Below are 71,365 nucleotides of genomic sequence, written 5' to 3'. Positions count from 1 at the left end.
TGGATATGCCATGCATTAATGTGCTGGTGAGAACCTTCTGACATGCTTCCTATAATTGTGCTTCCGGGACCTTTACCAAGGTGGCGGCCCCTGAACTTTTACAGCGCTCTGGGATGCATGTGTCTTGTGAAGGCAAATGCTTGTTTTTTCCTCCTCATCAATTCATCCAGCATGTGTTTCCAGTGCACTTGAGTGGCATCATATCCCTTCAATGTTCAGGTGACCAAAGTGTTGGCTTCACCTTTTCCAAGCCTACTTTATTTGGGGGTTCTTTAAATGTTTATATCTCCCTTCCAACCCATCTACCCTAGATAGGAGAGAAAGGAGGTTTATGGAAGCAGGGGAAGTAGACCTTGTTGAATTCAGTTCCTGGGAGTGATTCCCCTGGCGTAGTTGGCAGGATTTCAGCAGACCAGCAATTCCACCAGAGTTGCTGCTCAAATTTGGAACAGCGGCTGGAGCCTGGAAGTTTTCGCTGGAGCAGTCTCTCTAGGAGCATCTCAAAGTGCACTGATGAACAGCCAAACAGTATCAAGACCCAAAAAAGCTCCAGCCTCTTGGACACACACACACACACACACACACACACACACACACACACACACACACACACACACACACGACTCTGTAGTAGAAGTCAGTTTTTCAGCTGGCAAAAACTAAGCCCCCTCATGAAGTGGTTGGACTTCTAAGTGGATAAACATCACCTGTTCTCTCACAAGTCTGTTCCCCATCCCACACTTGGCATCAAAACAAAAACATGTTTACATCCAGTACACTAAAGTCTTCCAGTTCCACCAAGAAAGAAAGGTGGTGATCTGGCATTGGTCTTGTACTGCTTTCTTACCAGGTGAAAGCAAATTTGAGGTCCTTTTCAATTGATGTGGGAAAAACAAAAACAAAACAAAAAACAAGAGCTAGATCAATAGGTGCACACTAAAAACCAGGGATTTGCAAGTGGTTGTGTGTGACATCTAAAATAGCAATTAAATAAGCAACACTGTCTAATTAAATTTATTATAATCCACATTCACTCTTCAAGATCCAGCAATTTCCTGGACAGAGTCCTGTAGTAACGTGCCACGAATCTCCATCCCTACCTCTTTCATGTCTTTGAATCTGTGGCGCAATGATTCTGACTTATCTTTTTGAGGATGATTGAGGCTTCTGGGTTCCTGAGCCAAGTTAGTTATTTCTTTGACTTCTATTTCTTATTTGCTTCTATCACCAATGAAGCTGGAATATCTTAATTAATATTGTCTTCAGATTACGCTAATGAAGAATGAATCTGTAAGTCTGAAAATATCCACATACCTTTGATATTATGGCTGAAACAAGATCTTAGGTATCAAAACATATTTCCACAAGACCTACTCAGGCTTGATCATTTCATAATCTTCTACCTTCCTGCTTTGCTACTGAGAAAGAACAATGGTTGACCACCTTTCCCATTTTCCTTTTGTAGGCAATATTCCCTCCCCCACCCACCATCCCTTTGTGGAGCATCTTAGACTCTTGTCTTTATCCTTGGTGTTTGCACTTCTCCAATGTCTGGCCTAGTTGTGGGGTGGTACCCAGGCTATTAGTTACTTTATCATCACTCTGACCTACTACCCAACAAGAAGCAACTTAAGGAGGAAGGGTCATTTTGGTTCATGATTTAAGAATGGCCTATGGTGGAGGGGACGGCATGGGTGTGGAAGCAGTGCTGAGCTGCTGCTCACATCTGGATGGATTAGGAAGCAGAGAAGCTGGTGCTTGTGCTCAGCTGGCTTTCTCCCTTTATTCCCTTTTTACCCCTAGACCATGAGGGCGGGGCTGATAGTTCTAAGTAGGTCTTCTCCATCAATCGACCAACCCTCTCTGGAAATCCCCTTACAGACATACCCTCACTAATGGTGAGGGGTACTTCACTAATGTCCTATGTGATTCTTTTTTTAAAAACCCTTTTTATTGATTCTTTGTGAATTTCACATCACGCACCCCAACCCCACTCATCGCCCATCCCTCCATATCTGCCCTCCATCCTTGCAACTTCTCCCTTAAAAAGAAAATCTTCCTGTGGAAGCCGCCCCAAACTGGTCTGAGGCCTCTGGCTTCTGCTACACTATCAATACTGCATTCTCATTGGGACTCCTCTCAGATGTCCTGTTGTTGTCCTGTCATAGAGATCTTGCAGCTTTGGATCTTCAGGATTGTCCCCTTCCCTTGCTCTAGTAGTTCATAGATGGGATAGGTGTTGGTGTGGGCCAACTTAAAGCCTTGGATCTGGGCCTGGCTGTTAGCTGAGATGGTCAGTCTGCCAGCTCTCCAGCACCATCTTGGAGAAGGGCGGGGCCAGCTCTCCCACAGTGCCCAGGTGAGGGGTGGGGCAAACTCTGTTGAGTGCCACAGCTGGTATAGAGTGGGGCCAGCTCTGCACAGTCCTTAGACATCAACATAGGCCCAGGCAGCAGCCCAGGGATGTCCACATGACCTTTGGTGGTTAACATGGGCCCTAGACATTGACTCAGACCCCTGCTGCTGCCTGACCACAGACATTATTCTAAAAATTTCTACAATTGTGTTACCTTTTCACAATCCTCTCTTGCTCTTTTAGTTTCTTTTGCTTTGTGCCAGTCTGCTTCTGTTGTGTGGATGCAACCATGTCTGTAATTAAAAAACTAAAGGAAAGCTTTGGATCTCTTGATGTGCTCTTTTTTTGTGTGTGTGTGAAACTAATTATTTTGTTTATTCATTTTGATACATCCTTTCTGTGCTGTTAATTTTCTAAGCATACAGGCAACGGTTTATAGGAGTGAGCAAACATGATTTCCCTTGGGTGGCTAATGAAGCATTGCTCCATCTTCCAGGGAAAATTAGGGTAACTGCTTTACCCATGGGGGCTTTGTGCTCTTGGGCCATGCTTGGATGGCTTGCTTAGAATGAGCAGATGCGTGTGTGTGCACACGTGTGTGTGTGTGTGTGTGTGTGTGTGTGTGTGTGAATTCGAGTGCACTCATGCATTGATATGTGCATATGCACAGGAGGGGGAGAGTAAAGGCACATTTCACAGAGGCCTGGGTCTCCAAGAATAATGGCAAATTTTCTCTGTGGAAAATAGGCTTATTGAGCATTATCTACAAACTAACTCAATGGTGTCACTAAACACAGAGTGCTAAATGGAGAATAAACATAAGGGAGGCAACACTAAAGGGCTTGAAATTTGCTCAGGAAATCTGCTCACCTGGGCTTTCCACGTGGGCTCTTTATATGCTCCACTTGTGTTAGTGCACTGGTTCTCCAGCTTCTGATGCTATGACCCTTTAATACAGTCCCTCATGTTGTGCTGAACCCCAAACCATAAAATTGTTTCATAACTACTTCATAACTGTAATTCACTACTCTTATGAACTGTAATATAAATATTTGATAGGCAGGATATCTGATATGCAAACCCCAAAGGGTCTCAACCCACTGTTGGAGAACCACCATGCTAGGGCCTGGCCCTGAGGCCACTAGAGGGTGCTGTTCCTTTCCTCAGCAGAGACAAAATGTCTAATAGCCTGTCTGAAACATGCTGGTCATGTTAGGGAGAGAACTGATAAGAAGCTACCCACCTTCTACTGGGTCATATGGTCCTAGAAACGTAACCTTTAACCCTGGCCTCAAATCCCAGTCCTCCAAGGAACAAGTTTAATTGCCTGGAGAGTACCCCATTTTTCCTCTGTCTTTGTCCCTCCCTCCCTCCCTCCAGTTCTCTCTCTCTCTCTCTCCTCCCTCTCTCTTTTTTGAGACAGGATTTCTCAGTGCAACAGCCTCAGCTGTCCCAGAACTCACTCTGTAGAGCAGGCTGTCCTGGAACTCACAGAGATTCACCTGCCTTTGCCTCCCAAGCGCTGGGATTAAAGGTGTGAGCCACCATGCTCGGCTTGGCACTCCATTTTTCAAAGTTCATTTTTCTAACCAGTGAAATGGGATGGTCATACCTAATTAGAATGAGGGTGAGTCCTCCAGCCCAGGACCAGCATGGGAGCAGTGCTAGTTTCCCTGCCCACTGAGCTCCTTTGCTACTCTCTAACTGAGACAGGGAGCTCTCAGATGTGTCCACGTGGAAGCCAGCCCCCAAAGGCTTCACAGGCAGCCCAGGCCCTATTGTAACTCGGGTCAAGTGACAGCCCTTGAGTTGCTGCATATGCACAGATGTTTACGGATCTCTCTGCTGAAGGTGAGTGTTTTCTATACAGGCAATAATTTCAGATGCTATACTCCCAGAAGCCACCATCAGAATCAGGTCCTTACTTCCTTCCTCTGTCCAAGTTGTCTTCCTGTGTGCACCTATGCTAGGCCTGGATGAGGACAGAGACAAGAAGATAGAGACCGAGGGGACAAGGATAGCAGCTAGCCATTCTGCCTGCTTCTGCAGCAGGGCTGGGGGCCTTGTGGGAGTCAGTGCATTATGCAGCAGGGACATGGACGACAGCCTGAAGGAGAAGCAGCAGGTCGCAGCAGCCTGTCCACCTGAGAGGAGAGTGGTCCCCAGGGAAGGGACAATAGGCACAAATCCACAGCCAGTGAGCAGAAGCCTGACGGTGTGGCAAGATTTGGGTCCTAAACCTGGTGGCTTCTTGCCAGAGTGACTTCTTGAGGCCAGGTTGCTCAGTTGTGGTCCCATTGCTTCACCAGGGAGGTGGGGTGGGGTGAGGATGTCTATCTCTCAGAGCAGCTGTGATGATGAAGCAAGGTCATTTCTGCACAGTTTTTGGAGCTGTAAGGTGACAGCTGAAGGGCCATTGGGCACAGACAGCTAGCTCCAGGAACCATTTCCACTGGAAGCCATAGAAGAGTTTGCAGGGGTCAGGGAGATTATCCTGTCACCCCAGGAGGTTCCCTCTCTGCCCAGATGAGCTTACCTTGTGGCCTCTTTGGGGGAGGAGCTGCCTTCGTGTATTTAGAAGCAGTTACCTGGCTCCTCATCTAACTCTCTGCTACACCCTTGGAGGTCCCTCCTGGACCGTCCCGATTGCTTTTCTGTAAGCTCACCTCTTTCCGTCTGGCCACACTGCCCTAAATGCCCCTAGCTCTTCCGTAGTCAGTCCTTGCTGTGCCCTCTGTTTGCACCACCCATCTAAAGAGGACACAGGTCAAGCAGCTCTCTGGGATAACTCATTTCTGTGCGTAGTCTTATTCCTTTTCTGCCTCTCCAGGCCTCAGAGCTCTGGAATGATGGGAGAACACCAGGACCAGATCGTGTTTCACTCACCTCTGTGTGTCCAGCCGGAAAAAAAGGCTCACAGCATAGGCTACCGTTAATGTTGGGCTGAACAGGTGGAATGAGTTTTTGAAACCCCGCCTCTTTCCCTCCCTCCCCGCCCCACCATGGGATCTCACTTGGAGCTGTCTTGGAATTTCTGCCTCCCAGGTTCTGGGATTAAAGCACCACCCCACCCCATCCCACCCCACCCCACTGTAGGAAGGCGCATCGCACATTTTCTCAAGCCCGGTCCATAGTTGAGGAAACAGAAGTTGAGAGAAAAAGGGAGGGAGGAAGAGCAGAAGTGCGGTGCGCAAGCAGTGTAGTTTGTCCGCGGCGCGCTGCAAGTTGACGTTTAGTCTGTATCTAGCCTCCATGAGGGGTTGGTCATGGGTGTGGCTCCCGAAGTGGGCGGTGCTAGAGTTTTGTGAGCCCTATGGGATTCCGGCTCAGACGAGAACCAGCGGGTGGCCCGAAGCTTAAGGAACACCGCTCAGCCGCGGGTGGAGCAGGTGAGGCCAGTGCTGAACCGCTATTCTCCTATTCTCCGGTCTGATTTGGGAAGAACTCAAGGTACCCATCCTCCAGGAAGCTGAGGGCGCTGCTTGACTTGGGCGCCTGCAGCAGGGCACCTGATGGGCTTTCCCAGCCTAGACTTGGGGCCACATCTACTGGCTGCCTGTGCACCTGGACCTCCTCACCTGGGACGCGGTGGCCTGATACCTGACAGGTGAGTGGATCTGAGGAAGGGAGCTGCACATCCGAAGTGTGAGTGTGTGCAGGCAGGCACTCAACGCTGGTGGTTGATTTTAGGAGAGGATCGTCTGCCAGCAATACTCCTTCCTAGGGTGATGTGTCCATTGATTTTCCTTAGATTGATTTGGGCGGGAGGCGGTAGGGGTGGGGGGTGGGGCGGAATAGGGAGCAGGGGATGGGGTTGACGCAGCACACTTGTTTCAAAATAAAGTCAGGATAGGGTTTTACAGACCTTGCATAATACCTTCCCCTTCCACACAACACAGGCTTATCACTCACTGCCAGTTCCTAGGGGACTAGACTACATACAGCAGGCCTGGAAAGCGAATGTGGACACCAGGAGGAGAGTCAAGCCAACACCTGTTTGGAAAAGACCTAGGGCTGAAGAGGCAGGCCATTCATTGGCCGCGAGTGGGCTCTTTGAGCTGTTTTGTGGGATTACAGGCTAGTGAACTGTCCAACAGAGGACTGAGGGCTTCAGGGCACCTCTTATGTGTCTGAACCACATCCCAGCATCCCTAGAGGCTCCCCTGTGTAGGATCCTGACGCGACACTCTGCTCACTTCTTACAGACGTGATGATTCCCTTTGTGTGGCAGAGGATCCTGTCATTGACCCCGGAAGTTCTCAGGTGACCTGGAGACTAGGCATAGGCTCTTGAATGGAAAGTCTCCTCCACCACTGGTGACCTGTTGCCTTCAAACTCATTCTGGTCTCCTTCTGGCCCTTCTTGATCTCAGTGTCTTTCATCTTAATTGCTGACACCTAGGCTGAGCCATGAGACCTTCTCCTCAGGCCTTGGTGGCACCTTTCCTCTCCTTCCTCACCCGGCTCTATTACAGATGCACCTGTCAAAGATACTCCACCTTCAGCAAGGAATCAGCTCTCCCGATGACCTGGGGCTCAGGGCTGAAGTGACTGGTCAGCAGTGCTGGTCTGTGGTGTCCTGGCCCACAGCTATCCTGAGAGTTAGCTTTCCCCTGGCTTCTGTGAGAAAAAGCAAAGCAAACTCCTTCATGCTGCTTCTTAAAAGGTCCCTTTCCTTCTGTCTTGGCTTTTCCAGAGCCTCAACCCACCCTCTACATCTAAGTGATCTTTCTGGAACACACATGGCTTGCTGGTAGCCTTTCAGGGGCTCACCCATCACCCCTTTTCTGGCTTACCTCTCCAGCCTCATTATTTCTCCTTCCTTCTCCGAGCCTGCTTGGCCCCAGCTGTTCTGAAGTGCTTGCTGTCTCAGGAGGCTCCTGCCCTGCCTGCCCCTGTGTCTCCATACTTTGAAGTCTCCCCTTCTCCTTGGTCCGTTTGTTTCCTTTTCTGTCTGTGAGCTCTAGGTTCTGCTGCGTCTCGTCTTTCCCCCGCTCTTAGCTCCATCCCTGATCTCCCAGGTCACAGGTACCCACAGTTCTGACTATGGCAATAGCATTGTGGCCTTGAGGTTCATCTGCATTCCCAGTGGTCAGTTCCCTTGTCTTGGAGGGCCATGGCTGTACATGGCACTTTGGTGGCTCTGGGGCTTACCCTAGGATTTGGCCCATGTTGGTTAAGCAGATGAACAAAGTAGTGATCATTGCCTGGAGCCCTCCATGTCTGCTAACTCCCCTTGGCTCATCCCCATGCCTGATGGTTAGACAGGGTCTGGGCTTCTTTTCCCTTGGCTGCCTCTGGGCCAGTGCGTCTGCCATAGATTCATATGACTGTGGCTTCCTTTTCCTCTCAAATCCTACCACTTGTGTTTGGCTGGGTATATTTCGTCTTGTTATATTTGGCCAAATTCTTTTTTTTTTTTTTCTTGTCCAGAAGACTGTGGTGCCAACCAACCACTTTTCCCTGGAAAGCTGGAAGCCCAAAGAACTAGGCTGTAAACTGCCAGTCAGATTCATTGATTTTTTTTTTTTTTTCTAAATGGCCAGGTGAGACTCACTTCCAGAGGTCAGGTCAAATAAATAGTGAATGACATTTGTGACACTTGGAAAGCCAGTTTTACAGATCTCTGGCTAATTTGACCTTTCTGTCAAAACTGCACTTGATCTTGAAGAGAAGTGTATATTGAGAGTGGATGTATGCCCGAAACCAGGCACGGCTAATATAGGACATCAAAGAATTATCTCAAACGGACTGTTCTGCTATGAAAACCATTTCTCAAAATTGGGTCTCTAAACCATGTGCAGCAAAAATCCTACAGCCTGCTTGCTAAAAATCCAGATTCTTTGGCTCCATCCCAGACTCGATGAGCTGTTTCTCCTGGTGAGGGGCCCTGGAATGTTCGCTTTTACCATGCCCCCTGCAATGACCCTGCTGTTTAGTGAAGGCGGAGAATGGCAGACCTGTGGGATTGATGATGCCTGGAAAGCCGGTGTGATAGTTTCTAAGGCGATGTGCAACAACAGGGCGGATGGTCCTCCGTGTCAGGCTGCCTGGCATTGGCATTACTGCTTGAAGGATTTAGAACCCAGGTTTTGAAGAGTCAGTGCTGTTAGAGGATGCATTTGTTCAGGAGGGCCAAGTGGAAGGGTGGCTAGTGCCCGGAGATGGAAGTATGCCAGGTGGCCTGAGCATAGGTATAGGGGGAAAGTGATGAGCACCATATGTTGGTGGCCAGGTGTGTGCATTAATATTGTAGGCAGCATGGAGAAGGCAGTGTGCCAATGAACCAGTCTTCATTCATTCTCATCATGTACAAACTTAGAAACAAGGCTGACTGGGTGCTAGGGTCTGAAACCAGGAGGGTACACAGTGTGGCAAGTCCCAAAGTTCAGGTTCCATGGATGTCATGAAAGACTAGGAGGTCAATATATAGGATGTATTGCTGTCTTTGTTGGGATAAAGGGTTTTCTAGGCTCCAAGTTTTTTTTTGTTTTTTTGTTTTTGTTTTTGTTTTTTTTTTTTTTTAATCATCAGAACAGCCTCAAATCCTGAGGCTAGAGGGAGTTTGTTGGGCAAGCTATGGCACCAGACAGTCAGCTATCTTATTATCTGCAGAAGTATGGGCAAATGGCTTCTTGTGTGGATTTTAGGTTCTTCATCAATAGACTGGGTTGATAATGCTTGTCAAAATAAAGTAGCTAATATGCAAAGCATTGAGCACAGCTCTGACTTGCAATGGTTACTGGATGCCCATCTCTTACCTTAAGCCTCATATGATAGCCCCCAAAGCCATGGGATAGAAGCAGCTAAGAACCTTCTCCCTTATTCTTACCTGGGTTCCACCCTAGAAGCACGCCCCCCTGAGTTCTATTTGTTTGCTTTGCAGGCTGCCCCTTTGAAGTGGGCCCTTTCGTCTTGGAGTTCCTGGATCTTCTCACTCCCATCATGAATACCTCTCATTTCCTGGCCTCCCTCTTCCCAGGATCCCTACAGGATAAGAATGGGACCAATCCATTGTATTTCCTCTACAACTTCTCTGATGGCTGCCAGGATTCTGTAGACCTGTTGGCCTTCATCATCACCACCTACAGCATCGAGACCATCTTGGGGGTCCTGGGAAACCTCTGCTTGATATATGTGACCACAAGGCAAAAGGAAAAGTCCAATGTGACCAACCTACTCATTGCCAACCTGGCCTTCTCTGACTTCCTCATGTGCCTCATCTGCCAGCCACTCACAGTCACCTACACCATCATGGACTACTGGATCTTTGGCGAAGCCCTTTGCAAGATGTTAACCTTCATCCAGTGTATGTCGGTGACCGTCTCCATCCTCTCACTGGTCCTCGTGGCTCTGGAGAGGCACCAGCTCATCATCAACCCAACAGGCTGGAAGCCCAGTATTTTCCAGGCCTACCTGGGGATTGTGGTCATCTGGTTCATTTCTTGCTTCCTCTCCTTACCCTTCCTGGTCAACAGCATCCTGAATGACCTCTTCCACCACAACCACTCTAAGGCTGTGGAGTTTCTGGAGGACAAGGTAGTCTGCTTTGTATCCTGGTCCTCAGACCACCACCGTCTCATCTATTCCACCTTTCTGCTGCTCTCTCAGTACTGTATCCCTCTGCTCTTCATCCTGGTCTGCTATGTACGCATCTACCAGCGCCTGCGGAGGCAACGACTTGCGTTCCACAAGGATGCTTGCAGATCACGAATAGGGCAGATGAAGAGGATAAATGGCATGCTCATGGCAATGGTGGCAGCCTTCGCAGTTCTCTGGCTGCCTCTGCATGTGTTCAACACGCTGGAGGACTGGTACCAGGAGGCCATCCCTGCTTGCTACGGCAACCTCATCTTCTTGCTATGTCACCTGTTCGCCATGGCTTCCACCTGTGTCAACCCTTTCATCTATGGCTTTCTCAACACCAACTTCAAGAAGGATGTCAAGGGTCTGGTGCTGACATGCCGTTGCAGGTCACCCCAAGGGGAGTCTGAGCATCTTCCCCTGTCCACTGTGCATACGGACCTCTCCAAAGGATCTCTGAGGCTGGGTAGCAAATCTAACTTTATATAGTCATGTCTAGGCTTTCCCCTATTATTTTCTTGTGGCAGACCCTTTCCCTTGGCTAAGTAGACACATTATAAGCTGGAGGTAGCATCCTGTTGTTTCTGGCTTTTGAGGCCCAGATAGGCCGGCAAGAGGCTTGAATCTTGGCATTCGGGTGGTTTAACCATTTGCTTCTGGGAGAATTCAGAGTGCAGATTCTGCAGATCAACCACACAGTGAACTTTGCAGCTTGAGCTGCAGGGTATTAGAGCCAGAGATGGCGGACTCTTAACTTAATTCCCTCAGCACAAATCCTGGCCTAAAAGCCTTCACCCATGTCCTGACCATTCAGCTAACTTGCCTTGGGTGATGTGCTACTCTCTCCTAAGGGATGCTGGGTGTTCTGGTAGCCCTTGGCTGAAGTGGGTTCACATGAACAGGTCCAGGGTATCCCTGGAAGGAACAGGGACAATAAGGGATGGGCAAAGATGAATGTGGCTGTGTCATCTATGGAGGTCAAAGTTCATTGCCCCTTCTGGCTGCTGAACTGGGTCCAAGGCATCCTCAGTGTGTGGACTAGACAGCCTGTCCTTAGAAAGAAAGAAATGCCAAGTTGCTCTTGGCCCACATAACTGCAGCCTGGTTCTGTGTGTGTAGAGCAATCTTCCAATACAATGAAAACACAGTCCCATGGGAGACTTATCCCCACACTGAGCAGGTCTGATGGACATTCTGGTCCTGGTCCCTCACCAAGCATGTGTGCAATTGATGTCCAGGACAGGTGCTTTTGGAGCTGCCACTTCTTTCTGTCTTGTCACAGCTTTGGCCACATCTCCAGTTTAGCTCCTTTGTTGCTGGACTTTGAGATGATTTCTTTTCTTTTTTAAATGGGTTTTACTGCATAACCAGGCTTGTCTAGAGCTCCCGCCAAGCCTCCTTTCTCAGCCCTCATTAAGGCATAAGCCATCACACATGAGGATAGGTGAGCGATCGAAGCACTCTTGTTATCTGGTTTAATCTGTTGCTCACTACTTCAAGTGACCAACTTTGAGCAAAGCTCAGACTCTCAGGCCCACGCTGGCAAGATGCCATTGTCCAAACTGCACAACAACCCTGGGGATTTCAGACTCTTCCAGATACCGTCCTGGTTCCAGGAATGTATGCTTTTCATGAATCAGGCTCGATGAGGTCAAGATGCCAGTGGTCCAGATTAGATATTTAGCTAAGTCGTTAGGACTCAGGGCGCGATGCAGAAGCTCCACTGAACATCTTCTGTTTTCCTTCCCCTTAGGATGACATTAGCCTACCCGGATGGCTGTCTCCTGATCCTGGTGTTCTGGTGTCCTGGTGTCTAATGGCCCTTGAGATTTCTTGGTTGCCAGCTTCCTTGATGTTTGCTATTCTCAGTATGGTCTGAAGACCAGCAGCCCTTGAGCCTGGAGGCTGTTAGCTGTGCAGAATCTTTGTTACCCCTGCAGGTGTGCTGAGTTTGAAGCTGCATTTGGTCCAAATACGTAGGTTAATTGGAGGTACACTGAAGTCAGGAAGCTCAGCTCTGGGAAACAGATCACTCTGGGATCGGAGCTATTGGGTGAGAACTTGCAGATGTCCACTCTGGGGACTGCTGTGGAGCCATGTTCTGAACATATCCTTATTCTCTGATTGCTGAGGAGGAAGGCTTTCTTTTGGCTGCCTTTTCTCTGGCTGCATGTTTCTTGGGCAACCTCTTCATTATTACTCGCCAAATCCGTAGCTTACAAAGTTCTGTTCATGGGGAGCCTGCTTTTTTTTTTTTTTTTTTTTTTTTGTCTTCCTCTCTATTTCACTTAAGTCTGTACCATTAACAGTTTCCCATCATTTTTGATAGCTGCTTTACCAGAAACTGCTCCAGTAAAACCTGGACCCTCTCGGTATTTCTATGTAATCCCTCACAGGGTTGGTGGGGAGGGCTCCTGATGGAGTGCTAGCATTTGAGCTGGAGACATATCCCTGCAAAAGGAAGGCCTGGAATTTCTGAGACCTTGAAAAGCCTTGTCAAACCGTGGCATTTTCCATTGTAAAATTAATCATATTCAAAGGTAAACATATTCAAAAATAAAACAAGAAAAAAGATCCTCATTTTTGAGACTCATTTTTCATTAGTATGTGTATATGTCTGTTTGAAAACATGATTGAAATAAAAATGTGAATGTATTGATATTTACATGTATGTACTGTTTAAGGATCTTGTACATATTTTTTAAGGATCACGTACATAATTTTTAAGGATTGTTACATCTGAGACAGGGTATTCTTGTTTCCTGCCTGTCTCTTGAGTACTGGGATTATAGGCTGGCACCACCACAGCTGCCTGAGTTTGATTTCTTTTTTTCTTTTGTTTCACTTTAGGAATTTTCATTCCCTTCCTTCCTTCCTTCTTTCCTTTCATTAACTTTTTCTTCAAATATTCTAGATATCCTATTAGCTGCAAGGAATACAATGATTAGCACAATAAAACCTGTCATTGTTGTCTTTAATTTATTCCAAAGCTATGTTCAGGTTGTAGCCATAAAACACATAGAAGACAGAGGTGGGAAAGAGAGATTTATTTATTTTAAAGAAAGATTTATTTTATCTGGAATCATGTGTAAGTACATGTATCTATCTGTTGGTTTGTGAACATGAGTGCAGGTGCCCATGGAGGCCAGAGGCGTTGGGTCTCTGGAGCTGGAGTTACAGATGGTAACACAGCACCTGATGTTGTGGGCGCTGGGAACCGAACGGGGGCAGGGGGCGGGAGTGGTCCTCTGTAAGAGCAGTATCTGCTCAAGAGCAGTATCATCTCAAAGGACACACACTTCCCCAACATGCCTGGGCTTTACACTCTGTAGTTTTACTCCCATCCCTTTCCCTCCTGACTTCCTGAAACCCTCTGCCCCTATCGATGACTAACACTTCTCTCACCACGTTCCCTTCAAAGTATAAGCCCGCTGTCACTAGTTACTATTGCATTCATCCAACAAATACTGATGGTTTATTTTACTGCAGGCACATGGTGAACAAGACTGAAAACAAAATCATCATCTAAAACGAAGTTCTTAATACAGCTTTTTATGGACTTCTTGACTTATGCATGGTCCTAGGTATGGGCACTGTGATGTGGGGCAGTTTCCTATGCTGTGGATTTCAGGTTTGAACAGACACATCCATTCTCTCACAAGACTGTGAGCTCATTGAGAGCAAAGCCTGGGAAACCATTTTTGCATCCCTGTGACTCTCATGTGCTCCTGGATAGACTAGACAAATGTTGCCCAACCACAGAAATAAAGAAGGCTATTTACTTAGTTTAAAGAGGACTTTGTTTTTTAACAACCAGGAACCCATGCAGGATTGATCAAAGAAGGGCCTGGATCTCCACTGACCCTCAAGAACTCCCCACTCGTTCCTCAAGTTTTGTGACTTAAAGGAGGGTGTGTGGCCGAGTAATCATTGTTTGCTTTCCCCTTGTTTAAATATCACCACTTACTTGAAATTTGTTCCTTTTGACTCTGAAAAGAGGTTATCAAAGTAATCAATTGGAGGCCAGCCCAAGCTCCTCTTAAATGCATATCCCTTCATTCATAAATACATGAATAGGGCATTCAATTGGTCATTATTCTGACTTCCAAAGAAATCAGACTAGAAATAGGCCACACATTCAGAACAAAGAATAGTAGCTTGCTGGTGAAAACTTTGAGATAGCCCATGTGAGGTGTCATTTGCAACCTTTTGTGCATGGTAGATGGACACAGGTTTCCTTAGAGATTTCTCTCTAAGGACCTCTCTTAAGAGGTTCAAGGGCTCCTCAGTTGGTAAAGTGCTTGTCATACAACCCTGAGAAACTGAGTTTGAACCCCGGAACTCACCTTCAAAGCCAGACATAATCTGGTGCTGGGAGGCAGAGCCAGGCAGAGCCTTGATGTTGCTGGCCAGACAGTCTAGCCTAATAAACAAGTCCTAGGTCCTAGTGAGAGGTCTTGTCTCAAAAAAAAAAAAAAAAAAAAAAAGTGACTCTTGAGTAGTATTTTTCAACCTTCCTATTGCTATGACCTCTTAATACAGTTCCTTATGTTGTGGTAATCCCTAACCATAAAATTATTTTGTTGCTATTTCATAACTGTAATTTTCTACTGTTATGAATTGTAATGTTAATACAATTCTGATATTTTCAATGTGGCCCACAAGTTAAGAGCTTCTGCTCTTGAGAAGCAATACTCAAGGTTGACTTTTGTCCTACACACACACATACACACACACACTTGTTTTATCGACACCACACACCTCTTCATCCCATGTATGTATAGCAGATGGGAGGCTTGTGTCACTGGCGGTGAACACTGGCCTGCTTCCTAGGTTTCTGGGCATCATCAGATTATGCCGCCATTTGGCAGTAGAGTTTCACCCCAATGGAGGAAAAACTGAGGTCTCTCATTCCTATCTTTAAGTATTCCAAAGCTATGTTTGTTCTGTTTTCCTACTGTTCAGGATGTAGTCTTAAAACACAATAAAGATGGAGATGGGTTTAGACCATTAGGCAGCACCTGATGATGTGGGCGCTGGGAACCAAACTCTGGTCCTCTGCAAGAGCAGGACCTGCCCATAGCCCTAGCTATTCCTCCAGCCCTGGAAGAAGAGATGTGTACATCAGGGCTGGAATAGCTTGGATATGGAGGTGGACTCACGCCTTCAGCTCCTGTGACAGAGTGCTCCCTCTGTCACCTTGATTTTTGGCTCACTTGAGGCCGAACTCATGGCCCATCTCCTGGTGAAGGAAGCATCAAGTCTTGTTATCTTCATAATTAAGATTTCCACCTAAGACAGTCCAATGGACCTCCCACTAAACTCAGGGGTAATAAACTGAGGCTCAGTCTCATCTCCCTGTAGGTCTTCTGGGTAAGCTTGAGTACAGCCCGTGCTCAACCCTTACCTTAGGGTATGTACGAGCAGCAAGAGCCCAGGCTTTGGCGCCTGATAGACCCAAACTCCAAGGGCCATCTCATCATCTTTCCTCAATCTCAGCTCCCTATTTGTGAAGCTGATGAGGCAGAGTTGCTGACACAGAAGGCCCTCTTTGAGAAAGAGTCGAAAGGTGAAACTGTGGGAAGGGTGGGAATGTAATCAGGGACTCCTGAGTCACATGGGACATCCATGTGGGTGAGACACAACTCATCAAAGTCTGTTCGATTCTCCAGGAAGGCAAGTGTAGCTATCAGCCAACCCTGGGTTGGATGGTTTAGGGGTTTTGCTAGTGATGAGTTTGAGGCCAGCCTGGTATACAGAGTGAGTTCCAGGACAGCCTGGGAAACTCTGTCTTGAAAAACAAGCAGCAGCAGCAACAGCAGCAGCAACAACAACAAACAAAGAAACAAAAAAAGGACCAGGAAACCACAATATACCAGCTGCTTTACTAGAAAATTTATTATACTCACAAGATTAAATTAAATTGTTAAATTTGTTATGAATCATTGCATTAATTTGTTGACTGAGTGCACAGGACAAAAAGAGAATATTCCAGGTGTGTGATGAGAAACCAGAGCAGGAAGCTCCCATTCTAGGGCTGAAGAACAAAGGGACCAGTTGGATGAATTAAAATTGAGAAGCTGGGGACTGAGGAGAGAGCCCAGTAGGTAAGCACTCTTGGACCTAAGCTCAAATGCCCACCTCTCACATAAAAGCCAGGCACAGCCATTCATGCCCTTAAGACAGGAAGACTCTGGGAGCACAGTGGTCAGCTAGCCTGGCCAAAATGGTGAGCTTCGGGTTTAGTGAGAGACCTGCCTCGGAAGATAAGGGGGATAAAGGAGGATATCTGATGTTCTACTCTGGCTTTTACAAGTGAATGCACACGCGAGTGCATTTGTACATGCATGTATGTATTACACACACATACACACAAACACACAATTAAAATAAAATGGAGATGGCGGGAGAGGGGCCTAACTGTACTGCCATCTCATAGGGACACACCCTGAGGCTGGCTCTAAAGGTTTAATATACAAACATATTTGGGAAGAGCAGTGGCGGATGGGTGGAGGAGCAACAGGAAGTACTCCCAGGAGAGCCAACAGATGGAGGGCATCTATCTACCCAGCCCGCCTCTTGGATTCCCACAAGTGCACTGGATTGGCACACTCTATAGGGAAGAACTGGTCACACAGAAAGGGGTTTGCAGGGACCCAGCCATTGATCATGAAGTGTTTGGAGCTTTATGGAAGGTGCTAACTGTCTGGGAGTGTGCCGCTCTGAGACGGCCTTGTTGAGCGCTTTCTTCGAGGCCGTGAAGCTTGTTTGCAGTGCAGCCTAATACAGCAAGACCTGTCTGCAGCTGATGCTCTTCTGGGGCCTCATTCAGGATTGCTGAAGATCTGAAGCCTGCCCCAGAGCCCAAGTAGAAGCTGGGCTACTCAACCCAGGGCTCCCTGGAAGCTGGGGTGTGTTACCTTCTGGTTCATCTATTTTTCACCTGTGATACTTGCTCAGGTGTGGGCCTACTGTGTTTCCTTGGGCTGTGAGAGTTCTCTAGAGGTTCTGGAGATTTCTAGCACCTTTTGGTAAGGAACTACATTTCTTACCTAGAGTTCTGTCCTCTCAGACTCTCATCTTAACCCTGTGCTGCACTCTGAACACGCCTGTGTGGTTTCTGTTAGGGTATAGAGGCTTCTGGATTATTCTATTCCTCACTACTGTCTGAAGCTTGCCAGGAAACTTTTTCCATTGGCTCTTGCAGGTGCTGGCCTTCAGGATTCTGTCTGAGTATGTCTTTCAGATAACATGGGCTTCCAAGATATCCGTTATGGTAGCCACTGGCCACTGGTGTGAGGCTACCCAGAGCTTGAAATCTGACTTGCCCAAATTGAGATGTGCAAAGTGTAAATTACACTTTATTTTCAAAACTTGCTTACCATCAAAAGAATGTGAAATGTCTCATTAAGATTTTTATATTGATTATATACTTGAAATGGTAATAGTTTAGATATAGTGGGTTAAAGTATGAAAATTACTTATGCTCTTTTCTTCTTAATAAAAAAAACTTTAGGTTACAGAAAACCTAAGAAAGTATAAGGGCTTTCTATATACCCAAGACCCCCATGCGGGTATAGCCTCCCCCACTTTCCCAGCTCCCCCCCCCCCCCCGACCATAGTGGTACATCTTCATCTTAGAGACACAAAACCATCAGTTAGAACTGTAAGAGATGCTACAGCTCAGTCCTTGGGATGTCCATTCCATGGGTTGAGAAAAAAAAAAAAAGCATAATGACACATGTCCACCATTACAGGGGCACAGTGCCACTGCCCTAAGGACCCTCTGTACTCTACGTCCTCACCCCACTCTTGTCTTCTGGCAACACCTTCTCTCTACTGTGTTTTCCTGAATGCCATGAAGTTGGCCTCATACACTGTGGGGCCTTCTCAGGCTGACCTCACTCAGTTCTATGCATGTAAGGTTCCCCCATGCCTTTTTCATGGCTTATAGCCCATTTCTCCTTAGCATTGGATGATATTCCATTTTCTCAACACAGCACAGTTTATTCACTCACTTCTTGAAGTACATTTTGATTGCCTATAAGTTACGGTAATTGTGAGCAAAGCTGCTTGCTGTAAACACCCGAGCAGGGCTCTGTTGAAGTGAGCTTTCTTTCGGCTTCTCTGAGAAAGCACCACAGGGTGCTGTTATTGGGTTGTATGACACTGCTTGGGTTTTTCAGAATCTGCAAAACTGTTTCTCAAGGCGGCCATGCTATCTTGCTTCACCACTAGCACTGAAAGAGAGTTTTGATCTCTCCCCTAGCATTAGCTGTTCGACTTTGTTCTCTCTAGCACTCTGGCAGTGGTGCCTGGTCATCATCATCATCATCTCTGATAACTATGGTGCGGGGTGTCATCTTGTGTCTTGTGTGTCCCTATGCGTCTTCTTTGGCAAGACATTTATTCAAGTCTTTTGCCCATATTTAAACAGGACTGTTTGTTTTCAGAGTTCTTTTTTTATTTCGGATAATAATCCTTCACAAAACACATTCTTCTCAGTTGGAGAAAAAAAAAATTCCCCCAATCGGAGGCATGTCTTCTTCCTTTCAAAATTTACAGATATAATCATGGATTTGATCACATTTTGGGAGCAGCCCTGTTGTGAAGCCACTGCAACTGTGATGCAGGTGACATCTGCTCCTTTGTGTCGAGTGAACAAGGGGTCCTTCTAAGCTGTCTGCTTGCCTAATGCCACATCTTTCATCCCTAATGCTTGTGTTTTTCACCAATTATGAGGTCAAGATCCATGGTGGTGTTTGGGTAGAAGGTCTGGAGCTTAGTTTTGGGCAGGGATGTACACGGTTAGTATCTGTCTGCCTCATTATTCACTGATACCTCCTGGGGTGACTGAATGCCCTTGCAGATAGGCTGATTTCAGACCAGTGTGCATGGAGGAGGAATACAATTGTAGAGATGTTGCCATGGATAGGAGAGGGCCACTGCTCAACGTTCTATGTGGAAGAGCATGGGCATAAGCAAGGCTGGCAGGCCAGAAAATAACAGTGGTGTTGTCAGGGGTGGGTGGGGCACTTGGCAGGTGTGAGAACCTGAAAGTAGCTGGCACAATGCATTTGGGGATGGGAAGGTGATTGAAGTCAAGTCTGGGTGGAGAGAGAGATGTGGGATGGAAGTCCTTGCGCCCTTGATTGAACAGTTTGGTGCTATCATGCAGGCAAAGAGAAAGACTCTAAGGGTCCACTGCTGCCTTGTTCTCTGAAGTATCGCCCCAGGGAAGCTCCCATCTTGGCAGAGCTCCAAAGAAGGCATCTCCAGCTGAATCTGGAAGAAGATCAAGCCTGATAGGACACTAGCGTGTCACCAAGTATGCCAGGTTGGGGATACCGCTGAGCTGAGGGCAGGGAAGATGGCCACAATTCTGCACCCCTAACTGTCCAACTGGACCCCAAGTCATTGCCCCATCAGGTTCAGGGCTTGCTTCCCTGGGCTTCTCAGCCCAAGCTTTTGTCACTCTCCTAGATGGTACCATCAGCCAAGCAGTCCAGGCCATTGCCCCGCAAAGGGATGGTGACACTTGTTTTTGAACTTAACTTTGTTTCAAGGCAATCTATGGGCTGCAGAGCAATTTTGCCTGGTTTCAGCAGTGAGTGTGGGGTCTAGGTCTTGTGTATAGCCTCCGGCTCCAGCTTGCTGAGCAGGGCCTGTTTTTTCCTGATAAGCATAGTCGTGAGCAGTGCAGCCTTCAGAAGGTAACAAGGGTGCACAGGAACTTCCACGAAGGCTGTGCTCCCCTTTCCCTGAGTCCTCCCCCCACCATGCTGACACTATCTTCAAATACATTATCCAGACTTTGTCCCAACCCAGAAGCTAAGTGGGCTCTGTGTCCAGTCTCAAGCCTCATCCTTGTCCAGAAGTGACCTGGGCATCCAAGAATCCTGGGTGGATCCTGGTGGTCATCTTCTCACTATATAGTGAGTTCTATGTCATCTTCCTACTGAGAAAGTTTGGAAGCCAGTCTTCTCCGAATCTCAGCTTCCACATTAGTCAAATGGATATTTGGCCCCAGATTATACCAAGTAATCCATGCTTCTGAAACTTCATGGTTTCTTTTTTTTTTTTTTAATATTTTATTTAATTTTAATTTATGTACATTGGTGTGAGGGTGTCAGATCTTGGAGTTACAGACAGTTGTGAGCTGCCATGTGGTTGCTGGGAATTGAACCTGGGTCCTTTGGAAGAGCAGGCAGTGCTCTTAACCACTGAGCCATCTCTCCAGCCCACTTCATGGTTTCTTAATCTCTGTTGGAACTAGAGTGATTTTGACTCTGTCCAACCTCTTCACAGAATAAAGCAGAGACCCGTAGGTGAGTGTCAGGACTAAGTGGAGTACCCAGGACATAGAGGGAATCAGGTGGCCTTTGTTACATGCTCTAGTGTCATTTCATGAGCACTTGCTTCCTTTTTTTCTGCCCTGCATACCCAGACTAGAGTGATTTTGTTGTTCAATTAGTTAATCTATTCCTTGACATTAAGATTAGTCATGTCAGAGCTGTATTAATCACTGCTCAAAGCCAGACAACTGCCTCTTTGTTCCTGGTTATTGCTAAGAACTGTTCTGCACATGACTCTAGATAAGGAGCCATTAATGTCCTACAAGTTGAGAAACAAATGAATGACTTGTGCACTGCTGAACCCAGGGTCCAGCCTGGGGTTCTGTGATACTGCACCTGTTCCATGAGGGCAAGGAGACACTTCCCTGGTAGCTTCTTTATAGAATGGTCAGCCTCCACCTCACTGTAGCTTCACTTGGTAGGCCTGGCTGGGGAAATGTCCATGTGGCTAAGCCTGGTGGGCGTTGGCACATGCAAAGGTCATGAGTTCTCTTCCTCTGGGAGAGTTTATTCCCCCAACCATGGCATTGGATGGGTTGTGCAGTCTCCCAGCCTCCAAACCCCAAGGTTATCTTCATTTTCTCCTGCTCTGCACGCTTTGCCCTTGCAACCTACAAACTCGATGATGAGGTCTCAATGTTAGAGAAAAGCATCTCACAACCTTGCCAATCCCTCCAAGGAATTTGGCAATCTTGGCCACCATGCTCGCTTTCCCTTTGCTTATCAACCATTGACATTTTGACTTCTATAGCTGCTCAGGTTAATTATTCTTCAGAAAATCACAGATGTCTTGGCTTCAGCCTTGGAGTTTGGATCCTCTTTTGGCTTGAGTTGTTGCTGTTGTTTTATTAATTAATTTATTCCCTTTACATCTCCTCCCTCCTCTTCTAGTCACACCTTCCCTCCCCCACACCCACTCTCCTGTTCCTCAGAAAAGGGGAGCTCCCCTTCCCATCCACTCCAGCTCATCACGATGCATCAGGACTAAATTTGTCCTCTTCCACTGTGGCCGGGCAAGGCAGTCCTGTCAGGGGGAAGTGATCAAAAAGCAGGCAACAAAGTCTATGTCAGAGGCAGCCCCACTCCCCTTACTAGTGGACCCACATGAAGCCTGAGGTGCCCATCAGCTACATCTTTGTAGAGGACCTAGCTCCAGTCCATGCAGCGTCCTTGGTTGGTGCTTCAGACTCCACAGGCCCCTCTGGGCCCTGGTTAGTTGGTTCTGTTAGTCTTTTTGTGGCGCTCTTGTCACCTCTAGGTCCTTTTATCCTTCCTCCAACTCTTCCACTAGATTCCCTATGCTTCACCCAATATTTGGCTGTGAGTCTTAGCATCTGTTTTGAACCACTGCTCTGTAGGGCCTTTCAAAGGATGACTCTGATAGGCTCCTGTCTGCAAGCATAACAGAGTATCCTTAATAGTGTTGGAGTTGGCTCTCTTCCATGGGATCAGTCTTGGGTTAAGCCAGGACATTCCCTCAATCTCTGTTCTATCTGTTCTATCTTTATCCCTGCACACCTTGTAGGCAGGATAAGTTTTGGATAGAAGTTTCTGTTGGTGGGTTGATGTTCTCCCCCTCTGCTAGGAGTCTTGTCTAGGTAGAGGGTGTCCTCTTCAGTCTCCATGGCCTTTGTGACTGGGAGTCTCAGCTAGAGTCACCCTCATATTCTCCCAGAGGCCTATTCTTACTTAGGTCTCCAGCTTGTCACAGCGATGTCTTCGCCCACAGATTCTCTTTTCTCTGCAGGCCTTCTGTCCTCCTGCCCAGCCCCCCTCATCCCACTCTCCCCAGGTCTGATTTCCACATTTATTTCTCTCTGCACTCCCTCTCCTACTTTGTTCCCCAGCTTCGACCATTACCTTTGTCTATTCTTTTTCCTCTTCTGAGTGAGATTTAAGCATCCTCCCATGGGCCTTCTTGTTACTCATCTTCTTTGGGTCTGTGCATTGTAGTAAGTTTGTCCTGTACTATATGGCTCAAATCCACTCATAAGTGACTAAATACCATATGTGTCTTTCTGGGTTTGGGGTACCTCACTCAGAATGATCTTTTCTAGTTTCATTCATTTGTCTGCAAATTTCATGATTTTCTTCTTTTTAATGGCTGAGTAGCATCCCATTGTGTAAATGTACCGTATTTTCTTTATCCATTCTATGGTTGAGGGGCATCAAGGTTGTTGTTTCCAGATTCTGGCTATTACAAATAAAGTTGTCATGAACATCATCAAGCAAATGTCCTTGTATAGTGGAGCATACTTTGGGTGTATGCCCAGGAGTGGTATAGCTGGGTCTTGAGGTAGAACTATTCCCAGTTTTCTGAGAAAGCACCAGATTGATTTCCAAAGTGGTTGTACATGTTTGTATTCCAAAAATTAAACAGCAACAAACAAAATAACCCAATAAAAAATGGGGCACAGACCTAAACAGAGAATTCTCAACAAAGGAATATCAAATGGCTTAGAAACACTTAAAGAAATGCTTAATGTCAGGGAAATGCAAATCAAAATGACTCTGAGATTCCATCTTACACCTGTCAGAATGGCTAAGAGCAGAAACTCAAGTGACAACACATGCTGCCAAGGATGTGGAGGAAGGGGGACACTCCTCCATTGTTTTAAAGTTCCTTCTTTCACTAGTTTTCATGATGTGACCTCCACCTGGTCCCCCTATCTCTGATGCTGCTTGGCAGGCTCTCTGACCTCCAGACACTGGCCTGTTCCTTGGTCTGCCTTGGCTTTTCTGTCCCACATCACATATTTCTGAACAACTCCGCATGTTCCCAGGCTTCAAGACATGTTGGCTTCTGTCTCTCACTTTTACATGTCCTCCACACCCCCATTTAACAGCTGTCTCTTGGATATCTAGGTGATAGCCATATAGGCCTCTAGTTCACGTTTAAATCAAATAGGAGTCTCTCCTGGGGTTCCTGCTGGACTTTCTACACAGCCACTCCTGTGCTGAGCAGCCTGATTGCTGCTTTAGGGCATCTGACTCATTCTTATCCCCTTTCCTGCACATCAATGGACTCTCTCTCTCTCTCTCCTGTCTTATAGGTGAGTGGCCTCTTCACACCAGTCACAGACCTGGCTATGAATGTGCCACTTCACGGTTCTTGCCACCTCCTGGATAGAGTTCTAATGCTTATACATGATCTGGGTCTTTCCTGGTCTTCCTATGGCTGGCCTTCTCATCTTGTTTGCTCTAAACTCCATTCTGACTCCATTCTGGCACATTCCTTGTCTTCTGTTCCTTTCATGTGCTGCATTTTGTTCAACGTGATGCCTGTAGCCTCCCTGTGCATTTTTTCAATTCTCTGACTCCATTGCTTACTTCTGCATCCACTGAGGATGCTGGCAAGGCTTTGGTGGGCACTAGAGAATCTGAGAGCTGGAAGAAAGAAAGGACAATTTTCACTGTCTTGTCCCCAGCTTGTCACCTCTCAAGCACAGGGGTTGGGCCTCTGCCTCCTGAGAAGCTACCGGTGAGGGGAGAGTGGGCTGGTTTTCACCATGAAGAATAGACAAGGAGTTAATAGACACTCAGAGCTGATTTTGGCCTCCAACAGTGGAGTGAGGAAAAGACAGGCCGTAGAGTCCTCTTCCCAGTGACAGTCAATCAATGTTACAGCGTCAAGCAATAGCATGGCAAGGATGCTTTGCTTACAGAGCACTGAGATAGATTTCTGGGTCAAGGAGGATGAGACTAATCACCCATATTTAAACAAGTGGAGCAATGAGACTTGATAGAGTCAGAGAGTCGGGGAAGGGGAAGGAGGAGGTGAAGGTGTTGGGTGACTGCAACCTGCCAGTCCTTTGGCGGAGGCAGCTTCACTACTTCGGCATACTTCCTCCACTAAGCAGAACTATTGACACAGGAATCTACCAGTTTTTTTCCATTTCTGCACGGAGGCTACAACGGCAAGGCTTGTGTCACCACTGTGCCAGCACGCAAACATCCTCTTGCAGATAGGACTCTGCAGGCATTTGGAGTGATTTTAGAAATATTTAGCAAGCATGGGTTCAGAGAAGATAGGAACTGGTGCTGTGGATCCCTCCAGGAGGCCAGGCATCCTGCTCCATTGGTTTTTCTGTCTCTCCTGCTACATTCTGCTGGTTTCTGTGGCCAGAGCCATCTTCTAAGGTGATGCCTTCTCAGTGTTTATGATATTCAGGGTGTGTAAGGGGAGGGTTCTGTTGACTGGGGGCCAATTTCAAATGCTCACCATCCCAGGCTACTGAAGGTGGCGTTATAAAGATGGAAGAGGCATTCTGGAGGATCTTATAGTTTACAGAAGGAATTGTACAAAACCCCCTCCCCTCCTTGCCCCTCCTGTACTCACCCCTCCCCTCCTGCTCCTATCTTCTCCTTTCCCTTTTCCTTTTCCTTTAAGTCATTTCCTTTTCCTTTTCCTTCCTGACAGGCTCTCCCCATGTAGCTTGATCCAGTCTCAAACTTTTATTTGTTTTATAAGATTTATTTATTTTTCCTTTCTAGGTATAGGTGTTCTGCCTGCACCATGTGCATGCCTGGTACCTATAGACACCAGAGAAAAGGAGTGACATCCTCTGGAACTGGCGACACAGATGGTTGCGAGCTGTTGTGAGGTTGCTGGGACTTGAACCCAGCTCCTCTGAAAGAGGAACCAGTTAACTTAACTACTGAGTCATCTCTCCAACCCCACCTGAAACTTGTGATCCTCCTGTCTCAGTCTCTGGAGTGCTGGAAATGCTGGCATGTACCACTACACCTGGCCTTCAAAGAGCCTTTCCCATATTCTGTATCACATAGAAAGAAACGATCAAATGTCTCACTCTGCTCAAAGGCTAGACAACCTCTACTACACTGGCTACCGGGCTACTGTTGGAGACTTTTTAATCAGTGGGTAATGACTATAACTTGTCAAATAACTCTAAATCCTGATAGCAAAGCACAGCGTACATGACCTGGTATGCAAAGCCAACACCCCTACACTGAAAGTAAAATCTCCAGTGACTCTGGGATTCTAGCAACCCTTTTGTTTGCCCTCTGTATCATTTCACATGTTCTAATGCTTTACAATAAGCCGATGTTATGTTCATTGTCAGAAAACGCTGATTTAAAAAATATTCTTCATGGCTGTGTGGGAAAGACCACTGAGGATATTCCTTAGGAGCCCCAGATATTCATTTCTGTTATCAGGGTAGGCTTCCAATCATCCCAACAGGAGAAATGATACAGGACACTCACAGTCTCAAGCTTCTGCTACCTGCTGTAAAATTACCTATTTACCCTTCCCCCCACCTGCCAAGGTGAGAGGCAGTGTGGTCCTAAGGGGATGGGGGTTCTGTCTGGGGACAGTTGATGGCAGCCTATTTCTCTCTTGGCCTAGCCTTGAGGCTCCAGCTCAGGCCTTATCTCCAGACATTCGGGCCTTGTTGAGAGATGAGAGGCAGCATGCTATGGGGGACGAGAGACAGGAGCACATTTCCATCAGCCCTCAGCAGCATTATCTCGGAGAGTTAATGAGTCTGAGGTTACTAGGGACCTTTCTCTTCTTTGGCTGGAAGGGTGTGAGTCATTCTGAAAGGATGGTTATCTCCAGGAGGCCTGCACTACAGCTGCTATCGCTGTAGCTACCGTACAAAGAATACAGGTGGCAGGAAGCAAAGGGCTGGGGCAGAGAGAGCGCTCAGCAGGTGGCCAGGCAGCTGGGGGACCCTGGCTACAATGTTCTTACATTCAGTTTGTGTTCTAATGTCCCTCTCATAAGCATCTGCTACTGTACCTGTCCTGGGACTGACAAGGCTAGATGGGCTATCAGGGTGACCCAGATGTCTGGGTAAACTCCATGGTAAATTGCTCAGTATCATCAGATGTGTTCCGGGTTATTTGATGGTCAGGACCTATTCAGGCTCTTGGTGTGATTTCTAGGATGCTGTGACCCCAGAGAGGATGGTGGGCTATAAACTGGGCTTTGCAAGTGGATTTCTCTACAGAGTTTTCTAGGAAGACAAGGCCCTCAGTCACCACAGATCTCGCAGCCTTGTCCTGACTACTTGAAGATGTGACTTTACCTCAGATAATAAAATTGGTTCTGGGAATACCAGGATGTGTTGGAGGGGGAGGGCTTTAGATGTGGCTGAAGGAGCTGCTGTCCTGATGACCATCTTCACATAATCTACCTGCTCTGAGCCAGTCTATCATCAGCCTGGTTCCTAACCTCAAGTCCGGATCTTTTGAAATAAGCAAGAATGCTGGCGCTCCGTGACTGAGAGTACTTGCTGCTTTCCCAGAGGACCCAAGCTCAGTTCCCAGCACCCATGTCAGATGGCTCACAACTGACTGTAGCTCCAGAGAATACGCCACCTTCTTCTGGCCTCTGTGGGCACCTACATACACATGCACACATGCACACACACACACTTATAACTGTTTTTCTTCAACCAAAGGTGGAGGTTTAATATTCTTTCTTCCTTTTTATTAATTAATTTAATTTTTTCACTTTACATCTTGGTCGCAGTCCCCTCCCTCCCCTCTCCCTCCCCTATTCCTCAGAAGAGGGAAGCCCCCTACCGACCCACCCCAGCCCTCATCTTCCCCTGTGGCCTGGCAAGGCAGTTGCGCAGGGAGAAGTGGTTTAAAAGCAGGCAACAGAGTCCATGTCACAGACAGCCCCTGCCCCACATGAAGCCTGAGCTGCCCATCAGCTACATCTATGTAGAGGACCTGGGTCCAGTCCATGCATAGTCCTTGGTTGGTGCTTCAGACTCCACAGGCCCTTCTGGGCCCTGGTTAGTTGGCTCTGTTGGTCTTTGTGTGGAGCTCCTGTCACCCATACGTCCTTTTATCCTCCCCCACCCCATTTTTCCACTCTTTACACTTAGCCCAACATTTGGCAGTAAATCTCAGGCATCTGTTTAGCTGTGTGGAGCCTCTTAGAGAACAAGTCTGGTGGGTTCAGTGGTTGAAGAGAGGGAACAAGGTGAGGGAGGGAGGGCAGGAAAGTGGAGGCTTTCTATGTAGCCTGTCTACATTGGTAGCCATTTCTGTAGGCCTCTCCCTCTACTGGCACCCTTAGCGTCTTGGCTCCCCCAAGCTCCTGGCTTGGGTTACTGCTACAAGAGAGTGCTAGGGACTAAGTGGCCACTTGAGTGTTCTTTTCTTGAGCACTTTAAAGTGGAGCCAGAGTCACTGCGTTAAAGCTGCCCAAGCAAAGAGGAGATTTAATTATTCCCGATAGCTGAGCGATGCTTATGAACATTTTTCATAGTGAATTAAAAAAGAAAGCCAGTATTTGTTAAAGCTGTTATCTACTTTAGTTATCTTATTTACAAATTATGCCTCTAAACTGTAGTTTCTTCAATTGTAGTCTGTGACCCCCATATGGAAGGGTAGGGTAAAAATTTGGCAGCAGTAAAAACATTTCTAAATACATAACAACCAAAAGTGAATGCAAAATTAAACATGTAGCAAATCTGAGTCATTTTGGCAGTGTTTACCTGTGTTGCATTAAATGGCTTCACTGCAGCTTTGGTTCAGAACGCACAACACACATACTTTATTCTGAGCACACAGTTATCCTTTAAACATCAATGAACTCTGAAACATATTGGCCCAAATCCAAGGCTTGTGCTACAAACCACAGTGTCTCTATGGTGCACATGAAACTCTCTGCTCTTAATACTGGCTTCATTACAGAAAACAAAGGTTTTAATATTTTCCTACCTTCATTCCTTTGCATATTCGTATTAGTGAGCCTTTTTGGTTGAATTATCTTAAAATATTTGGTTTAAAAAACTGAGTTGTTGACTTGAGTTTCAGCCAATTCCTTTTTATTTTTCCCCCAGAGGGAGGCATTGAAGCTGAGGTCCCATAAGTGCTCTACCACTGAGCTATTCTCCTAGTCTTCTTTTGGCTCTTGTCTTTCTGACAGAGTGTTTCACCAAATTGCCCAGGTTGGCTTTGAACTTGCAATCTTCCTGCTACAATCTTCAGGGTAGCTGGAGATACAGACTTGAGTCACCAAGCTCATAGACTGAAGAATGTCAAGAAATATACTTTCTGCTGTTAGCATGTGGTGGGTCAGAAGTTTGCCAAGTTTCCCAAAAAGGCAGAGCAATGCTGGTCCAGCCCTTCTTGTTATATTGTGAACTGTTTATTACAGATTTGACACAATCCTGTGACTGATTCTATCTGATTTTTGAATGCACACAAATGAAAATGTTGTAAAAAAATTTTTTAAGTTTTGTTGTTAAGGTTAATTTTATTAAAAAAATGCTGACTGCTTAGTGTACCCTTTTTAATATTGATTCGCTATAAATAAAATGAAACATTTATTCCTGAGATACCAGTCAGAAAGTGACTTAGGATATTTATATATATTTACATAACTTAGGATATTTACATAAAAATACTTTTTTAGGAGGGAGAAATGCATTCACTAATTCTGTTGGTGGTTCATCTTTTGAACTAAATATTGGGAAAAATCTTTTTAGAGGAATAGAGTTCAGGATTAAGTTATCTTTTAAAATATGGCTTCATTATAAATATATCTCTTCTAACCCTATAATAAGTATAATGACTTAATGCTAAGAAAAATCTGTGTTAAGAAATGTTTTCAAATGCCAAATATGGCCATTTAATGTGTTAGCTCCAGTGTTTAGAATATTAGGTTACCTAGCTGCAAACATTTGTTTTACTTAATGGAGATGTCCTGTGGTCTTGTTTATTAAATAGTAGCTGGTACTGCTAAAATTATTAAACAAATATCCAAGGTGTGCCATATTTAGTACAAGGATATCACTTAGATCTATTCTTATTTATTTCTATTTACCCCCTGCAGCTTGTCTCGGCATTTTCAGAGCAATAACAAGGGCTGACTTTATTTGTAACTTCAGAGCAATATGTTAAATTGGTTAAAAGAACACTGGGGACACTGAGCTTGTACACTACAGCCTGACAAATAAGAAAAGGGGAATTAAGCTGGGTACGGTGGCTCTCGACTTTAATCTCAGAATATGGGAGGCAGAGGCAGGTGGATCTCTGTGAGTTCAAGGTCAGCCTGACCTACAAGTCGAGTCCAGGACAGCCAAACAGGGTTTTTGAAACCCTATCTAAAACAAAACAACAAGACAAAAAGAAAAGAAAAGGTGAGTTAAAAGTTCTCACAGCAGGAGGGCTCCTATTATCTTTATTTTGTTTTTGATTAACTATAGTTCAGCCTTTATCCTATTAAGGCATAAGAGGGAGGCAACCACTACATGGAAGGATGTTACATTTTCAAAATTGGAAGACTGTTTTGCGGTGTTGATCAGTCATGGCTGACTTCACTTGGTCAGTTAGTCTGGCAGGCTTGTACTTTGGCCACATAAGTGATTGTATACAAAGCCGGCTTAGTGGCTCGGCTCACTTACAGTGTGCAATTGCATATTTATCCTCCGAGTAATCTTCTTGGGACTCTGGTGTGTTATTTCAAATGACTTAGACTGCCAGGCAAGTGTTTTAAAATACTCAGATTATCTCAAGATGTTTAAACCTAATTATAAAGAGACACTTAAGGGCATCTTAGAAGACAAATCACAGTTACATAAATAGAATAGTAAAAACTGTTTGTAACATTTAAAGTGTTAGGTCAAGATTTGCCACTCTTTTCCCCAATTACAGATGTTTACTTTGATTTTTTTTATAAGCCATCGAGCTATATGATCACCAAAAAATTTTTAGATGAAAAATTGGAGAATAAAAGCTTTGCAGGACAAGAAGGAATGGAAATTCTTAAAGGAAAAAACAAAAATCCCAAACAGCTGGTGGCATTGTACATAGCAAATCTAATCCAGGAGTGACAGTAAAACAGAGACTTCACAAGGCACACAAAACCAGAGTCTAGTCACCACGCTGCAAGAAATGCGCAAAGCAGCCGTCCTTTGTCGCTCAGTTAAGGCAACGCCTGCGGCCATGAGGACACATAGAAGATAAACCTCATGAGTAAAGCACATACAGAACTGCTGGAGGGATCCACCGGCCTGCAAAAATAAACTCCGAGAGAGCAACAGAAAAATACACAAATCAGAAAGCCATTGTAAAAATGAACAGAGTAATTTTTCTCAAGACTAACCCAAAATATACATAGATTCAACCCTTAGTCAGAAGACACAGAGGGCTGAATAGACTTAAAGCTATAAGCCCCAGTTGTTACCTGTGTTGTTTTCACAGAACACACACAGACACACACACACACACACATTCCATCATTCCATGCAAACCAAATAGAAATAGTTGTAGTTTTTTCAAAGAAAGCAGTATTTAAAACACACACACACACAGAGAGAGAGAGAGAGACAGAGACAGAGACAGAGAGAGAGAGAGACAGAGAGACAGAGAGAGAGAGAGAGAGGTTACATAATAGATTAATTCAACAGGATGGAAAATAATTATATAAAGTATACATTGAAGCCAATGTTGGAGTTCTCAGGTATACAAAGCCACCACTGTTGGCTCTAAAGGGTCATTGGTGGATCAAGTTCACTAATACGTGTGGCTATCTCAACACCCATTGCGGATCATCAATAGATAGCCAGGCAAAAATTAACAACTGGAGTTAAACTGCACTGTAGAGCGAATGGACTTAACAGACATCTCTAGGACACGTCATCCAAGTGCTTTGGGATTCACTTTTTCCTGTCAGTACACAGAACATTTCCAAGACAGAATGTGCCACACATCACAAAGCACATTGTGTAAAACTGTGTTTGTACTCTGTGTCTTCTCTGACTGCCATGGAGAGAAACTAGAAGCCAGCAATGGGAGGAACTTTAGAAACTCCACATTACTACTGCTAAAGAATTTCCTGAAGCAGGGAAAGATGAAAATGTTAACAGCCCATAAGTTAGGTGATGCAGAAAAAGCAGTCCTCAGAAGAAAGTTTACAGCAACATGTGCCTACATCTTAAAACAAAACAAAACAAAACAAAAACCCATTTCACACAGGCAGTCTAATACTCCAGATTAGTAGAAGTAAAGATCGGAGAATAAACAAAGGAAATAGAGGATGAGACCCACACAAAAGGTCAGTGAAGTAAAGATGTCAGGTTTTTGAGGAAGTAAATGACAAACCTGCAAAGCAATAGAGAAAAGACTCAGTAAATAAAACCAATGTTACAACGGATGCAAGATGCAGCCAAGGATAATAAGACCCATTAGAGGCTGGCTCGGACATCGTCAGTATCTCTCCTGGTGCTTCAACTCTTCTGCACGCCCCAGGCACACACAGGGATGGGTGTGATTCCCCCTCCAATCTCAGAAGCTGTCTTCAGAGAGGCTTGTGGGGCTCTGGATGGGAACCTGGTGCCTTAGGCTTCAACTGATTGGTTTTTACATACTGTTACCTGGTCTTGTGATGCCCAGAGAAGCAGTTCTCAGTGAGTGGGCCACTGCTATCCATTTGTGAACATTCATGAGTGTGTTCCAAAGGATACGGATTTCAAAGTGTGAGTCCAGTGTGGGCCAACATACAGGTCACTGTGTCTCTGTGGTTAAGAAGCAACCACCCAGGTGTGGCAGATCTCTGTGAGTCAAGGCCAGTCTGACCTACAAAGCGAGTTCAGGACAGCCAAGGCTACACAGAAATAACCCTGTTTCAAAATAAAACAAACAAACAAACAAACAAACAAACAAACAAAACAACAAAGAAACTACCTGGACTAGGAACCCGAAAGTGTCCAGATGCTGTAGGGTGCCTGGGTACTGACTACATTGAACCCAGGGCCTGTGCGTGTCAGGCAGTTTCTCCCGCACTGAGCAACACCCTAGGCCTCTTCTCTGTTCCTCATAAAAACTACAAAAGGTCAGTCTGGAACATGTTTCTCTCCAATACATGCTATTCACTATCTCTCATCTTTCAGGCTGGAGACTGCTTCGTGACCCCTGCTGGTCTCTCTGACACCTCCTGAGTCCTTGATCTTTGCCCTGTCAAGCACAGGACTAGAAAATCTGCTTCAGATTTTCTTTTCCCCAGGTTCCCTGATCATCCCAACTAAGATACTTCAGAAAGTAAAAGTAGATTTGTTTTTATTTTTCAGTTGCTACAACTGTCATGAATTATATGAACAGAAATTTGTTATGAGTCCAGGAGGAAAAGTCTGAGATCAATGTGTCATGGGCTGTGCTTGCTTCCTCCCCAGTCTCTAAGGGAGGGCGGGGGGAGGAGACCCTGCTGGCCTCAAACACTTCATGTATATTATTCCTTCCTACTCCAGGCTACCCTGACACTCAAGGTGTCATCCAGGCCGGACTTCAGCACACAATCCTCATGCCAGGACCTTACAGGGATGGAATTATAGGTGTATGTCACCACACCCAGCTTAAGTGTTTCCCTTTGGCCATGCTGGGGGTGAACCCAAGGCCTTGCATGTACTATCTAGGCAAGGCTTTTTTATGGAGTCACAGCCATACCTCTCTTTTCCATATAAGGAAGCTTGGTACACAAACTTATATCTGAAAAACCCTATGGCATTTAAAAAGAATCCTTGAAATTCAATAATATGAAAACAACCTGATTAAAAATGGACAAGCCAGGATGACTTCATATACAGATCTTTCATTGAATTATGCCAAAATGACCTTTGTAGACTGTCTCATACACTGGGCATGCTCAGTGGCTCAGCAGGACAGCGCAGCAGCACCAGCCAGTCTGACTTGAGGAAGATGAACATTGACAGAGCTTTCTCTCTGTACATGCTCTAAGGAGTACATGGTCTTGGGGCTTATGTCTTATGAGAGAATGTTTCTAACTGACAGAGAGGCCTGCAAAAGCCAGTAGTGGAAGGAGAAAGTTCAAGACATTTCCTGTTTCTCTCTCCTTCCTTCCTTTGTTCCTTCCTTTGTTCCTTCCTTCGTTCCTTCTTTCCTTTTGTTTTTAGAGACAGGGTTTCTCTGTGTAGCTCTGGCTGTCCTGGAGCTCACTTTGTAGACCAGGCTGGCCTCTAACTCATAGAGATCTACCTGCCTCTGCCTCCCGAGTGCAGGGATTAAAGGTGTGCACTACTATGGCCTGGCTCCTTTCTTTCATTTTTCGGAGACAGGATTTCTGTGTGTAGCCTTGGCTGTCCAGACTCCCTATGTAGACCAGGCTGGCCTGAACACACAGAGATCCACCTGCCTCCGCCTTCCTGAGTGCTGGGATTACAGGTGTGCACTGCCATGGCTGGCTCCAGGACTGTTTCTTTAACTACTGGATTCACCCACATTTCACAGTCCTGGTCATGAATGTTCTAGTTAGGCAAGCTATTTTATGTGTTTTGCCCAGTATATCTTTGAGGGCATGAAAATGAGACGTAAAACATGTCTGGCATAGTTTTCTTGAAGAGATGGAGTCTCTGCCTCCTCCCTGAAATGTAGATGGGCTACATGACATCTTCGATCACTAGAATGGGACAGAGCGATGCTACATGCATTTCTAAGATCTGTACTAACAGGCTAATGGTTTCTACTGCCCAAAGCCCAGTCTCATGGAAAAGCTATGAGCATGCCTCTGATCTATAGCCCATCATCTAGGCTGCCAGACAGCAAGCCATGGATGACCATCCAGATGGCCACTTGGAAAAATCAGACTCCATCTGGTTAACCAAGTGAGACTCTAGGTAGGACCTGTCTGCCATGTACTGCTGACAATAAAATAACAATGACAAATGATTGGTCTAAGCTGTAAGGCTTGCAGTGGCTCATGCAGCAATAAGTGGGCAGGATAGACAACATGTGGACCAAGAAGCATCATGATCCGTATGGATGCTCAAAGTCCTCACATATATGTGTTTTTACCTGACTTAGGCATCAAAGTAGGAGCTTACTTCTTAAATCCCACTGAAAGGGCATTGTGGTACCTTGGGCAACTTTGAGAATTTCAGAGCTTATAGGTTTCAATTCAAAGAAACCTTGAAAATGGCTGCTTACCTCCTATAGCCACTTTCATTTTAGTGGTTTATGGTGAGGGTCTGAGAGTCTACTCTGAACATCTGACAGTTGAACATTTCATATATATATACATGTATATGTATATATATGTATGTATATATGTATATGTATATATATATATGCTTTAGAAGATGAGGCAAGATTTTTCTAATAGGATAGTTCATATAAAATGTTTATGAAAGTAAACACATAAACAAAAACATAAAATTACATACATATAGAAGGCCACATACATATGATGTAATTACTTTTTGTTGAGTGAACCATTGTAACCAGCATCCAGATTAAAGAACAGAACACCACAAAAAGCACTCATAAAACCTATTTGTGCTCCAACCAGTCACAAAATGATAACTACTTCTTTCCCCAGAAATTATTTTAGCACCATTCTGGAATCTTCTCTGGTGAGGAGTACTTGGAGACTAGCCATCCTGTGGTATGACAGTCTTGGCCAGCAGGCCTTTGGCTTAGCTGGTAGCTCAACCTCATGACCACAGATGCCCATCTGTGCAAGTAAATGCAAAGACTATCCAGAGGTGCAGGATTTGAGCATGGTGCCATTCATCTGTTGGCCAGGGAAGGACCATCAGAGCAGAACCCAGCAGAAGAGCCTTACAGACTTGAGGTGCTATTATCTCTGTGGGTCTATCATCGTGTGACTTTGGGTTCACCAAAGGAGCAACTGTGTGGGTCCTAACGGTGCCAATGATCTGGTGTGTCTCATTGGAGGTGGGAAGGTGGGTAAATAGATGAACACATGAAAACTTCATCAAGGAAGAGAGAGGACAGGACCTTTTTTCCACGAGAGGTGGAAAAGGGCCAGAGCTTCTGAACGCCAGGTCAGGGAATATGCTCAGTGTGGCCACAGCAACAGGGTTCTGCAAAGAGAGGTGAAAGATGAGGGAAGGCAGGTAGAAAGCGATTTCTAGGCAAGCCTGGAATTTCAGTTTACCCAGAGGTGATGTGGAAAACAGGGAATTTGTTTTTTTGTTTTTTTTTGTCCAGGCCTCCTAGCAGGAAGCTTCCAAGCTCATGGGATTTCCAGAGTTGAAGGACTCTCCATCATTTATGGTGGTAATAGGCCTGGTTTATGCTAACAAAGTGGTCCATGGTGAGGCTCTAGATAGTTGCATTTGGGGGACAATCAATCATGTGATTAGGAGGTTGGGACTTGGAACCACGGATGTCAGCTTTGGGAAGAAGGGCAGATTGACCACAGTCATATATTCATGTGCTAGGGCCTGAGCCACCTGAGCTTTGGATCTGAGTCTTTCCAGATCCTGTTTTGCACCTTTTCACTCAGCCAATGCGGATGTACATCCTTCATGACAAAACTATAGACGCAGGTGACAGAACCTTAAGTCCTGATGGGTACCTCAACGTTTGTAGCCACAAGCACAGGTAGTGAAGCTGTGTACTCCCTTACACATCCTTGGATTCTCTCTCTCTCTCTCTCTCTCTCTCTCTCTCTCTCTCTCTCTCTCTCTCTCTCTCCTACCTACTTCCTATTCTGATGTATAGCCCCTCCTGAGAGGGAGCAGCAGAGATTAAGAACTCACACTGATAAGATCTCCTTGGGTCTGAAATTCTGACCATCATGCTGGGCAGCTAAGACCTGGCCACTGGTGCCCCTGCTGGGATAGGTAGGACGAGGGCCTGGTTCTGCTCAGGTGGACATCTTTTCTCTGTCCTGTTGCTGTGATACACCAAAAAGGGAGTGGATCTGTGCCTTCTTCATGGCCAAGAAGGATGGAGTGGGGTTATGGTTTGTGGACTACCCTGTACCACAAGCACACAAGTGAAGGTTTTGGCTGCATTAACCAGGGACAACAAAGCTGCCTAGCCTCCATCCTCTGAACAGGGGCTAGGGATGGATGAGGGATCTGTATTTCCTTACGGACCCACTAGTGTCCGGTCTCTTTGGATGGTACCTGAGTGCCCTCTGCCATCCTAGGTCAAGTTGCCCAGGTCAATTTTGTGTACTGGGGTTGTGGCCCTTTGAATGCTTCCAGCTGCAAAATGACACGGAACCAGGGTGTAGAAAGTCAATCAGTGGGCACTGTGTCGAAGGCCACCATCCAAGCGAGGTAGGTAGTAGGTGGGAAAGACTTGGGTGCTGAGGAGTCACTTGGCGCAAGTGGAGCTCTGGACACCTGGAGGAGAAGGAGGCTAGTAGCTCTTGACTCAATTTTGAAGTCACTCAGCCTTCAGAAGTGTGGCCTGGCACTGCTGCTGTCATGCCAATAAGGACTCTCAGATGGCAGAAGGAGGAAATCCAGGGGCCTGAGACCAGAATACTTACTCCCCCATTTCCCCTATCCCAAATGTATCTCTTACTACTCCTCCTAACATTCTTCATACGGAGACCAGGGCCTCTTTGCTCTTCCAGTTTCCACTCCAGGCTGACTCCTACATTACCCTGCAGCAGAGATTTCATTACCTCCTGGCTGTGGCTTCAACCTCCCTTACCTCAGCTGCTAACAGGCACCTTAATTTCATTGCCTCCAAATGAATGTGATGCAAAATTAAAAGAAGACACTGCCATAAATCGAACGAGTTGGCTTCAATTTATTATGCTTTTTAATTCAATTAGGCATCTCTTCCAACCTGTTTGAAGACCAGTCCAGCTGGTGCCTGTGGAGCAATGGCTGGGAAGGGCATTATTTCTTTGTAGTCTGATGCCTTCTTCTTGGACTTCAGCAGGAGCATTGAGTGGAAAATCTTTGTCTAAATGTGGGAGGTCAGGGGAGGTCAAGGCCAGCAGCCGAGTCTCCCACCAGCCAGCCAGCATATTTCCTGTGGGGGAAGAGATTCAAAGCAATGGACCCGATTAAAATGGCTTAAAATTATTTTTAGCACATAAACAATTCAAGAGACTACATAAAAGGGAGTGTTACAGTCATGGGCTTTGTCATACAATGGGCCACAGGGGATGTAGTGATGGGAGCTCTGGGCTCAGTTTGGCCATAAACACCATGTAACTTGAACGAATCATTAGTCTTCCCTCATCTCAGTTTCCTCATTTGAGAAATGATGCTTTGGACTCCAAGGAAGAATTTCAGGAGCCCTGGACTGTGATGTAGTTACTGTCCTGTGTTCCTGTATGGCTACCCAGTTGGAAGCCAAGACCTGACTTCTCAGATGTCTCCTGGGTGTTCCCATTGTGTGATCAGAGGTTAGAATCGGCCAATGAGAAGTTCTGACTGGAATGTAGAAAGAGCAAGAGAGAGAGGTCAAGGTATGCTCCCTTCCACACAAGCTTGAATCCTTGAGGTGTTACTTCCAGCTCTTCCCCACACTTCTAGATGTTTCTGGTTCTGGGACCCCATGTCCTCTTTGTCCCTTTAGTCTATAGGTGTGACCATGCTCCACAGTGGCTCATCTCTCTGTGTGCCTTTAATCCTTCTTAGTTATCTTTCTGGAACATGTTTCTACAGGGAGATTCTTCATTAACATGCCCCCATTTGAACGATCCAGAACGAAGGTCATTTTCTGTCATGGCCCTGAGTAAGGCAAAGGGAAGATCTGCTATTTGATTGAGATTCCTCATGGAGGGTGCCCTAAGGAGAGGGGCTGCAGCTGAGGCAAAAGAAGAACCCTGGTACACGTGAGTGCTCCTGGGAAAGCCTAGGAGCCGGAAGGCCAGGCTGGATGGGGACAGGCTGTCCCTGGGAGCTTTAGAAAGAGGCTGATGATGTGGACTTTTTTTTTTCTTTTTCTGGAAGTGGTTTCTCAAAGAGCACAGTGAGGAGGGTACAGTGTCAGCTGTGACCATGGAGTCAGAAGGAGAGAAGGGTCAGAGGTGAGAGGTGGCCAGGGCTTGCCTTTGAGTCAACGGCCACAGGTTGCAGAGGCAGGCTCAGGAACAGATTCAGGAAGACTAGTTCTGTATGCCTTCTAAGGCCGGGAGGAGGTAAGAGTGTCTCACTGTGTCTGGTCTGGGATTCCTGCATGCGTGCCAGACCTGGCTGGAGATGTTACTCTGTAATGAGTGCCAGGTCAGAGCACAGGGAGTCAGCATCCAGGCTTCTGGCAGGCTGCCTCTGGCCTCAGTGTCTTCTACCTTTTGGATTCAGTAGGGACGGAAAGAGTTCTGACAGGACATATTTACCTGGAAATTCAGAGGGGAGGAGTTGCCGCCAGCAGAGGAAGATAGTGCATTTCTGAAGGTGCTCAGTACTGTCTAGATGTCTTTCTGTACAGAGATGTGGTCCAGATGCCAGGGAAGGACACAAACAAATCGCATGGCCTCTTGGGAGTTTCTTGGCCTGGCCTGTAGAAGGTTATGACCTGTCAGTCAACAGGAGATGTGAGGACAAGGAAGCCAGAGCAGGACTTCTGGACAAGCAGAAGCTAGGAAGGACCTAAGCCAGGAGCCACATCTAGGCCTCCAAGGAGCAAAGGGGACCGGGGCTCCTCTGACAGGGCTGGCAGGTAAGGATGGGGTAGGACTATGCACAACGGGAGATGAGCGGGTTAAGTCCAGCATGCTGATGCTGACCAATGCTTGTGAAACAGAAGTCAGGCGGAGAGGCAGGACTCCCTGTGAGAACTCCAACACCTCACTGTCTCCTGGAGAGAGTGGCAGCAATGGACCCATGCCATCCTGTGTTCATTCACTCATTTGTCATGGTGTGTACATATATGCACTACCTAGAGTGATAGAGATTTTTTTAATTAAAAAAGATTTTATCAACACTTTTGTTTTATCTATTTTCTGGGGTTCAGTGTGGTATTCTGGTACATATTTAGACTGAGGGATGGATATGTACATTGAGTAATGAATGTATTCACTGAGCAATGATCAGGATGGTTAACTCATCCATTTTCTCTGACACTTGCCATTTCTCTCTGTGCAAATGCCCAAAGACCCCTTCTCAAGCTAATTTGAATTATACAACATAATACTGATTACGAGATTTCTTTTCTCTTTTGAGAAAATTGAGTTAGAATGTCAAGTGTTTGATCAGACAGAAAACAAAGCAGGTTCCTTCTTAAGAAACATAACCTAAATATTAATAAAGATGGTCCTAAACTAGACATTTTTTCTCCATAACCTTAAAATTTGTATCCATAATCCACCCAGTGTATTAGGTATTGGCCAGATCAGCACTCCTCATCAAAGCTTGGACATCTATCCAGATAGTTTGAAACCTTTCTCTCCTGTGGCTTGTGCTGGCTGCCATGCAAACAAATAGAATCAAATCGACTGAGACAGAATGGCTTGTGATGAAGGCAAGCAGCTTCCAGCGCATCCTACCATGCCCTGGACCCACCCTCCTGAGGCTTCTTTTAAACATTTCCATTTATAGTACAGCTCCATCATGCTAAACAGTGCGCGCGCACACACACACACACACACACACACACACACACACTTGATTTGACTCATCTGTAGAAAATGTATTGGCTTCCTACAGTGGGAGACAAGAGGGCTTTGTGTATACATCTTTCCTTCACCCTTGAAAGCTTTATCTTCTCACTGTAATTCATTTTTTTTTTTTTAATGTTCTTCTGTTATTTGTGTTTAAGCTGTCAGACTATGCTACTTTACTTTGATTCTGCATTTCATCAGCCACAGCAAGGACGGTGGTGCCTGTTCTATTTTGGAAGGACTCGTCTCTCCGTATCCTGGTGAGACCTGTGCTGGCTGGCTAGTCGGTGCACACTGAGACTTAGCCCTGGCCACTGATAAATACTGAGTTAGTTCTTTTCTGCAGACCCAGACCTTTCACCATGAACACTGCTCTGCTTTCCCAAGATGGCTCTGTAGGTCTCTTGCAAGCCCTTCTGGAGAGTGCTTTTCTGAGCAAAAGAACCCCAAAAAACCCAGAGAGGGGAGACAGGAAACTGCAGACAGATGGCATAGTGAGAAGGGCAGCTGCATCACCTGACCTAGTCATCGCCTTATCGTCACAGTTACTTCAATTTGGGATTTTCTCTTAACATCAGTTGATTTTTCCCAGCTCTCTCACCAACACAGAGGAGACAATGGCGTATTGGGCTCTCTACTCACATATGATAATACTTAATGCCTAGGCCGCTCGTATATTCTTTTTGTACAATCAGATCTCCTACACACTTGCTGGCCTAAAATACAGCACTGTACTTCTGAAGGTAAGGGGTTCACAATGGGTACCACAGGGCCCCAAATCAAAGTACTTCTGGGTTGGGCTCCCTTTCTGCAGGCTGGGTAGTTCAGCTCTGCCTGCTTCTGGAGGCCACACCCATCCCTGCCCTTCATCTTCAGAGCCAGCCAAGGTGGGATGCTCAGATCCCTGTTCCTCCGTAGAAGCCTTTTGACCATATAGGGCAGCAGGGACTCTCCCAAACCTCTCTCCATGCTCTTCCAGGACAGTGTGTGGGACTCTGCCGGCCACCAACTACCCAGCCTTTCTCTTTGGCCTTGTGGGTTTATCCCATCTCAAATTTAGCCACCTATGTTTCATGATGTGTCCAAGGGAGACTAAAAGGCCAAAGGAAAAGGGGATACACCACTGAAAGGAAAACTCAAAGGGCTTTAAAAATAGGTAGCGTGAGGCCAGGTGAGTTCTGAGTTAGTGCTCGCTTGCTCGCCCCCTCACTCTTTCACTCTCTCACTCGTTCACTTGTTTGTTCACATGTTTACTTGATCATTTGCTTCTCTGGTCATTCACGTACTTGCTTATTCATCTACTCACTCAAAGATAACGGAGGAGCTCACTAGCTCACTGGCTCACTCGCTCACTCATTCAGTTCACTTCCTTGTTCCATCCACTTACTGCCTAGCTGCTTCACTCATTCACAGTTAGGCCCTGGATGAGGAGGATGGGTGTGAGAGTCCCCGGTCCTCTTGAGTAGTAGACAGGGTCATGAAGGATGACCAAGATTCACACATGGTGAGTAGGTGTCAAAAGATGTCCCTTTGTGTGTATCACCCTCAAGTAAGGAGAGGGGACGGCACACTCCTGTAGAGTCGCCATGGGCCCTGCACTCCACTGCCCTGTAGCTGAACTGATGGTAAGAGGGAAGTCAGGGGGCATTTTCAGAAAGTTGCCCTTGCTGATCTCGCCTCTTTGGAGGGCTCTACACATCCGTCCTATTTTGAAGAATGAAACTGTCACTGGGAAGGTATTGCTTAGAAAGCCAGCCACATGAGAGTGGAGGATCTGGGTCACACCTGTGTGTTTGTTGAACATCCCAGCAGTGGGCAAGGCCTCACAGAACCATGGGGCCGTGGCCAGTATTGCAGGAGTCAAAAGAAAAGGCACCTTAGGCAGCAGCTGCAATCCCGACTTTTCCACATTGGGCAGTGTAGCTCTAGTCAAGCAACTTGTTCTCCTTGTTCCTTCAATGTTTTAGGGTCATGTGACCCTTGAATCTCTAGGATCAGAGAGACCACGAGGCTCTTCTTTGCTGCTTTCTGTCTTTCTTTGAGTTCTTTTGATCAAGCATGGGCTATGGGGTTTGCTTAAATGGTTTGTTCCTGGGCAAGCTCTTCACCCTCACTTTGAGGCTGTGAGGACATCTGGGGGGGGAGCTTTGCCTGCACCCTCTTTTTTTTGTCTTTTGAGGAGATAATGGACTGAGCAGCAGGTGAGACCTGTGGCTCCTTTCTTATATAGAGACATTACTAGACTCCTTGGTTCCTCTTCTGTAATTCCAGTATTACAAAAGCCTTGAGCAGCTATGCTGCCCCAACCTGCTCCTAGCAGTGAGGCTAAGTGAGACCAAGAAGCTCCAGAGGAGTGGAAAGACCAAGGGGATCTCACTCAGAATCCCATTGTGGGGCAAGAAGGATCCAGCACCAGGCAGAGAGGACCGTGGGAGACTCAGTGGGGGCATCAAGGACTGGATGAGAGTGCCTGCCTGCATTTGTTGCATGCTGGTCCACTGCAGATTGGGAGAGGGGCTGTTTGGGAGGACACACGTGGAAAGGGGCAGCTCAAGAGGGCTGAATGCTGGCTGGGAAGGGCGCAGGTTGGCAACATTCAAGCTAGCAGAAAGACCAGGGTGGGCCAAGGGCCACAAGCCAGGGTCAGAGGTCATAGGGTGGCCAGTCGTGGACATGCCCTGTCAAGGATACGTTCAAACCAAGGATTCTTTCTCCTCTGAAAGCGAGGCCCAGATGGGGTTCAGAATGGGGAGGGGCATAGAAATATTATCCTCATCACTGTTCTGTCATTATCATGTTGAAATATGTGCTGAACTCTCAGGAGGGTTAGGGGGTGGGGATCTCAAACATTGGATTTGACACTGCAGTGCAGGCAGTTCCTCCCCCTTTATAAGGCTTGAATTTCAGAGAAGGAGATGGGTGTTTCCTCTTTCAGAAACAGACAATGTTCCCCAAAGCAGAAACTGCCTTGGAGAGAACGCTGAGGGAAAGCATAACGGTAAAGAGAATGAGTGAGACATCAAGAACTCAAATGAGGGTCTTTGAGGAGGGGCGAGAAACAGGAAGATGGCTGTCTTCGGTGATTTTCTGTTGCTGGGACAGAATAGCTGAGTGGGGGGTTTGTAAAGGAGAGGGGTCGATTTGCCTCATGATCCTGGAGGCTGAGAGGTCTAGGATCAGGTGGTTATCTCCTGTGGGGCCCCATACCACATCATAACATCATAGGAGAGTGTGTGGGGGGGGACAGGTAGATGTTTGAGGAAGGGACACACGGTAGGAAAGGTGGGGAGGGAGCAGATGTATGAGGAAGAGAGACAAGCAAAGGGGACAGCTTTAATTTACAGCCACCTGCTTTTGTGGTAACTAACCCAGTCTCATGAGTAAGATGTCAATCATTTTCGTGACCTAAAGCCCCTCCCAAAGCCCGGCTCTCTACTCTGCTGCAGTGACAAATTCTGATATGAGAAATTTTTTTTGGGGGTGGAGTGGAGCAGGGCATGACAACAAGATGTGTTCGTGTCATAGCAATGAGGCTCAGGAAGGGACAAGCTCCTGAGCCAAGGTGCCTCTGGTTACAGCAGAGCGGGTGGGGTGGTCCCCTTCCCCAGTGCCTCAGGATGACCTATGGGACTCTTGAGCGGAGAAGAAGCTGTGGTAATGTGGGCGTGGCCCCAGAGAAGCAGGTGAAGGCATCACATGCAAGGCCAGAATCTCAGCTTTTTGGGCACATCCTAAAAGGGGATCTCAGAGTCAAGTGTCTGTCCCCTTCCCCAACACGCGGGGCTTTTCCCTGGTGTCTTCACTAGGGTTACGGTTGCTGTGATAAAACAACAGGAACAAAAGCAACTTGGGGAGGAAAGGGTTTATTTCACTCACAATTACATTCTAAGAGTCCATCATCAAAAGCAGTGAGGGCAGGAACTCAGGAAGAGCAGGAACCTGGAGGCAGGAGCTGATGCAGAGGCCATGGATGCTGCTGCTTGTTGGCTTGCTCCTCATGGATTACTTAGCCTGCTTTCTTACAGCACCCAGGTCCATGAGCCTATGGATGGTACCACTCACAACGGGCTGGGCTCTCCCCATCAATCACTAATTATGAAAATGCCCTACATGCTTGTATACAGACAGATCTTATGGAGGTGTTTTCTTAATTGAGGTTCTTTCTCTCAGATGACTTAGCTTCTGTCAAGTTGACATAAAACTGTCCAGCACCCCTGGATTTTCTGTGATGGACTCAGATAGGACCTGCCCTCTTATAAAATGCTGATTAGGAAGAAGTGAGACTTTAAAGGTAATTTAGGAGAATATCAACCCATTTTTCCTCATTTATTCATTGTGAGTGTTTGTGTGCCATGGCATGCCCGTGCAGGTCAGAGGACAATTTATGGCAGTCAGTTATCTTCTTCGACCATGTGGGAGATTACTCAGGGTCTGGCTTGGTGGAAAATGCCTTTATCTGCTGAACTGTTTTTTTGCTGGCTCCCAGCCTATTATTTTTAAGCAAAGGACACATAAAATATTTGGTGAGTGATTCATTTGGTGGATTCAACTTTTATCTGCTTGCTTTTATTAGCTGATAATGGGCAGGACACATTGCATGTGTGAGTGTACATACACAAACTCTCACACATGGGGATGAGAAAAAGAGAGACACAGAGAGATCTCAAGCTTCTGGAGTTGATCAGGATGTTGCGATGGAATCTTTCCCCACATGCTGTGTCCGGAAAAGCATCCTCCCAGGTCCACAGCCTCGCAGGTCTTCCTCGGCGTACTCAGCCCTTAATCACATTGTGGAGGACAAGACACTTTGTGCCTCTAGAACCTGCTTAGCTGATAACTCAATTCTGTGGCTGGACTCCATTTGTAAGCAGTGATGGCATACCCCAAGGAACTCCAGAATTAGATTAGAGTCCAGCCACGTCATTTCTTATGCTTGTGCAGTCTTCCCTCTGTTGCTTCAACCATTCCCTTTTCTTGGCTGATGGCTCCCTGAGGCTTGTGGGACAAACTTCCCACCAGCTGCCTAGCTCAGAGCAGCCATGTGTGATGGAGCCATGGCTTAAGGGAACAGAATCTTTTTGGTCCCAGGTCTGGTGTACTCTAGGAAATTGCTGATAAGTGACGAATGGAAGTCCAAGTCATGGAGGTTCTGGGTACTTTCAAACACTGCTTATCTATACAGCCATACAGCACAAGGTCCCTCAGATTGCTTATTGGTAACAAATACTACAGCAGAAAGTGCTAGAAAACCAGATATAAGGGTTTTAACAACACACAAACAGACTAATAAGTTTAACTAGCATGGCTCATACAAAAAATGCAAATGTGCTTTAGATGAAGGCCACATGGCTTGGTCAGAACTTTCTGGACTGTTCTTGAATTCACACTCACTTCCAAATACTGGGACTATTGAAGATTCTTTTTTTTTTCTAGAAGTTTCTGATGAATTATATTTGTTTCACAGTCCAGCCTTATCACTCTATGAAGTCTTTAGGTCAGCACCAATAGATAATTGGAAGCTGCTTTTAAGATGGGGTCAGTAAGGATTCTGTGGCCTTACAGGGCTTAGAGGGAAAAAAGAATGTCACATTTAACCAGCAAAGTCCCTTGTAGCTCTAGGAGAGTGGGAGGTGGCATGTGTTGAGTGTCATGCTAATTTTGCATAGGGTCATCCTAAGGTCTGCAAAGGTGACTTGTGAAAATGTTAAGTAGGTAGCTGGGCATAGTGGCTCAGGAGGCAGAGGCAAGAAGATTTTTGTGAGTTCAGGGCCATTCAAGTCAACATAGCAAGTTCTAGGACAGCCAAGCCCCGCCCCCCACCCTTGGCAGGCAGTTGTTAGAAATGGTTCAGTTGTTAAGAGCATTGTCAAGAGGACCCAGATTCAAGTTCCAGCACCCCATAGCAGTCCACAACCATCAGTAAATCCAGTTCCAGGGGATCTGATGCCTTCTTCTGGTCTCCAAGGGTCATCTGGCATACAAGCGGTACACAGACATACATGTAGCAAAAATCAATACATATGCAATAATCATCAAGTCACGCAGTACAAAGATGCTAGAAACCCTCTTCTGGAACAGCAATGAGAGTACCAGTAACAATCAATACAACCAATTGTTTCAGAGCTCTGGCAACTAACTGAGGGTTTCTTAGTCACTATAAAAAATACTAAAATATCAGTAAAAACAGCAAGCATGATATTTTAATTCGTGTCATCCCTTCTTTTTCCTCAGCTGTGTGGGACACATGAAAGCAGATGGCTACAGGCCGAGGACAACAGAAGCCTTGAGACTGCTGGTGCAGACAGGACAGGCTCCTGCTGCCGGTGAATCCCAGCTCCGGGGAACTGACACAGTGAGCAGCCTGACTGTTCTCTGGAAGAGCTCCATGCGAAGATGATTTTCTCATTTAGCATGGTTCAGAGATTAATTGGTGCAAGCACAAATATCCCTCTGGCATTTTTGTAGTTCAGTGGTAGGAAAGCCAACCAACCAGCCAACCAACCAGCCAACCAACCAACCAACCAGCCAACCAACCAACCAGCCAACCAACCAGCCAACCAACCAGCCAATCAGCCAGCCAACCAACCAACCAACCAACCAACCACCCACCCCACCCCACCACCCCGCCTCTCATTAAAAAATAAAGCAACTATAATAAATGAAGAGAATACTGAAAACCAAACCATAGAACTTGCTTTAACACTGAAGCCAGTGACCTGTATGAGTTGAATCTAATAAGAAATGTGTCAAAAACGTAAAAGAAAACACTGGGGAACAGCATCTGCCCATGCCTTGGAAAAGCTCTAATGAATTCCTGGCAATGCAGAAGTGATTGTGCATTGCATTCGTGGTCTAGTAGGGGCTAACCTCTGATTAGCTTACAGGCAATGGAAGGTGCTTGCCCACATATTGAATATATGACACGACACGAAAAATCTTTCTCAGAAAAGGATGAATGTTGTGGCACAAGAGATCTAACTACACCTCCGTGCACCCTTTAGCTGACCACAAGTCCAGTCTAAAGATACTGTGTACAGCCATTCGCTAACCACTGAACTGAGGAACCATTTCTTTGGCTTCATATAGCAAAGGAATATGTTGTTATTAGATATATTATAATTAGCTAGTTAGACAAAGATTAAGTGGTTCAGGAAAGTCTCTAAACAAAACAAAGCCCACCACCAGCAGCAACAGTTATGACAAATCCTAGAAAAGGGTCATGTCTAATTTTTAGAGATGTCACTTTTGTTTTACTTAAAGCATCCACTTTTCAATAAAAAAAATAATGAGAAGTACAAAGAAACAGGAGAAGAGTATGGTCCATTTGCAGTGAAAACATAAATATAACAAGTCGGTCAGTATGCACTACCCCAGAGGAAGCCTACATACTGGACACTCTGTCAAAGACTTTAGATCAACCTCCCAAAGCACATGAAAAGAATAATTTAAAAAAAAACAAACAAACAAACCACATTTAAAGAATCAAAGCACAGACAGCAACAGTGTCTCAGCAAAAGCAGATCTCAGCGATGAGACACAAAGCTAAAGAGAGGATCAAATTTAAGTCTGAGGTTAAAAAGTAAAAATTAAGAAGTAAAGTTGCATGACATTTTAGAATATGTGCAGGAAAGGTCTGTGGGTTGAAGACAGTGTAAGGAACAGAAAGGAGAGTGAGCGATCTGAGCAAAGAATAGAAAACAGCTGGAAGGATATTTGAAGAAACAATTACCATCAATATCCTACACGTGACACAAGACATTGATTTATATATTCAAGAAATCCAGTAAGCACTAGGTTGATTAAAAAGAAACAAAATCCTAAACCTACAGTAGAATTAAAACCATCAAAGCCAGAGAGAATCTTGAAAGTAGCATTAGAAAAATAAGCTACCGTGTCTGAGCACACGTTAATACAATTAGCTACAGCTTCCTGATGAAAAACCCACAGCGCAGAAAGCAGAGGGACCATATAGTCAAGGTGGAAACAGAAAAAGACTGTCCATTAGGAATTCTACATCTAGAAACCATCCTTGAAAAAAATAAAAGAGAGAAATGTCTAGACAGAAAATTATGAATAAATTCACCACTAGCAGGCCTTCTCTGGCATCATGAAAGGCCTTCAAGCTGAAATGAGCCAACACTGCAGCTACCTGAGGTGGGAGGTAATAACAGGTTGACCTCTGATTTATTTTATTTATTTAACCACTTTACAGCCTGATCCCAGTTCCTCCCTTCTCTCCTCCCTCCCACCCCCTCTCCTCATCCCCTCTTCCTCTGAGAGAAGGGGAGGCCCCTAAGGGGTATTAATCCACCCTGGCCTCTCCAGTCATAGCAGGACTAAGGATACCCTCTACCACTGAGGCCAGACAAGTCAGCCTATCCAGGGGAAAGGGATCTGAAGGCAGGCAACAGAGACAGAGACAACCCCTGCTCCCATTGTTAGGGGACTCACATGTTGACCAAGTTACACATCTGCTATATATATATGTAGTGGGTCTAGGTATGGCCCATGCGAGCTCTTTGGTGGTTCAGCCTCTGTGAGGCCCCATGGGCCCATGTTAATTGGTTCTGTAGGTCTTCTTGTGGTATCCTTGACTTCTCTGGCTCCCTCACTCCTTCCTCCCACTCTTTCACAAGACTCTCTGAGCTCGGCCTACTGTTTGGCTGTGTGACCAAAACTCTTAAGGGAAAAACAATGCAGGCAAATAAGAGGCTGTTAAATGCAACTTTTATCCATGTGGAGAAATGAAGAACACATAAATGCCACTATATAATTAAATGTAAACATGGTATGGTTTCATGGGTTTTTCTGTGGTTCTTTTTTTTGTTTTTTGTTTTTTTGTTTTTTTTTGAGGCAGGGTTTCTCTGTGTAGTCCTGGCTGTCCTGGACTCCCTTTTGTAGACCAAGCTGGCCTTGAACTCACAGAGATCTGCCTGCCTCTGCCTCCCAAGTACTAGGATTAAAGACATGCGTCACCAACACCCAACTGTCTCATGTTTTCTTATAACTCTTTTTATAATGTGTGATTTAGAAGACAACTACCTAAATAATTAACTCTAAAGTGCTGCTAAGGCACTTGCAGTGCATACAGGTATAATTTATTGATGATATCAACTCAAAGGAAGGGGAAGGGGTCAGAACAATATTGGAACATTGCTTATATTGTTGACGTTAGGTTAGATGGAAACTATTTGTCTAAGTTAAGATGTTTTCTTGTAATATCCGAAACAACAATAAGAAATTAGTGCCAGGTGTAGTCGTACAAGCCTGCACACAGGCATTTGCAACAGGCCTTCACACGCTGCCTAAGAATGGCCAGCGAGTCTGCAGATGCAAGATCAGCATTAGAAATGGATTGTGGCTTGCATCTGAGGAGATAGCAAAGGTGTACAGAGCTTGCTATGTAAGTGTCTGGGTTCAGTCTGTAGCACATCTGTGAGCCAGTGCTGCAGAGACAGAGACAGAAGGCACGCTGGGACTCTCTGGTCATCCAGTCTAGTCCAATTGGCAAGCATTGGGTTTACTGTCAAAAATTAGGGGGTGGGGAGACTGGTTGAGAAAGATCTTGAGGTCAACATCTGGGCTTCACACACATGCACACACATGTACACTTGCATGCACAAGAATAAGTATACTATATACATGTAAATAATAATTTAAAGATGAATCAATTATATCTCTATAATTTAGATATAACTGGAAACTTACAAAACCATAACATAATTAGGCATATGTTTAACAAAAAACAAGACTTGTACACTGAAAACCAAAAGGCATCATGAATAGAAATTAAAGGAGCCTTGCGTAAATGGAAAGGCACCTTGCGTTCATGAGTTTGGAGCACTTCCTGTTAGGATGACAGTATTTCCCAAACTGCCCTACAGATTCAGTGCAGTCCCAATGGAAAGAATACCCTCAGCAATGTAAACGGAAGCACAGTACTATTCAGAAACCACATTCCTGAGCATTTAACCCACACACACGTCTGCATCGTCCACATGTATGTGTTCATAGCAGCTTCACTTGTTGGATACTCTGCCTATGACCAAACCCATAAACCTGAAGTTTCCTATGCCGCTCTCCAGTCGCCACCTGTTTCAAGATCTGGAACATTTCTAGCCCTTTAGAGAGAGCATTTGTGTCCTTCTCAGCTGCCTCCTATTGCATCACATTGTCCATAAAGGCTAAAGGCAATACTGGTCTTAATTCATTCACCGTAGGTTAACTTTGCATACATGGAACTGAGTACCATATATTCCTTCAAAGCTGACATCTCCTGCTCAGGAATGTTTGAATTCCTCCTGTGCACAGTCTGTATACATAAATGACTCACTTTTACTACCTATCAGTATTCCACTGTGTAAGTGCACTCCAGTTTGTTTACCCATCCCCTGTAAATGGATATTGGCATCCTTTCTGTTTTTTATCTTTCATGAATAATTTTCTTTAAAGATTGCTATTCATCTTTATTTTATTTTAAAGATACACTTTCATTTCTTTCAGGTTAAAACCTCAAGAGTGGAATTTCTGGAAGCCACAGAAAAGTATTTGTTTAAATTTTATGAGAAATGAGCATATACTTCTAAAAAATGTGTACACTTTTCATCTTACTAGCGATATGAGTCTTGTTTTTAATGCACACACAGTTTTACGTATGTAGCTGTCACTCAGAGTTATTTGTGGAGCTCATGCTTTACATTAGCCCTTTTATTATGGAGCTGTAGAAATTTTTAAATATTCTGAATACAAGTTCCTTGTTTTTTAATATTTTATATTTTTCTAGCCTTTTATTTGTTCATTGGTTTTTTTACTGATAAAATTGAAAAAAATTTGATGAAGTCTAATTTATCATTATTTTTCTATTAGAGTTGCTACTTCTGAGTTTTACGTAAGAATATTTTTTTCCTAGCCTAAGATTAAAGGTAGTCTATTTTAGCTGGGTGGTGGTAGTGGTGGTGCACACCTTTTGTCCCAGCACCTATGAGCTTGAGGCTAGCCTGGTCTACAGAGCGAGTTCTAGGACAGCCAAGGCAGAGAAACCCTGTCTCAAGCCCCTCCCCAACAAAAAGGGATAGTCTCTGTTTTCTTGTAGACATGCTCTGGTTTTGTTTAACAAAGTCGTATGGGCAGACCTCATCTCAGGGGACAGGATGAGCAAGAAGGTCAGCACTGACCCATGAGGGTCACTAAGGAGAAGAGGCTCTGAAATCTTATTGGAGAAATGGATTTCTCAGTGTGAGGGCACCAAGCACTCTGGAAACTTGGGGTACATGACACCTCATAACTATCCTTATCCAGTGCCCAGGAGGGCAAGGGTTTTCCCTCCACAGTTTCTCTGTGAATGGGACAGTAGATAGGGGTCAGAGCTAACGCAATTTAGCCTTTCTTCTGGTCAAAGGAAGCCACTAGAGGGCACTGTGAGCGCAGGTTTATAGGCCAGCTTGGTGCCTACTTTACCCAGGCCACAGCTAGCACTGGGCCCTCGCTGGCTGTCTTTGGATAAAGGGAGGTTTTATGTGTTTTTGCAGTCACATGAGAAGGCAGAGGAAGGGTGACCTCAATATCTGCAAAAGGCCCTCTCCTTGCTCCCTTGGCACCTACTTACGATGTGGGTCAGGGAAGAGTTCGGGATGGGAAGCTCAGTGGCCAGGAGCCAGAGGCAGCAGAGACAGGGGTAATTGTGGGAGGTGGCAATTCACCATGGCCAAACAACAACACGCTCCAGAAGCAAGGCATTCTGGGAACGTAAGAGTTACCGAGTTTTGGAGAGGAAGATGTGGCTACAAAGTTGGGGCCCTAGACTGGACGACTAAATGGACGGGGTCCACACAGTACTGAGTGTCAGGCTCCCTGGGCTTTCAGGACTGAGAGACATTGGCACGAGTATAGCTCGCAGCATACCACACAGACAGGCAAGCCCTAATAACCAAGCTGGTGGTCTTGTTATTGCATCAGATGATAAGTAAGCCAGGCCCAGGGATGGGCTGGCAGAGGGATGAGGGCAAACACAGACCACTGAGGCATCAGACAAGGTCTACCTTGACCTCAGGAAGGAGCCATGAAAGTGCCTGGAGCCTCAGGCCTAGGCTCGGGGCTCACAGATACATTTCAGATACTCAACGTCTCTATAGGAGCGATGGCTGTCAGGGCCTGTTCTTTATTCAGGGTACAGAGTGTGGAGGTTTGGGGTATCACCACTCATTCTAAGCACTTTTAGGAGGAGGGTGATTGAGACCAGTCTCCTAGGCACTTGACTCAGGCCTCCAAGATGTTAGGCAGCAAATCTGACAATGGCTTCAGCCCTGGGCTTCGGCTTGCGGGGTTGCTGTACTGTTGCCTGAACATCTTCCAAGCCAGGGGGAAGGTACTCCCTTGTTTAACCCTGCAAGGGCTCCCCACCATCCATGGGAACCCTCTGAGCTTCTCAGCCCATAGCAACTTGAGCCTCCTCTGACTCCCCTCCCCCCCCCCCCCCCCGCACCTCTGCTTTATCTCTGACTCTCATCTCTGTGGGCTCAAACACATCATTCCTTTAGCATGCCTAGCACAGGCTAGCCCCTTCTGCTGTTTGCATTCCTTCTCACCAGAATGGAATGTTCTTTTTTTGTCCTGTCTACCTGACCAGCACTGAGTCAGCCTTTGGTTGTTCAAGTTTCACCTTGACGCTTTACCTGGCCTGCCCCAACCTGGCACCATGTAGAATGTGCTGGTTCAAGTAACAGTGAATTGCTGGCCACAGTTTCCCCTCTTTATTTCTTGCCAAGAGGATTCTGATATTACCCAAGTATTCAACTTCCAGGAAGACACTCCTTCTGTGGCCAAAGAGTAAACACCAGAGAGGCCAAGCCCAGCATTCCAGCCTTATCCTTTCCACAGCATGACACCAGGGAGGAGTGCTTGCTATGCTCACTGCCCTTATGCTTCCCTTGACTGGTTGACTGGACAGTATTTTCAAGGGGCTCCAATAGTGTCAGACTCAGAAATAGGGCCTGGGGTCGAAGGAGTTGAGAACAGCCACCGTCTTCTCTTAGATCGGCCACTGAACTACCGTTTCCTAGAGTTGGCTGAGGACCCACAGAGACTCCTCAGAGTAGGAGACTGTAAAGGACTGACCCCGTTTAATGCCTGTGAGATGTTTTGCCCTCTAGTTCTGTACCCTTGTTTGTTGTTCATCTGAAAACATTCACTGAGTGTCAGAGGTGTGTTAGGCATAATTGGTTTTGAATCTGAACTGTCCCCCACAGGCTCACAAGTTCAATGCCTGATCCTAAGTTGGTGCTGCCCTTTTGGGAGGTGGGGCCTAGCTGGAGGAGGTAGGTCACGGGGGGGGGGGGGGGTGTCTTTGGTGATTATCAGTCCTCTTCCTCTTTCACTCTGCTTGCTATGAAGCTAGAACCTTCTCTGACATATGCTCCTGCCTCTGTGATTCTCTGCTCAAGTCCATGTGGACCCAGTAGCCATGGACCAAACCCTTTGAAACCATTTCTTCCTTACTTTAAGTTGTTTATGTCAGGTATTTGGTTATAGAAATTCAGATACTAAGTATTCAACAACAAATAGTACAAAGTTCTTACCTTCAAAATACTCTTTTTTTTTTTTTTTCTGAGAAAGATAAGAATTGTAATCCTGTGTAACAGGGCTGCCAGCAGAGCTGGATTGCTTAAGCAGAGAATTCCTAAAAGGTTATCAGAAGCCCTCAGAAGCTCTTATAGGAAGAAAACTATGTTTTAAATCACAGCCACAGAACAGACTTAGGCTCAGTTTCCTGGAATGCACTCAGACCTTGTTTGCCAGCTCATGTTGCAACTGAAGAAAATGAATTCAGCACCAAGGGAGTCACACTCCTCCCTAGGAGGCTAGAGCCAACTCCTGGGTGTGTTATCACTCTGAAAAAGCTAAGAAGCAAGAGCACCAGGGCGAACCTTTCTCACTACAGCGCCATGGCTAGACCACAAGCAGACAGTACCCATGGTCAGAGAGATGGAGCTGGGCACAGAGGACAGAACATGTGAGGACATAGAGAGAAGGCAGCCACCTGCAAGCTGGGAAGGCAGTCCCACTAGGAACTGAATGGACCACACCTGCACTTGGATTTCCAAGCACCCAGGACTGTGAGGAAAACATGTGCGTGGTTTACAATGGTCACAGCTGAACCTACAGCTGATGCTTTGGGGGGGGGGTCAAGTCATGGAGCCAGCATGGCAGAGACAGAGCCCACCCCCGTGCTTAGTCCAAGCTTTTCCTATCCTCACCTCTCACTTCAGGAAGTGCCTTTACCCTTGGGGGCCACATTTTGGAGTTTGTAAACTAGAACATGTTCAGAGGCCATTGCTAAAACCAGGATCGAGGAGGGACAGTTGAAGGACTGCAAACATTTAGTCTGGACATCTCTCTCTTATTCTTATTTATAAAACAAACAAACAACCCTTTTATTGATTCTTTGTGAGTTTCACATCATGCACCCCAGTCCTGCTCACCTCCCCATCCCTTCATATTCATCCTTTGTCCTTGGAACCTACCCACTCCCCACAATAACACACACAGACACACACACACACACGCACACATGCACACATGCACCCCAAAGCATAGAAAACATTGTAAAACTGTAGTATGTCACAGTGTGTCCCACAGTATATCCCTCTGTCCACATATCTTCACCTACAAATGTTGCAGTGGGTCAATGGTCTAGCTCAAGACCTCTGGCTTCTGTGACACCATCGATAATGTATTCTCACCCAAACTCCTCCTGGTTGTTGCCCTGTCATGGAGATCCTTCAGCTTTGGATCTGCAGAGCTGGCCCTTTTACACACTCCAGAAGTTCATAGATGAAGCAGATTTTGGGGGTGGGCCAACTCAAAGCCCTGGAACTTGGCCTGGGTGGAAGCTGAGTTGGTCAGCCTGCACCTGTACCTGCACCATCAGAGCCAGCTCTCCAGCACTGCTCAGGCTGGGCCACCCAATGCCACCATCAGCTGGAGGCAAGGCCAGCTCTCCTGTTCTCAAGCTTTTGGGGCTGGCTTTCATGGATTCACACCTCCAGAGCCAGCTCCATTGTGCTGCCCAGTTAAGGCATGGGGCCCACTCTCCCAAGTGCTGCCGCCTGTCAGTAAGCTAAGGGAAATAATGAACTCCAGAGGTCACCAATAGAACTGTTTCAAAATTTAAGGTGGAGAGCCAGGTGTGGTGGCTCATGCCTTTAATCCCACCCAGTAGGCAAATCTCTGAGTTCGAGAACAGCTTGGTCTGCAGAGCTAGTTCCAGGACAGCCAGGACTACACAAAGAAACCATGTCTCAACCTCCTCCCAAACAAACAAACAAACAAACAAACAAACCCACCACCACTACCACCACCACCACTACCACCAAAAACCAACAACAAAATTAAGGTTGAGAAGAAATGGAAGAAGTCAACTTGATGTCAATCTCTGGCCTTCCCAGTCGGTAAGCACACCATTCACCCCAGTGCACACACGTATCCCCTGACAAATCCACAGATACTTTTTGAAAGTACAAACATTTATTATTCTGAAAGCCCCAGGAATATTAGGAAGAGTAGTCCCAGCTTCTTCAGGCTTGGAGACTGCAGGAGGAGGATGGGGTTCATGCTTCTGGGGACTGGTGCCCTTCTGAATCTGTAAGCTTCACCATGGGGGGAGTGAGCGGGTGATTTGACCAATGACTGGACAAGTGTGCGTCTCTCAGGCCAGTGTGTACTTGGCTGAGGACAGTGATTTGTAATCGGATCTAATCATTGTTAATAGGATAGCGTCAGAATTTTCCTCCACCTGCAGCCTAACAATTTCTGGTAAACAAGTGTTAGAGACATCCTAAGTGGTGAAGGTTTGTGCCTTTTTCTCAGTTCCCATGCCTGTGTTTTCTGATGGCGGCGCTCTCCCACACTCTCACTGGTTGCCTGCTAATAACGCTTATCCGCGAAGACACCTGCTGGAAATCCACGTTCCTTGGCTCCTCCTCCAGAGACCCTGAGTCAGTAGACAGGTCAGAGCCAAGGCATCTGTGTAATCTGTGCCCAGGAGCTTTTGTGGGAGGAAGGGAAGACCCACAAGCTCCTGCAAGCTCCTCCATGCTGACGTTGGTCAGAGGTAATGCTAGGGTGGGTGTTGCCCGCGGATCCAGAAATGACTCAGGGGAGGGGGGTGGAAAGAGAATCCCAGGCTGGTCTCACCATCTGGGTCAGAAGCATTGGGCGAGAAGCACCAGGAACTGGGAGACAGAAGACTTTAGCCAGGTGAGCTGTTCCCCTACCCCCACCCCACCCGTGGTCAGGGCTGAAGCGGCAGGGCCTGCGCTCACACTTCCTGCCCTTGATTTCTTCGCCGTCCTCATGGGTCATTGCCCACAAGGTTCAGCAGGGCATTCTTGTAGTCACCACTGGTGTCTCCCTGGTGGAAGGAGGTACGTGTTAGAAGGGGGTGTTTATGATGCTGGCCTGTCTCTTCTGTTACCATTGCTATAGGCTGTGCTCCGTGGGCAGGGCCTGTCCCTTCAAAGGTTTCTATGCCACTGTTCTATGTGATTGTCATCGCTCTTTCTTCCTCATTTCAGGCTATTCCTAGGATTCTCCTTTGAATTCCCGGTCCAGTTAGATGGGGGATGGTTGTCGGGGAAGGAATCACAGATGCAGATGCACTTGTGAGCCCTGAGACAAGGAAGGCTGGTGGGTGGTTTCCTTACACACTCAACTGCCCCACGGTTCTTCCTCATGTTTCTCTCGGGACCCAGGAATATAGAGCCATTCACTCATTCAGCATGATCCATGTGTAGTCAACACCTGCTACTGCACTTCAGGGAGCCACAGCTGAGAGCAAGGGACATGGAGTCATCTCTAGACACAGAGCGTAGGGCAGAGGAAGCTTGGGTTTGGGTCACGCAGGCCTAGACCATGGCTCTGTCAACATACAGAGCCCCCCTTTGCCTCCGTGAGATGTGTTCTCTCATCTATAGAATGCCATCTGTGGTGAGGTGACCCTGTGGGTGACCTAGTAGCAGCCTAGGCTGGCTTGTGCTTGTTCTCCCATCACCTGAGCAAGTTGGTTGCGAAGTCTAAAGCCCAACAAGTAATAATTCCAGCTTCTCTGTCTTACTGCCTGCCGCCCTGATGCCATCCTGCCCGGAACATCTTAAAGCACCGTTTCTAAAATAAATGGCTGTCTCTCAGTGTCCATGGGAGAATGGACCTCACCGATAGTAAACTGGATATGCTCGAGTCCCTGATAGGAAACACTGCTGGTCTTGGATACAACCAATGCACCCTCCTATACTTTAAACAGTCTCTACATTATTTATAATATCTAATGCAGTGTAAATAGTATGGCTATTCCATATTGTATGGGGAACAATGACAAGAAAAAAAATATGTGTGCATTCAGTACAGATACATTTTTTTTTTCCCTGAATGTTTTGGTCCTTGGTTGTCTGAACCAGCAAATGCAGAGGGCCGGTTATATTGTGACCTATGAGCTGCCTGTCAACTGTGCTCAGCAATCCACCTTAGTAGAAGAACTAGCCACTTGAACGGGGTAGCTGAGGAAGACCTAGGCATATGCTTGCCATGATTTAGCATCTGGTAATACATTTTTATTTTGATTTTTCGAGACAGGGTTTCTCTGTGTAGCCTTGACTGTCCTGGACTCGCTTTGTAGGCCAGGCTGGCCTCGAACTCAGAGAGATCCTCCTGCCTCTGCCTCCCCAACTGCTGGGATTACAGGCTTGTGCCACCACAACCGGCTGGTAATGAAATTGTTAAGGCTTCAATTTGCGTTAGTTTGTAGACAGGCTGTTTGTCTCAGTCATAGCCGGACACCATCTGTCTGCACATAATACCCTGGGACTCTCACTAATTGGAATGTAGGCAGGTGATCCTAAATTTCCCTATTTGGATTATTTAGATCCAGGATTGAAAGGGAATCCTGATTTCTATGAAACTACTTACATTGCCCTTCAGAAATGGTTCCTTTTGCAGGGCTTTGGTATATTCCTCAGGTATATTCCACAGCTCAAGTGCGAAACCACTTTCTTGGACAAGGACAGCCCTTTGTGTTTCTCTAGTTCCCACATGCTCCCCCGATGCACCCATAGCTACACTTCTCTTCTTCTTGGTCCCTGAGTGTGCCCCATGGTAACCAGTGCAAGTGCGAGATGCCCACTGGGAAGGCGTGGTCGCCTGTGACATCGGTCATAGCATCCCATGTCTCAGGGCTGTCTGTGTCACAAGCTGGCAGTAAAGTTGGGGACCTGCGTCTTACCATGATCATGCTGCTGAGAGTCTTGCCGTACATCTTCTTAAACTGACACTTGATGAGATTTAAGTCAATCTCACTCCTTGAAACAATGTTCCTTATCAGGGTCCCATCACGAGTCCCAGCTCCCTGGATAAGACAGTGACAATCAGACATTGTGTTTCACATTTTCGATCTGCCTCTGTAATGATGGACAAAGCTGTGTAGGGATTTATAACAAGCTAGAAGTGCGGGGATGGGCCTCTGACCAGTGGGGAGAGTACTCAGAGGGGACTTCGGTGACACCTTTTTTTTCTTCTTCAAAATTCTATTCTTTGCTGGTGCTAGGATTGAACTTGAGGACTTGCGCATGCTAGGCAAGTGCTGTAGCTCAGAGCTGCATCCACAGCCCACACTAAAGGACTTCTCTTCCTCGGTCTCCTCACTCCTTGGTCATGAGGCCTCGAGCTGCAGTATGTACTTGACTTACTGCCTCAGGTTCTAGCCACAAACCGCTCACTGCTCCAGGAAGATTTCTTCTTTGAGCAGCACCTGAACTTCTGGCTCTCTCTCATCCCTGACTAGCCTTGAGTCAGACTGAGCCTCACGACCAAGGAATTAGCACTCTCTCTTCCTCATGGGCAGATGTGGCCAGAGGGTTTGAGGCTCTTGTTAGGTGGTGCCAACATCTGGCATTAGAGAAGCTGGGCCCTGACATTAGTCCCTGAGAATTACTTTAAAGGTCTCCCAGTTTAGTTTCAGATACCAAGAACTCTATGTGTGAAAAGCAGCATGGCCCTCTGTTTCTGTGGCCAGAGCAGCCTTGTAGGCATCAGGAAACCTGAAATTAGCATCCGACGGTGGATAGAAAAAACTGACAAGCTAAATGTGGCAACATCCCCAGAGTCTGCTTATGTGAAGGGTGTTGGGGTTCCAGCCATGCCTTCCTTTGTTCTCAAAGAGGAGGTATGGCACAATAAAAAGCCCAAGATCAATACGTGGCTCTACCACTTAGTGGCCCTGTGACCTCAAACTAGCCTTAGTATCACCCGCACCTTCAGATGGCAATGATGACATGGACCTCACAGGTGGTCAAAGTTCAGTGAACCTTCAGTGAACACCTGTCAGTGCACCTGCTCAGAAGTACCTTCAGGGGGTGTTGCTTCCCTCCCCTGGGTTTAGTTTGCCTCTGAGAATGCAAATCTTTCTGATGCACGAGTGAGTAGAACAAGAGGCATCCTTGTCCTTGCTCTGAGCATCCTGGTTGTGTGTCTGGCATCACATTGGGCTGACTATAAAGGAGGCAGCAGCCACGACAGTTACCTTCATGGCATAGTAGAGTCTTTCTGCGAAGTAGCTGTGGATGTTCCGGGTGCATTTCACTGGCAAACAGGAAAACTCTATTAATGGCAGGAGGGTGTAGGTGGCGTTGCATGCACTTGCATCTGTTTGTGTTTCCGTGGGTGTTAAGGGTTAGTATTGTGTAAGGGTTGGCATGTTTCCTTGTGTGCCACCCAGCTTCCAAATGAAGGCTTTGTGTGGGGGCAGTGGGAGTAGGGCAAGGAGCAGAGAGCCTGGGGCAGTGGGCACAGCTCCAAAAGCCCAGAGCAGCCAGGCAAGAGAGTGAGATGTGAAATGCACTGGCCACCTGTGGGGCTCATCCAGAGTCACCAGCTCTGGTCTGCTAGGGGACATCTCTAAGCTGTCATACCCAGGAACCTTGGCCATTAAGGATTTGGCTACTCAGTTCCACAAGAATGGTGGCTATGAGTCTCTGAGTACCCTGTGAGTGGGAACTCCACATTTTAAAGTCAATGAAATGAAAGAAGCTTTGCTTTGAGGACAAGGGCACCAGGAGTCCCCCGGTCTGGAGTGTGGACCCCAACTTTTTCTTTCCATACATGTGTCTTTCATGGACTGTGGCATCTGCATCGGGAGATTGTTTTTTAACCCAAGGCTGTGAGAGTGTAGGCCTTGTGGGAAGTAGGAATGCATATAAACTCTGTCTTGATACTACATGACTTTGTCATTCAACCTTCTGACACATCTGTGACACGAAGGTGACTGGGGCTTTAAGGATCACAGTGGGGGTCCTGCACACCTTTGCTGGTTTTGGAGGCATTATCTAGGGTCTCTGGGTAGGATTCTAGGTGACAGCAGAGGGTGTGTCTAGCTGTGGCGGCATAGAATAAACTGAATGAGCTTTATTGCAGTTGTCAAAGCTGCCCTGGAAACCCCAAATATTAACAGCTAGTGGAGATGTTGGAATGGAATGAGGGGACCTTGGCTACTGGCTTCCACACAGAGGCAAGCTGGGGGTAGAGTAAGTGCCTGACCTAGGAGCCCTCATCTCAGCTCCGTATGTGAGGTGGTACTGGGGTGGTCCTTCTGCCTGGTTCGGGTCTCTGCTCTACCAAGACTCCTCTCATATGATTTCAGCTTTAGACCTGAGACGTGCCATGGACAGGTTACTGTGCGCAGACTCAGTCTTCTGCTGCAGGAAATGTTTCCCATGTTTCTCTTGGTTGGGACTCAAAGCACATGCCTTCATATCTTCAGTTAGCAGCTAAGGTGGGAACTTGGAACCCGGATCAGGCCCTGAAAGGTGGCTTTGAGCATGGCTACAGGAGCAGAAGCACAGTGCTCTCTGAGTAGTATTATAGGTGGGGGGTAGGCCTAGGCCCTGGACCTGGAGTCATTGTGACAACACTCATGTGTACACACACTCACACACAAACACACATTCATGTAACATGAGGGATTAGTTCCAGCAGGCCACACTGAGACTTTTGAGGTGCTATGGTCTCAGGGAACTGGGTTGAAGGGTATGGGTTGAGAGCGTGGGGGGTGGGGAATGTCCTTTGAATACAGTGCCTGCCACATGCTATCACTTTCCTGGACTGTGGATGAAACAGGCCAAGAGCCAAGCTCCCTTCTTACCCACAGTGAGCATGGCCTCCTCCAGTGAGCCATGCGTCTCACTCTTGATGCTATCCTCAATGCTCTTGTTGGCAATTTTTTCATATTCCTCGAACACTGTGGAGAGAAAGATCCACGCAATGTGACATCTTAGCCTCCCTCTTGGCATGGGGGAGTCTTGTGTTAGGTGGGGTAGGGGTGGGGGGATAGAGGAGTGGGGTGGGGGAATGGGGGTTGGGGGAATGGGGAGTGGGGTGGGGGTCTGGGGGAGTGGGGGAAAGAGTCCAGGTCTCTGTGGCTCTCCCCTCAGATCTTCCACACAAAGGAAGAGGCCACATGGACAGCCACATACCCCTACACTCCCCACCTCTGTCCCGTACCTCTCATCAGGTGAGTGGCACTGCGTGTACACAGGATGGTGATGAATTTCATCTCATCAGTCCCATGAATCTTCTCTCCTGCCGCATACAGATCCTAGGATTGGGACATGAGGAGGTGAGGGAGAACTCCAGTACCCTAGAGTCAGTCTCCATCCACTTGGACAGCCCAATGTGGCAGCTCACTGTCCTGAGCTCCTATTTCTGCTATAGCATTAGCTCAAGGCTTTTCTCTGTCCTGGACCAGAAGCTACACTAGGAAATGCTCTTTCCCCCACAGTCTCTGGAAGCACTGAGTAACAAGCACTCCAGGAATAGATGGATGCACAGAGATCTGCATATGAATGAGCTCTGGGCTCAGAGAGGCTGGCTCTGCCCTAGAACCTTAGGGCCTCCCTTCCCCAATGTCTCCATTTTTTTTCCTTCTGCTGAGTTTCCCAGATACCTCCTCAGTCTTCTTAGTTATCACGTGGTGGAGGCCTTAGGGTGGGGTCTAAATTAAAGGAAGATCCCTTGGCAAAGGGGATCATAAAGCTCAGAGTTCAGATGGTTAGGCCAGGTATGGTTTCACCTGTGCATCTTGGAGGGCCAGTCCTGGATCCACAAAACCACTCATGTCATCTCTGCTGCCCTAGGATAAGAGGAAATCACCCTGTAAGGCAGGTCACGAGTAGGAACACCCGGGCTGAGGGGGACAGTGGGTTTCAGAGGGCAGATAGGGGAGGATTGTTGCTTCTTGGCCATGAGACCTGCAAGCCAGCTGTCCCTCCAAGGCTCACTGTTGGCCTTTATACCAGGAGAGTAAATGAGCTGGTTCAGTGAGCTAAGCTAGGGAGGCGAGCCTGGCACGGGGCCACTCAAAGGCTGAGGAAAGAGTGACATGAGGCTCTGCAGTGAGGACCGTTCTATTAGGATAAGATACAGATGGTGCCCCCAGACCACTGGGTTTCCCTATAGCCTCGTCCTCACTCAGAGGCATCGCTCCAGCGCTGCTGCTGGGGTGGGGTGGCTCTGTTTGGATCACTAAGCCATAGAGACTTGGAGCCCGGGTTGTGTCACCTGCAGGAGGCACACCAGAATCCGCTCCAGATAGCCACTTGTGTCTGCTTGGATGTCCTCTTCCAGGTTAGACCCGTAGTCTACAGGAAAACAGAACCAGGAGTTGTGATCAGTGAGCAACCCAGGGCCTGTCAGGGCCCACATTTCTTCTCCACACCTGCTTCCCACACTTCTTCCCATGGGAGGACAAGTTCTTGGCACAGAAGGTGTGCACCCAATGGTTAGATGTCCGAGTGGCAGAGACCTATCTAGGTAATCATTCAGACCCCAGAGTGACATAAATGTGCAACCAATCTAAAGGGAGAAATAGACCAGGCCAGAGAGCCAGACCAGGGCCTGCAGGTGGAGATCACCTTATTGCCAGAGTCAGCAAAGCCAGAGCCTTCAGCCTACCCTGACCAGGTGCACCACATGAAGGACTGGCTGGCCTTTGCCTGCCTGGCAAACTATGCACTTGATGGGAGAGTTGGCCAGTGGGGCTCCCCTAGCACAATGGGAGCCTAGCAGATGCCCCGCTCCAGTGTTCTGGGTCAGTCCAAGTGCAGCCAACAAGCACTGTCTTGTCTACTCTCCTGCTGCCTCTGTTCCTCAGTATTGTCACGACGTTAAGGGACATGAGCTTGGCTGGCGCACATTTCTCTCCCCATGTCTAAGCCATGCTCAATCAGTTAGGCATAGGATTTGGCACACGTAGGCACTTGGTGGACCTGCATGAAAAGACCTTCCAAAGGGTCCTTTCTAGGACAGCCTAGTCCCACTTGGAACTGCCTGATTCTTGTTCCCTGTCAGGCTGCCAAAATTTTAGGCCATTTCTAGGTTTCCATCACGCCATCTTTGCAACCCCCTTACCTTCCTCATATGCCTTCATTATCTCTCTCAGCTGGTTCTTGGTCCGAGAAGCCAGAATCTCAATGATGACCCCTTCTTTGGTTCCTAAGCCCTGGGGACAGAAACTTGTATGTTCTGGAATGTCCTGCCCTTGTTTTCCTGCTCTTACTGCACTGTCGTCTGCAAAGCTTTGGCCACTGTTCTGCCCTCCTGGGTGCTCTATGCTGGGCAGGTGTGTGTGTGTGTGTGTGTGTGTGTGTGTGTGTGTGTGTGTGTGTGTGTGTGTGATATTGAATCCCCACCATTGTTTCTTGTGACAGCTACAGGGTTTTGGGGGTGGGCCTAGGAGCCTCATCTCTCCTTCAGAAGCTGGGTGGTCACACGCAGGTGGCTCCAGCTCCCCACCCTTAAGTATACTCATCTGTCAATGAGGATAGTGGGCCAGCCCTACCCTGAAGGTGGGATTGGAGATCACAGCTGTGAAATGCCTGGTGCAGACTGCGGTAAGTACCCTTTCAGGGGAAACAGTTGTGGCTTCTGGGTTTCCAGTGCCACCTAATCTATGAACATAACAGGAGTAGTGAGAAGCAAGGATGGCCAAGGGGCAGTGCTTGGACTGCAGAGGTGGGTTTCTGATTCCCCTGCACTCCTCCTGGTCCAACCCTATTCTAAGAAATATTGATCTAGGCCTTCACTGTGACCGGTCAGCCCTGCAGTGGGCTGGCTGTATTAGCAGGCTGCAGGTGCATTTGGGTGGTTGGGGCCCAGGTAGCCATTCTCATTTATGGCAAAGTGGAGTACCTTCATGGCATCGTGCAGCTCCTTGGCCTCATATCTGTATGGCGGGTACATGAGGGCCACGATGAGTCTCTCAAATTTGCCACTCAGCTCTGACTTTAAGGTCTCAGTGAGATCCTAAGACAAAGAGAAAGGTGAGATGACTTATTCTCCACGCTCATTGGAGTGCAGCCAGCAGGTGAGGCCTGGCCTAGGGACACCTTCTTCCTTCTCACATGGTCTCTGTCATGTTGGTGTGGTCTCTTGGGCTAGGTCTTTAGCCTCTCTAAGCATCAGTATCTGTCTCTGTTAAGTAGGGATAACAGAACCTTCTGCTTCATACCGTTGCTGACAGAGTGACAGAGATGTGTGACAACTCAGCACATAGTCCAATACTGGGTACATTCTAAATTATAGAAAATAGAACCGCCATTGCTTTCAAGACCGCAAGATCTGAGGTGGCAACATCATGCTTAACTTTTCATTAAATGATTTAGTGAGGGGAAGGTAAACAAACAAGGGAGGGAAAGAGGGAAGAAGGGAGAGAAGAAGGAAAGAAAAATTCCAAGAATTCATCTCACACCTGTCTCTTCCTAAGGGCACAGGTGTGTCTACAAGAAGCCACCAGGCCACACCCAGCCGATTTGTGCAGGGCTCTGTCAGACCTGTCTCTTGAAGGCTCTCGAAGCTTGGGAAATTACTCAACCTCTCTGATGTTGAACGCGGAGGATAATGTGTAGCTTGGAGGGCTAAGGGAAAGGAGTTGCAAATGTGTTTCTCTCCGGGTACGTGCACTTCATCACCGATGTCTGTGTGTTAAATCTGAGAGCTGAGCGAGAGACTCCAGGCACTCATGCTTATGCGCAAACTTTGGGCATTGAGCATCTGCCTCCAAATTCCCTGCCCTGTGCTAAGGGCTATGAGCTGCGAGAGCGCCCGGCGGCAGGAGAGGAATATGCACGGAACTTGACCATGAGAAGCGTGTGCGTGTGGCTGTGGCACAGAAGAGGGCCAGGCATGCATTGCCAGGGAGCAGGGAAGAGGGAGGCCAGTTCAGGTCATGGGACAGACAAAGCTGGAAAGAGATTAGCTGGATCCTGAGGGAAAACAGAGGACTGTAGTGAGATAGAACAGGGAAGAAATGGGCCCAGACCATGCAAGGCCAATGCTAGCCAGGCAGACCATGCAAGGCCAACACCAGCCAGGCAGACCATGCAAGGCCAACGCCAGCCAGGCAGACCATGCAAGGCCAACGCCAGCCAGGCAGACCATGCAAGGCCAACGCCAGCCAGGCAGACCATGCAAGGCCAATGCCAGCCAGGCAGACTGTGTAAGGCCAAGGCAGACCATGCAAGGCAGACCATGCAAGACCAACACCAGGCCAGGCAGACCGTGCAAGGCCAATGCCAGGCCATGGCTCTCGGGAGCTATACATGATCTGCCAGATAAAACAGAACAGCCAGGGCAACATGATGAGACAAATGGAAGGGTCTTTTTAATGCAATGTCCCCTATGTACAGTTCTCCATTCTGGGAGGAGCTGCCCAGTCTTCAGCACCCACCCCGCTTACCTTTCCAAATTGAGCCTTGAAGGACTTGGCAATCTGTTGCCTCTGAGCATTGCTTCTCTTGGTGAGCACATCTATGATGGCCTGCTCGTTGGTTCCTGCAGGGGTGTACAGTATGAGACTCCCCTCAATCTATTCCCTTGTGTTGGCCATGTTAGAGGAATATCACATGAAAGTCTAGAGCATTGGGGCCGAGACCCTGCCCTGTAGGCCGTGGACAAGTAGACTCATCTCCTGGAGCCTCCGTTCGCTCATGTGGAAAATGGGGGTAATAGTAAAGCTTTCACAGGAAGCAGTGGGTATAAAAATTTTGTATAGACCTCTCTGGGTATGGTAGTTCTCTTTAGTGCCTCAACTCCGTAGGCAGAGCCAGCTGAGAGGTGAGTGACTCCTGCCTGGAGTGAGACCAAGTCCTAGCATAAACCAGCCTTTCCCACTCATAGTCATGCAAGGGTGGTGCTATACACACTTGGCTGTCTGGCCAGCCAACACGGGGCAGAGGACAAGCTGCAGAATCCATGTGGCTGATACCCCTGGCCACAGTGCCACACCTAAACTCCCCTCCCCACGCCCGCAGCAGGCCCTGTGCCAATTCATCATCTTCTGAATTCACAGTGACACAGTGGGTCTAGAGTTCTTGCAGCCCTTTTACAAGTGAGACATCCCAGAGTGATGGCCTTCCCTGCCATTGTCACCTAAGAACAAACAGTCACCCACCTCAGAGCTGGTATGGTTATGTAAGTAATGCGGTCACTCAAAATAACATGGGCAGCAGCTCTTATCTGACTAGCCCTGATAGCCACTTTCTGTGGGTCCCCAGTGGCCAGGCCATAGATGATTACTCACCAATCCCCTTCATGGCTTTGTAGAGGGTCTCTGCATCAGGGTCTGGGTTGAAATGAGAACTACCTTTCACAGTGATGCCCTCCTGTTCAATCTGCAAGGCAAACAGGCCTGCTCACTGTGGGAAGTACAGGAAGGACAGGGGAGCCTCTGATTACCTTGTGGTCCACCCAGTTAGGCTAAGGACGTTCCCTGGGCACTGAGACCTGATGGAACCTTGCAGGGTACTGGATGAGTTCTCCAGCCCTTAGCTAATAGACTGATGCTGGAACCAGAGCTTGTAAAAAGAAGCCCCCGTGTTGGATGACAGCTGCTAGCTGATGGGTCACACACAGCTCTTCCCAGTCCCATGGGATGGGTGAGTGGAAATGAATTAATAAGGAATGGCTTCGGAGAGGCTTGCTTAGGGATGCATGGCTTTCAGTTTGCAAGAAAGAGTCTAAGCCTATCCTGGCCTTTCCTGTGGTGAAGTGTGGGTATTTCAGAGGGGGCAGGGACCAAGCCGAGCATCTCAGAAGCTCAGGTGGGTTGTAAGACTTTGGAGACCATATCCCATATCCTGCAGAGGCATAAGTTTAGAAAGAACCGCAGAGTGTTCTACGGATTATGAGATAAACTTGATAACCAAAGTACCCACATCCTCATTGTATAAGCCTCCAGTCAAGGGTGTGTGCAAGGGCCACTTAGAAGTGTGCTCTCTATAATTTATCAGATGCCTAAGATGGATGACCATTCTAAAGTGTGTATTTCAGTCAAAGGAGTGATAAAGAGGAGAAAGAATTGGGGATAGGAATTGAATGAGGGAGACCCAGGGCCTTCAGATGGAGAGAAGTTTAGTCAGACCCATTCTGGTCATTCACCCACCTTTTCAGCCAGCATTTTCACTGTTCCCCATCCACCCGTCTGCTTCCCTACTCACTCACTCACCTGCCTGTTCACCAATGCTCTACCCAAGCTGTACAACCCTTACACCCATTTGCCTGCGTGTTTCCTTCCTCCCTGCTTCCTTCCTCTTTCCTTCCCCTCTCCTCTTCTTCCCCTCCCCTTTCCCTTCCTTTTTTTCTTCATTTCCTTTCAAGCATCCTCCACCCACCTCTCCTTTTCCCCTCCCTATGTCAATTGTCTATCCACCCTTCCACTCATGCCTCAGGTTAGATTCTGAAAATAAAGAACAGGTCCTCACTGATGGTTATATCCTTACGAGTCCTTCTTCTGAGTAAGAAACAAGACATCTTTCTGTATCCTTTGCTTGGTTTCTACATACCCAGAAATAGATCTTCCCAGCCCATTTATTGCACCATGTTTTTATAACAGGAGCTGTTAGAAGTAATTCCTGGGGACCCAGTGAGCCAGCTGCTGCCCCACTGTCTATGCACACATATTCCTTGTTTCTGAGGTCACATGTTGCTATTTGGGCATCCTCCTGTAAAGTGTCTCAGACATGATGTTCAGCTCGTCAGTTTTCCCAGCAGTTATGGAAGGTGCTAATGTTCCATTTTACAAGTTAGGCGGCTGGGCTTCCCCACAACCTGACTCAGAAGGTGAACTCCGTCTAGCTCCCTCACTCCACAGATGATTCACTCTTCCCCAGACATTGGGTTTTCTTGGACTGTTTCACTGCAGAGAGCCTCACCCATAGACATGCCTTTGTTCAGGAGCCATGGGGGTGGGGAGCATCTACGTTCTCACTTCATAGTTTTCCTGCCTGCTCTGAATTAGCCTTAAAAATCTAGTCATTGAGGAGTGTCCCCATACCATTCAGGGACCAGTGTTTGTTAGCAGCTCCAGGGCTGCCTCAGATTTCTCCACACCAAGAAGCCTGTCTTTCTTCCCTTGCTAAGGTTCTGTAGAAAAAGAGCAATGCTATGGGAGCCAAAGACTGGATTCTGCCTGGAGTAGAGACCTGGAGGCATCTACCTCAGCCTCTGCAGGTCAGTTTCAGGCTCTTGGTGGAGCTGCCCTGAGGCCAGTGAGTCCAGACAGACATGTTCCCAGGCAATTTGGGCACTCCTGGATGTTAGGTCTATAACACCTCCTGTCATGGGCACTCAGGGACTGCCATATTTTTTGTCTGATCCATTCACAGGCTGCCTCCTAAAGAGAGCCACAAAGGGGGAACATGTTCTAAAGACAGGCTTTCTTTGGCCACTCTTCCACTCTCTTCAGTCCTGTTCCTAATCTAGCTTTGTAATCAGAAGACATTTGGTCCTCACTGGCAGCCTGGACAGACACAGAGGCCTTGTTGCCCTGAGTCAGCTCACCCAAGGCCTTGGATGACTGACTCTTCAACTGGACTCAGGCTACTCAGACTTAACATTCCCTAGTGTGGCAGCTGTGGTGCCTGGGTGGTGTATCAGGTCTCAATTTTCTCGTGTGTATATAAAGGCATTGACATCTGTATTTAGACTTGCTGTGAGCTTCCAACGACAGAGTGAGAGATGCTTGTAAGAATGTCCCCATGCAGAAAGTTCTGAGAGTGCTAGCATCATCCTGTCCATTTGATCAGGTCCCCAACAGGATGGCCTTTACCCCTGCCCTATGGAGGGCCCAGAATCAGGCCATTTTGGCCAGCCCTTGACTTTAGGAACTGTCCAACACCGACATCTCCCTGCTGTGTGCATCTGAACGAGGCATGCTCCCAGTAGCGGCTATGAAACTGGGCACAGCCACTGTCGTGGCTGCTGGCTACCTTCCCTGCTGGTCAGGACAACAGCTCATCTCACTCTGCCTTCTAGTCTGTTCTATCTGTCCAGAGCTTAGGGCATTTACACCTACAGCTTCTTTCTGGGTAGTGACACAGCAACAAAGGCTTTTCTTGAAGCTGGACAGGTTTGGATCTTCTGCCTCCAAGGAGCCCGGGAGCTGCTACAGAGACTCAGGCTTTCTCTGGTCTAAGCTTGCTATCCAAGGGACCTGAGTAAGCTCTTAATGACCAAAAGCCTCAGCTTTCTCTCTGAGAAAAGTGCCCCAGCCGAGATGAGGATGGTGTGTAGCTCTGTTCCAGCCCCACCATGGCTCCCATGAGCTGGGTCCTGCTGCCAACTCTCTCTTCTTCCGATTTTGATAAATAATCACCCGTGCCATCTCTGGTGCTAGTCTATTCCCTTTCATACCTTGAGCTGTGGGTGTTGATGGGTTCCTCGCACGGCAGCGTGTTCACCCAGAGTATTTCCTAGCTTAAAGAACACCAGCAGCTTCCTAGTGTTCTAAAGTTAGGCTCCAACCCTTTAACCTGTTATTCAAGGCCCTTGACCTGGCTGCTTCTCCAGATCAAGACCCAATCTACTCAGGATTCAAGCCACACGGAGAGATTTTTCTCCAAAGCCAACCTCTCGGGCCTTTCACATACTGCTACCTCTGCAAGGGGCAGCCTGTTAGCGTCTCTCCGAGCACTAACTCACACATTACACATATCCACAGAAGCATTTTTTCCTACAGAACCCTCCCACTCTCAAGCACTTTAGCTTTCTCTTTATATTTCAAGGTTTAAATTTTTTTTTTCATTTTGTTTTATTGTAAACTGTCTTATTTTTCACACCCCTGCAATAACTTTTCTAAGCATGAGCAGTTTTCTCCCCTGACCAGCTTCCTCACCATGACTTGGCCTAGCAGACTCAGTCTTTACTTCCCCCCCCGCCCCACCACTCATCTCTCCAGACCATTCCCACTTACCCAGGCTTTCCACCAGGCCATCTTATCTGCCTCACAGCTGCTTTTCCCAGGGAGATGAAGAATCACTATAGTCGGTTTCTACTCAGTGACACATCTACTCTCGGTTAGTACGTGTGGTTGTGTACACAGGCCCAGAGGCCCCACCCAGCACTCCCTCCCTGCCACCTCAGACTCTGCTTGGCTCTAGGCCCTCCTGCGGCTCCCAGGCCCCACCTAGGCACTGCCCAGGCCTGCCCTGAGGATCACATCACTTGGTGCACATGTTTGGGCTGTGGCTGTGACCCAGCTTGGAAACTCTGAGGTAGCCTTTGAAAGGCAGCCTAATAAACATGGAGCTTCTTACAAACTGGCTAGGCCTCAGCCACAGAAAAAATGACACACACACACACACACACACACACACACACACACACACACACACACACACACACACACACAGCCCTGCCATTTATTGCTGTCCCTACATAAGTAACAGTTGCAAGGAGGTCAGCAAAGGACAAGAAAACAGCAATCCCATTCACCCAGGTGCACTGTATCTGAATTCCTCTTTAACCGCTTTGTAACACTGGGGCCTTGAGTCATTGGGACAGTCCTAGGAAGCAGGGTATGCTGGCTGCCAAGGGGAAGGAGTACTCCTAACTAGCTTGCAAGGAGCCCGTTTTGGGGATTTTCCTATTCATCTTAGAATGTCCCTCAGCACAGCTTTTCCTATACCACTCCGTAGCTTGGCTAGCTCCTACTTACCCTTTATCATGGAGTCACTGCCTCTGGGACTATCACCAGGTTCCAGGAAGGCTCCTATAGATCGCAGCCCTCATCAAACCAGTTGCGTGGTGACTTTTCAAATCCAAGGAAACCTAGCACAATGGCCTTTTAAGAGTGGCCCCATGATGTGAAATGTTTAAGGTTCCCAGCCCTGGCTCCAGTGCTCTTTGTTCTACAAGCGCAGGGTCTGAAGCTTGCTCCTTCCTGTGGCATGGGCCAGGGTGGGTAGGAACGGATCCTGGCTGGCAAACGAAGGGCGCGGGGGAGGTAGCTATGCTACTTCCCAGAGCTGCTGGGAAAACCGGAGAGCCATTGAGCCACAGTGCTGTGAGATGCCGTGAAAGGAAGAAGGCTTCCCACTCCTCTGCACATAGAGTGATGGAGGACCCTACAAGGCTGGTGGGAGCTTGGATTCCTTTGCATGTTTAGGGTTGGTGTATATTCATGCTTGTGTGTGGAGAGATGTTTCCACACAGGGACAGCCGTGTGAGTGTCTAGAGCCAGTGATTCTGGAACCAGGAGGGTCTGGCCAAAGTCTTGCAGTCCAGGTGACTGAGACGGGTCCCCGGAAGGACCAGCAATGTTGACGACCCTTGGAAAGCCCAGGAGAAATCCAGCCTCTGTAAGGACTTCTGGGTTCAACCATCCCCGGCATGGATCATCTATTAAGCTTCATGTTACCATGTATCTCTGGACGAC

At 47.1% G+C, this 71,365-nt stretch overlaps 2 protein-coding genes across 2 annotated transcripts; one reads left to right on the top strand and one right to left on the bottom strand.

The window, feature by feature from the left end:
- The first annotated feature begins 9,245 nt into the window (after positions 1–9,245).
- Positions 9,246–10,526, top strand: Npy4r2 (neuropeptide Y receptor Y4-2). Its single transcript, XM_051141933.1, has one exon. The coding sequence runs from the start codon at positions 9,301–9,303 to the stop codon at positions 10,426–10,428; it is 1,128 nt and encodes a 375-aa protein (XP_050997890.1). The 5' UTR covers positions 9,246–9,300; the 3' UTR covers positions 10,429–10,526.
- Positions 10,527–55,316: 44,790 nt separating this feature from the next.
- Positions 55,317–70,058, bottom strand: LOC127185504 (annexin A8). The gene is made up of 12 exons (XM_051141941.1): positions 69,902–70,058; positions 66,233–66,323; positions 65,390–65,484; positions 63,844–63,957; positions 63,064–63,154; positions 62,215–62,294; positions 61,727–61,786; positions 61,159–61,252; positions 60,800–60,895; positions 59,183–59,241; positions 57,887–58,009; positions 55,317–56,023 (listed from the first exon to the last, which is right to left on the bottom strand). The coding sequence occupies exons 1-12, from the start codon at positions 69,920–69,922 to the stop codon at positions 55,964–55,966; spliced, it is 984 nt and encodes a 327-aa protein (XP_050997898.1). The 5' UTR covers positions 69,923–70,058; the 3' UTR covers positions 55,317–55,963.
- Positions 70,059–71,365: the final 1,307 nt, after the last annotated feature.

The sequence above is a fragment of the Acomys russatus genome, chromosome 3, assembly GCF_903995435.1.
Source record: "Acomys russatus chromosome 3, mAcoRus1.1, whole genome shotgun sequence".
NCBI classification, from domain to species: Eukaryota; Metazoa; Chordata; class Mammalia; order Rodentia; family Muridae; genus Acomys; species Acomys russatus.
Note: the sequence above shows the minus strand (reverse complement) of the source record. Positions and strands in the feature narration are given on the sequence as shown.

Bases quoted from the DNA above. Each gene is read 5' to 3' on its own strand.
- Npy4r2 (XM_051141933.1), top strand. From the start codon at position 9,301: ATGAATACCTCTCATTTCCTGGCCTCCCTCTTCCCAGGATCCCTACAG.
- LOC127185504 (XM_051141941.1), bottom strand. From the start codon at position 69,922: ATGGCCTGGTGGAAAGCCTGG. The intron at 61,253-61,726 runs GTGAAACCATAC...TCCCAATCCTAG, and splicing joins TGGCCCTCCAAGATGCACAG to GATCTGTATGCGGCAGGAGA. The intron at 60,896-61,158 runs GTACGGGACAGA...TTCTCTCCACAG, and splicing joins TGCCACTCACCTGATGAGAG to TGTTCGAGGAATATGAAAAA.